Source organism: Schistosoma haematobium, chromosome 1 (genome assembly GCF_000699445.3).
Source record: "Schistosoma haematobium chromosome 1, whole genome shotgun sequence".
Lineage (NCBI taxonomy): Eukaryota > Metazoa > Platyhelminthes > Trematoda > Strigeidida > Schistosomatidae > Schistosoma > Schistosoma haematobium.
Genome location: NC_067196.1, coordinates 58,777,422 through 58,849,510, shown reverse-complemented (window position 1 = coordinate 58,849,510; position 72,089 = coordinate 58,777,422). Strand labels below are relative to the sequence as shown.

Genomic DNA, 72,089 nt, shown 5'->3' with positions numbered 1-72,089 from the left:
TGGGTTCGAGCCCCGGGTGTTGCGGAGGTCGTGGATGCGCACTGAGGATCCCATACTAGGACGAAACATCCAGTGCTTCAGGTTTTCAATGGTGGTCTAGCTCAATGACTCTGAGTTCAATCTGTGAAATTTCAAAATCATTCTGATAATAACAATCACCTGCTCACTAGTGACTGACTTCAGGAGACACTTCTGGAGTTCTAGTGAGAAGTCGTTACCAGTGGAGTTCAACCAGGTCTGTTGTGAGATAGGAACTCACTGAAGACAATGGTGTACGGTAGCGCAACTTCGTGGATTGGTTGAAGTTAGACATTAACACCGTTGGATGCCGGCTCAGTGGTCTAATGGTTATGCTCGCGCGCGAAGCCAGTAGGTCCTGGGTTCGCCCGGTGCGGGGTCGTGGATGCGCACTGCTGAGGAGTCCCATACTAGGACGAAACGGCCGTCCAGTGCTTCCAGGTTTTCAATGGTGGTCTAGCTTCAACTGACTCATGAGTTCAATCTGTGAAAATTTCTAAAAATCTCCACAAACACATTCTGATAATAACAATCACCTGCTCACTAGTGACTGACTTCAGGAGACACTTCTGGAGTTCTAGTGAGAAGTCGTTACCAGTGGAGTTCAACCAGGTCTGTTGTGAGATAGGAACTCACTGAAGACAATGGTGTACGGTAGCGCAACTTCGTGGATTGGTTGAGTTAGACATTAACACCGTTGGATGCCGGCTCAGTGGTCTAATGGTTGGTGCTCGCGCGAAGCCAGTAGGTCCTGGGTTCGAGCCCCGGGTGTTGCGGGGTCGTGGATGCGCACTGCTGAGGAGTCCCATACTGGACGAAACGGCCGTCCAGTGCTTCCAGGTTTTCAATGGTGGTCTAGCTTCAACTGACTCATGAGTTCAATCTGTGAAAATTTCTAAAAATCTCCACAAAACACATTCTGATAATAACAATCACCTGCTCACTAGTGACTGACTTCAGGAGACACTTCTGGAGTTCTAGTGAGAAGTCGTTACCAGTGGAGTTCAACCAGGTCTGTTGTGAGATAGGAACTCACTGAAGACAATGGTGTATGGTAGCGCAACTTCGTGGATTGGTTGAAGTTAGACATTAACACCGTTGGATGCCGGCTCAGTGGTCTAATGGTTAAGTGCTCGCGCGCGAAGCCAGTAGGTCCTGGGTTCGAGCCCCGTGTGGTGCGGGGTCGTGGATGCGCACTGCTGAGGAGTCCCATACTAGGACGAAACGGCCGTCCAGTGCTTCCAGGTTTTCAATGGTGGTCTAGCTTCAACTGACTCATGAGTTCAATCTGTGAAAATTTCTAAAAATCTCCACAAAACACATTCTGATAATAACAATCACCTGCTCACTAGTGACTGACTTCAGGAGACACTTCTGGAGTTCTAGTGAGAAGTCGTTACCAGTGGAGTTCAACCAGGTCTGTTGTGAGATAGGAACTCACTGAAGACAATGGTGTACGGTAGCGCAACTTCGTGGATTGGTTGAAGTTAGACATTAACACCGTTGGATGCCGGCTCAGTGGTCTAATGGTTAAGTGCTCGCGCGCGAAGCCAGTAGGTCCTGGGTGAGCCCCGTGGTGCGGGGTCGTGGATGCGCACTGCTGAGGAGTCCCATACTAGGACGAAACGGCCGTCCAGTGCTTCCAGGTTTTCAATGGTGGTCTAGCTTCAACTGACTCATGAGTTCAATCTGTGAAAATTTCTAAAAATCTCCACAAAACACATTCTGATAATAACAATCACCTGCTCACTAGTGACTGACTTCAGGAGACACTTCTGGAGTTCTAGTGAGAAGTCGTTACCAGTGGAGTTCAACCAGGTCTGTTGTGAGATAGGAACTCACTGAAGACAATGGTGTACGGTAGCGCAACTTCGTGGATTGGTTGAAGTTAGACATTAACACCGTTGGATGCCGGCTCAGTGGTCTAATGGTTAAGTGCTCGCGCGCGAAGCCAGTAGGTCCTGGGTTCGAGCCCCGGGTGGTGCGGGGTCGTGGATGCGCACTGCTGAGGAGTCCCATACTAGGACGAAACGGCCGTCCAGTGCTTCCAGGTTTTCAATGGTGGTCTAGCTTCAACTGACTCATGAGTTCAATCTGTGAAAATTTCTAAAAATCTCCACAAAACACATTCTGATAATAACAATCACCTGCTCACTAGTGACTGACTTCAGGAGACACTTCTGGAGTTCTAGTGAGAAGTCGTTACCAGTGGAGTTCAACCAGGTCTGTTGTGAGATAGGAACTCACTGAAGACAATGGTGTACGGTAGCGCAACTTCGTGGATTGGTTGAAGTTAGACATTAACACCGTTGGATGCCGGCTCAGTGGTCTAATGGTTAAGTGCTCGCGCGCGAAGCCAGTAGGTCCTGGGTTCGAGCCCCGGGTGGTGCGGGGTCGTGGATGCGCACTGCTGAGGAGTCCCATACTAGGACGAAACGGCCGTCCAGTGCTTCCAGGTTTTCAATGGTGGTCTAGCTTCAACTGACTCATGAGTTCAATCTGTGAAAATTTCTAAAAATCTCCACAAAACACATTCTGATAATAACAATCACCTGCTCACTAGTGACTGACTTCAGGAGACACTTCTGGAGTTCTAGTGAGAAGTCGTTACCAGTGGAGTTCAACCAGGTCTGTTGTGAGATAGGAACTCACTGAAGACAATGGTGTACGGTAGCGCAACTTCGTGGATTGGTTGAAGTTAGACATTAACACCGTTGGATGCCGGCTCAGTGGTCTAATGGTTAAGTGCTCGCGCGCGAAGCCAGTAGGTCCTGGGTTCGAGCCCCGGGTGGTGCGGGGTCGTGGATGCGCACTGCTGAGGAGTCCCATACTAGGACGAAACGGCCGTCCAGTGCTTCCAGGTTTTCAATGGTGGTCTAGCTTCAACTGACTCATGAGTTCAATCTGTGAAAATTTCTAAAAATCTCCACAAAACACATTCTGATAATAACAATCACCTGCTCACTAGTGACTGACTTCAGGAGACACTTCTGGAGTTCTAGTGAGAAGTCGTTACCAGTGGAGTTCAACCAGGTCTGTTGTGAGATAGGAACTCACTGAAGACAATGGTGTACGGTAGCGCAACTTCGTGGATTGGTTGAAGTTAGACATTAACACCGTTGGATGCCGGCTCAGTGGTCTAATGGTTAAGTGCTCGCGCGCGAAGCCAGTAGGTCCTGGGTTCGAGCCCCGGGTGGTGCGGGGTCGTGGATGCGCACTGCTGAGGAGTCCCATACTAGGACGAAACGGCCGTCCAGTGCTTCCAGGTTTTCAATGGTGGTCTAGCTTCAACTGACTCATGAGTTCAATCTGTGAAAATTTCTAAAAATCTCCACAAAACACATTCTGATAATAACAATCACCTGCTCACTAGTGACTGACTTCAGGAGACACTTCTGGAGTTCTAGTGAGAAGTCGTTACCAGTGGAGTTCAACCAGGTCTGTTGTGAGATAGGAACTCACTGAAGACAATGGTGTACGGTAGCGCAACTTCGTGGATTGGTTGAAGTTAGACATTAACACCGTTGGATGCCGGCTCAGTGGTCTAATGGTTAAGTGCTCGCGCGCGAAGCCAGTAGGTCCTGGGTTCGAGCCCCGGGTGGTGCGGGGTCGTGGATGCGCACTGCTGAGGAGTCCCATACTAGGACGAAACGGCCGTCCAGTGCTTCCAGGTTTTCAATGGTGGTCTAGCTTCAACTGACTCATGAGTTCAATCTGTGAAAATTTCTAAAAATCTCCACAAAACACATTCTGATAATAACAATCACCTGCTCACTAGTGACTGACTTCAGGAGACACTTCTGGAGTTCTAGTGAGAAGTCGTTACCAGTGGAGTTCAACCAGGTCTGTTGTGAGATAGGAACTCACTGAAGACAATGGTGTACGGTAGCGCAACTTCGTGGATTGGTTGAAGTTAGACATTAACACCGTTGGATGCCGGCTCAGTGGTCTAATGGTTAAGTGCTCGCGCGCGAAGCCAGTAGGTCCTGGGTTCGAGCCCCGGGTGGTGCGGGGTCGTGGATGCGCACTGCTGAGGAGTCCCATACTAGGACGAAACGGCCGTCCAGTGCTTCCAGGTTTTCAATGGTGGTCTAGCTTCAACTGACTCATGAGTTCAATCTGTGAAAATTTCTAAAAATCTCCACAAAACACATTCTGATAATAACAATCACCTGCTCACTAGTGACTGACTTCAGGAGACACTTCTGGAGTTCTAGTGAGAAGTCGTTACCAGTGGAGTTCAACCAGGTCTGTTGTGAGATAGGAACTCACTGAAGACAATGGTGTACGGTAGCGCAACTTCGTGGATTGGTTGAAGTTAGACATTAACACCGTTGGATGCCGGCTCAGTGGTCTAATGGTTAAGTGCTCGCGCGCGAAGCCAGTAGGTCCTGGGTTCGAGCCCCGGGTGGTGCGGGGTCGTGGATGCGCACTGCTGAGGAGTCCCATACTAGGACGAAACGGCCGTCCAGTGCTTCCAGGTTTTCAATGGTGGTCTAGCTTCAACTGACTCATGAGTTCAATCTGTGAAAATTTCTAAAAATCTCCACAAAACACATTCTGATAATAACAATCACCTGCTCACTAGTGACTGACTTCAGGAGACACTTCTGGAGTTCTAGTGAGAAGTCGTTACCAGTGGAGTTCAACCAGGTCTGTTGTGAGATAGGAACTCACTGAAGACAATGGTGTACGGTAGCGCAACTTCGTGGATTGGTTGAAGTTAGACATTAACACCGTTGGATGCCGGCTCAGTGGTCTAATGGTTAAGTGCTCGCGCGCGAAGCCAGTAGGTCCTGGGTTCGAGCCCCGGGTGGTGCGGGGTCGTGGATGCGCACTGCTGAGGAGTCCCATACTAGGACGAAACGGCCGTCCAGTGCTTCCAGGTTTTCAATGGTGGTCTAGCTTCAACTGACTCATGAGTTCAATCTGTGAAAATTTCTAAAAATCTCCACAAAACACATTCTGATAATAACAATCACCTGCTCACTAGTGACTGACTTCAGGAGACACTTCTGGAGTTCTAGTGAGAAGTCGTTACCAGTGGAGTTCAACCAGGTCTGTTGTGAGATAGGAACTCACTGAAGACAATGGTGTACGGTAGCGCAACTTCGTGGATTGGTTGAAGTTAGACATTAACACCGTTGGATGCCGGCTCAGTGGTCTAATGGTTAAGTGCTCGCGCGCGAAGCCAGTAGGTCCTGGGTTCGAGCCCCGGGTGGTGCGGGGTCGTGGATGCGCACTGCTGAGGAGTCCCATACTAGGACGAAACGGCCGTCCAGTGCTTCCAGGTTTTCAATGGTGGTCTAGCTTCAACTGACTCATGAGTTCAATCTGTGAAAATTTCTAAAAATCTCCACAAAACACATTCTGATAATAACAATCACCTGCTCACTAGTGACTGACTTCAGGAGACACTTCTGGAGTTCTAGTGAGAAGTCGTTACCAGTGGAGTTCAACCAGGTCTGTTGTGAGATAGGAACTCACTGAAGACAATGGTGTACGGTAGCGCAACTTCGTGGATTGGTTGAAGTTAGACATTAACACCGTTGGATGCCGGCTCAGTGGTCTAATGGTTAAGTGCTCGCGCGCGAAGCCAGTAGGTCCTGGGTTCGAGCCCCGGGTGGTGCGGGGTCGTGGATGCGCACTGCTGAGGAGTCCCATACTAGGACGAAACGGCCGTCCAGTGCTTCCAGGTTTTCAATGGTGGTCTAGCTTCAACTGACTCATGAGTTCAATCTGTGAAAATTTCTAAAAATCTCCACAAAACACATTCTGATAATAACAATCACCTGCTCACTAGTGACTGACTTCAGGAGACACTTCTGGAGTTCTAGTGAGAAGTCGTTACCAGTGGAGTTCAACCAGGTCTGTTGTGAGATAGGAACTCACTGAAGACAATGGTGTACGGTAGCGCAACTTCGTGGATTGGTTGAAGTTAGACATTAACACCGTTGGATGCCGGCTCAGTGGTCTAATGGTTAAGTGCTCGCGCGCGAAGCCAGTAGGTCCTGGGTTCGAGCCCCGGGTGGTGCGGGGTCGTGGATGCGCACTGCTGAGGAGTCCCATACTAGGACGAAACGGCCGTCCAGTGCTTCCAGGTTTTCAATGGTGGTCTAGCTTCAACTGACTCATGAGTTCAATCTGTGAAAATTTCTAAAAATCTCCACAAAACACATTCTGATAATAACAATCACCTGCTCACTAGTGACTGACTTCAGGAGACACTTCTGGAGTTCTAGTGAGAAGTCGTTACCAGTGGAGTTCAACCAGGTCTGTTGTGAGATAGGAACTCACTGAAGACAATGGTGTACGGTAGCGCAACTTCGTGGATTGGTTGAAGTTAGACATTAACACCGTTGGATGCCGGCTCAGTGGTCTAATGGTTAAGTGCTCGCGCGCGAAGCCAGTAGGTCCTGGGTTCGAGCCCCGGGTGGTGCGGGGTCGTGGATGCGCACTGCTGAGGAGTCCCATACTAGGACGAAACGGCCGTCCAGTGCTTCCAGGTTTTCAATGGTGGTCTAGCTTCAACTGACTCATGAGTTCAATCTGTGAAAATTTCTAAAAATCTCCACAAAACACATTCTGATAATAACAATCACCTGCTCACTAGTGACTGACTTCAGGAGACACTTCTGGAGTTCTAGTGAGAAGTCGTTACCAGTGGAGTTCAACCAGGTCTGTTGTGAGATAGGAACTCACTGAAGACAATGGTGTACGGTAGCGCAACTTCGTGGATTGGTTGAAGTTAGACATTAACACCGTTGGATGCCGGCTCAGTGGTCTAATGGTTAAGTGCTCGCGCGCGAAGCCAGTAGGTCCTGGGTTCGAGCCCCGGGTGGTGCGGGGTCGTGGATGCGCACTGCTGAGGAGTCCCATACTAGGACGAAACGGCCGTCCAGTGCTTCCAGGTTTTCAATGGTGGTCTAGCTTCAACTGACTCATGAGTTCAATCTGTGAAAATTTCTAAAAATCTCCACAAAACACATTCTGATAATAACAATCACCTGCTCACTAGTGACTGACTTCAGGAGACACTTCTGGAGTTCTAGTGAGAAGTCGTTACCAGTGGAGTTCAACCAGGTCTGTTGTGAGATAGGAACTCACTGAAGACAATGGTGTACGGTAGCGCAACTTCGTGGATTGGTTGAAGTTAGACATTAACACCGTTGGATGCCGGCTCAGTGGTCTAATGGTTAAGTGCTCGCGCGCGAAGCCAGTAGGTCCTGGGTTCGAGCCCCGGGTGGTGCGGGGTCGTGGATGCGCACTGCTGAGGAGTCCCATACTAGGACGAAACGGCCGTCCAGTGCTTCCAGGTTTTCAATGGTGGTCTAGCTTCAACTGACTCATGAGTTCAATCTGTGAAAATTTCTAAAAATCTCCACAAAACACATTCTGATAATAACAATCACCTGCTCACTAGTGACTGACTTCAGGAGACACTTCTGGAGTTCTAGTGAGAAGTCGTTACCAGTGGAGTTCAACCAGGTCTGTTGTGAGATAGGAACTCACTGAAGACAATGGTGTACGGTAGCGCAACTTCGTGGATTGGTTGAAGTTAGACATTAACACCGTTGGATGCCGGCTCAGTGGTCTAATGGTTAAGTGCTCGCGCGCGAAGCCAGTAGGTCCTGGGTTCGAGCCCCGGGTGGTGCGGGGTCGTGGATGCGCACTGCTGAGGAGTCCCATACTAGGACGAAACGGCCGTCCAGTGCTTCCAGGTTTTCAATGGTGGTCTAGCTTCAACTGACTCATGAGTTCAATCTGTGAAAATTTCTAAAAATCTCCACAAAACACATTCTGATAATAACAATCACCTGCTCACTAGTGACTGACTTCAGGAGACACTTCTGGAGTTCTAGTGAGAAGTCGTTACCAGTGGAGTTCAACCAGGTCTGTTGTGAGATAGGAACTCACTGAAGACAATGGTGTACGGTAGCGCAACTTCGTGGATTGGTTGAAGTTAGACATTAACACCGTTGGATGCCGGCTCAGTGGTCTAATGGTTAAGTGCTCGCGCGCGAAGCCAGTAGGTCCTGGGTTCGAGCCCCGGGTGGTGCGGGGTCGTGGATGCGCACTGCTGAGGAGTCCCATACTAGGACGAAACGGCCGTCCAGTGCTTCCAGGTTTTCAATGGTGGTCTAGCTTCAACTGACTCATGAGTTCAATCTGTGAAAATTTCTAAAAATCTCCACAAAACACATTCTGATAATAACAATCACCTGCTCACTAGTGACTGACTTCAGGAGACACTTCTGGAGTTCTAGTGAGAAGTCGTTACCAGTGGAGTTCAACCAGGTCTGTTGTGAGATAGGAACTCACTGAAGACAATGGTGTACGGTAGCGCAACTTCGTGGATTGGTTGAAGTTAGACATTAACACCGTTGGATGCCGGCTCAGTGGTCTAATGGTTAAGTGCTCGCGCGCGAAGCCAGTAGGTCCTGGGTTCGAGCCCCGGGTGGTGCGGGGTCGTGGATGCGCACTGCTGAGGAGTCCCATACTAGGACGAAACGGCCGTCCAGTGCTTCCAGGTTTTCAATGGTGGTCTAGCTTCAACTGACTCATGAGTTCAATCTGTGAAAATTTCTAAAAATCTCCACAAAACACATTCTGATAATAACAATCACCTGCTCACTAGTGACTGACTTCAGGAGACACTTCTGGAGTTCTAGTGAGAAGTCGTTACCAGTGGAGTTCAACCAGGTCTGTTGTGAGATAGGAACTCACTGAAGACAATGGTGTACGGTAGCGCAACTTCGTGGATTGGTTGAAGTTAGACATTAACACCGTTGGATGCCGGCTCAGTGGTCTAATGGTTAAGTGCTCGCGCGCGAAGCCAGTAGGTCCTGGGTTCGAGCCCCGGGTGGTGCGGGGTCGTGGATGCGCACTGCTGAGGAGTCCCATACTAGGACGAAACGGCCGTCCAGTGCTTCCAGGTTTTCAATGGTGGTCTAGCTTCAACTGACTCATGAGTTCAATCTGTGAAAATTTCTAAAAATCTCCACAAAACACATTCTGATAATAACAATCACCTGCTCACTAGTGACTGACTTCAGGAGACACTTCTGGAGTTCTAGTGAGAAGTCGTTACCAGTGGAGTTCAACCAGGTCTGTTGTGAGATAGGAACTCACTGAAGACAATGGTGTACGGTAGCGCAACTTCGTGGATTGGTTGAAGTTAGACATTAACACCGTTGGATGCCGGCTCAGTGGTCTAATGGTTAAGTGCTCGCGCGCGAAGCCAGTAGGTCCTGGGTTCGAGCCCCGGGTGTTGCGGGGTCGTGGATGCGCACTGCTGAGGAGTCCCATACTAGGACGAAACGGCCGTCCAGTGCTTCCAGGTTTTCAATGGTGGTCTAGCTTCAACTGACTCATGAGTTCAATCTGTGAAAATTTCTAAAAATCTCCACAAAACACATTCTGATAATAACAATCACCTGCTCACTAGTGACTGACTTCAGGAGACACTTCTGGAGTTCTAGTGAGAAGTCGTTACCAGTGGAGTTCAACCAGGTCTGTTGTGAGATAGGAACTCACTGAAGACAATGGTGTACGGTAGCGCAACTTCGTGGATTGGTTGAAGTTAGACATTAACACCGTTGGATGCCGGCTCAGTGGTCTAATGGTTAAGTGCTCGCGCGCGAAGCCAGTAGGTCCTGGGTTCGAGCCCCGGGTGGTGCGGGGTCGTGGATGCGCACTGCTGAGGAGTCCCATACTAGGACGAAACGGCCGTCCAGTGCTTCCAGGTTTTCAATGGTGGTCTAGCTTCAACTGACTCATGAGTTCAATCTGTGAAAATTTCTAAAAATCTCCACAAAACACATTCTGATAATAACAATCACCTGCTCACTAGTGACTGACTTCAGGAGACACTTCTGGAGTTCTAGTGAGAAGTCGTTACCAGTGGAGTTCAACCAGGTCTGTTGTGAGATAGGAACTCACTGAAGACAATGGTGTACGGTAGCGCAACTTCGTGGATTGGTTGAAGTTAGACATTAACACCGTTGGATGCCGGCTCAGTGGTCTAATGGTTAAGTGCTCGCGCGCGAAGCCAGTAGGTCCTGGGTTCGAGCCCCGGGTGGTGCGGGGTCGTGGATGCGCACTGCTGAGGAGTCCCATACTAGGACGAAACGGCCGTCCAGTGCTTCCAGGTTTTCAATGGTGGTCTAGCTTCAACTGACTCATGAGTTCAATCTGTGAAAATTTCTAAAAATCTCCACAAAACACATTCTGATAATAACAATCACCTGCTCACTAGTGACTGACTTCAGGAGACACTTCTGGAGTTCTAGTGAGAAGTCGTTACCAGTGGAGTTCAACCAGGTCTGTTGTGAGATAGGAACTCACTGAAGACAATGGTGTACGGTAGCGCAACTTCGTGGATTGGTTGAAGTTAGACATTAACACCGTTGGATGCCGGCTCAGTGGTCTAATGGTTAAGTGCTCGCGCGCGAAGCCAGTAGGTCCTGGGTTCGAGCCCCGGGTGGTGCGGGGTCGTGGATGCGCACTGCTGAGGAGTCCCATACTAGGACGAAACGGCCGTCCAGTGCTTCCAGGTTTTCAATGGTGGTCTAGCTTCAACTGACTCATGAGTTCAATCTGTGAAAATTTCTAAAAATCTCCACAAAACACATTCTGATAATAACAATCACCTGCTCACTAGTGACTGACTTCAGGAGACACTTCTGGAGTTCTAGTGAGAAGTCGTTACCAGTGGAGTTCAACCAGGTCTGTTGTGAGATAGGAACTCACTGAAGACAATGGTGTACGGTAGCGCAACTTCGTGGATTGGTTGAAGTTAGACATTAACACCGTTGGATGCCGGCTCAGTGGTCTAATGGTTAAGTGCTCGCGCGCGAAGCCAGTAGGTCCTGGGTTCGAGCCCCGGGTGGTGCGGGGTCGTGGATGCGCACTGCTGAGGAGTCCCATACTAGGACGAAACGGCCGTCCAGTGCTTCCAGGTTTTCAATGGTGGTCTAGCTTCAACTGACTCATGAGTTCAATCTGTGAAAATTTAATTGATTAATTTTTCCCTTAACTTGGTCATAATTTGGATATATAGTTGTAGAACCTGAAGAGAATTTATCGAAAAGAATATTCTTCGTTCAAATACTAGTTAATTATTCACTGAATTGATTAACTAAAATAGTCAAACATACAATTATTAACTATAAAATCACTATTACAAAACTGACAAATTACTTCCAAGTTTTCAATGATGATCTAATTTAGAACAACTTATGATTATTATGAAATTCAACAACCTCCACAAACCCATACTAACAAATGACTCTTGATTAACAAATTGAAATCAACAATTTAATTGTTAAATTAATTTTACAGGTTGAAATCATGAGTCAATTGAAGCTAGACCACCATGGAAAACCTGGAAGCACTGGACGGCCGTTTCGTCCTAGTATGGAACTCCTCCACAAAACCCATTCTGAAAATTAATTTTAATATTGTCAAACTTTTGTTACGAGATAAATGTGATTCACTTTATATGTAAATGGTCACTAATTATAATCAACCATTAATTAGTAACCTATGTTCAAATCTACTGTGTAATTTTTCGTTTGTCGTTTTTATAGAAAATAATTTCTTTTGTAGGCGCTTTTACGGTAGACTGTCACGTCAGTTGAAACATTATTTTAAAAAACAAACTGGGGGCAGTAGATAAGTATTTTATCTGAATATAAGACTCTTCAGTGGTGAGTATTTCCGGAGGTTAAAACTGGAGCCTCTAAACGTCACAATAACTTTTTTGTCATTAACAAAGTGAATCGTATGAATATAGCAAGCCAACTAGTTATTAATAAAGTATTACTTGATTCAAATGTATTTCAAGTTGCCACATTTTATGTCAATGAAGCAAGATGGATGTAATTAAGCGACAAGTAAAGCAATGAGCGTTATGCTACAATCCTTTGCAGTTGATCGAAATGAATGAAATCTATGAAATAATAACAATAGAAATACTCACGAGTTACGCGCAATCGTCAACAAATTACATTAACTGATGGTTTTGAATATGAAACGGTAGATGCAAGCGAAATATCAGTGAATGCTTTATAAACTGTATTTTCATCTTTCATTGATCAGTCGTTGTCTGACAAGTAATATTTTCTTTACTGAATTGTTTTTAAATAAATAAGATTTCTAGTTGATCATTCGGTCTAATAACCGAGCTTCTGGTTTCTCAATTCTAACTGTCTAGTTTTAAGGGGTCAGTTTTATAATACAGCCTCCAGTCAGGTCAGTTAAACCTTAATTGTATTGTCATACAAGTATAGTGATCCTGTTGTATAGTAGCTGAAAATTTGAACCTCTGAATTCCAACTTGGTTGTCGGTTATCACTTCTCAGAAGATTATAAGTTTTATTATTTATAGAGCACCGACCTTAGTTCGAGACTTCCTGCTGTTTCTTTGCAACTAAGACCATCATTCACGTGTATAGAAGCGAGAGCTTGAATAACCATGTTAAATATTCTTTAACCGTTTCATTATAATTAGCCTTTAACCATATGGTTTCGTTGTAAGCTTAAATCTCTCTAATCATTCTAATAGTTCATTAGAAAAATATTCAAAAGTATTTTTGATTCGATCGTAAATTTTAGTTTCGACAAATTGTTTTAGTGAAAATATATGTTAATCAGTTTAGTATAATACTATTTACACAAAGAGAAACATATTTATATATTTTTATTCATTCAACCAAATACACTTACATGGTCAAATTCGATTGACAGAGTTTATCTTTTCCCTACACTACACAAGCTCGTTTCATACTGTTTATTCATTTTTTTTTCCTTATTACCTTTCCAGGTGCATGAAATAAAGGAACAAAAAGATAGTTATAATCCCTTTGAGGATACTAATGAAGTGAAGATATAAATGGTTCATAGTTTTGTAAAGCTTCTGTTCTGTCTATTTATCTGTCTAACCATTTATCCATCTAACATCATTTTTATCTTAGGAAGACAAAAAAACAACTAGGAATAAAATCACTGTTAAATAATACTAACAAATAACAGAATCACTACCAATATCACCACCAATTATATTAGCTTTTTGTTTACATTTTTTTTCTTTAAAAAATCACTTAACTTTACCTACTGGAATTCTTTGTTCATCTTTCTACCGTCTTAGAAACTAGAAATAAGAAAAATACATTTCAAACTCCCTGTAGGGATTAATTAGAAAATTTCGGTTTTTTTCCATTTTCTCTCTTTCTCTCTGTTGAACATAAAAGCAGATTTATATTGGTTTTGCTTTTCCTTTTGAAGTATTTTTTTAAAACTTGGTATGTGTTTTGTAATACAAATGAAACTGATATAATCTGTTATTGTGATAATGTATGTACTACTAATATTACTATCAGTAATGGTGAAATAAACAACGTAATAATGAATACACCTTTATGAATATCAGTAACCGATAAACTAAGATAACTTCATATAATATTCTGGATATCAGTGAAGTAGATTACAGCTTTCCACGAACTGTTGATATTACTTACAACTATAAGTAAAAAGTACAAGTTATCCATGATAATATTATTTAATATATATTTTTCGGTTTTTAGTAGCATAAAAATTCCAATTGACTAATCAGATAGAATAATAATAGACGTGAGAGATCCTGTTCTCAACGACAGTATTTTCGAGCAATACGATCGTATATAAACATTAAATTGACTGGGTTATGTACCTAATGTATTGTTTTTCTTATTTGTAGAACTAAATAGTAATTTATCGAATATACGTCTTAGGAGAGAAAACTGGGTGCAGCCAATATACCTAAGTTATGGAAATAGATATAGGGTAAATTAGATGCGGCAAGAGATACATTATATATATATATATATATATATATATATATATAGTTTTAACAGCGATGATAACATTACTCGGAGCTTTGCAGTGTGGAAGAATCTTTTCGAAGAGGGGGAAGTGTTTTTGCAGTTTTGTCAATGAACCACCAGCTATTTCTTCTTAATTTAAATATTTCTAAGATCATTTAGTTCATCTTACATAATTTCGGAAGGATCCATATATTTCAGATACCGTTGATAAATAAATTAATGAATGTAAATCATTCATTAAATAATGGTTAGTGATAGTACCCAAGTATCCAGATTGATGTAGATGAAGCGTAGTTCAAATCAGTGATCTGTTGGTTAAATACTGAATGTTTAAACAGTTAAACAATCACTTCATAATAGAAACAATCTTAAGAATGCATGTTATTCTGTTCATTTTTTAAAAGACACGAAGCGTAAAAAATTTCTTACATATGCTGCTGGATCGAACATTACTTCACCTACCTTAGCTTCATTAGGCAGATTATAATGGTAGACTGTACATAGAAAGCATGTATCGGATTGAATTTCACAAATTTTTACTTAATTATTGACTTACATGAATATATATTTAAAAATCTTATATGCATATAATCAGTGAAGAGTTTTGTGGACATCATAGTGATTTTAATGGTTGGATTCATGAGTCGTCTGAAGCTAGATCACCATGGAAAACCTGGATGCACTGGGCGGTTCGAATCTCGCTAGGCGCACCGTGGACACACGCTGCCGAAGAGTTCCACACTAGGGCTAAACAGCCGTCTAGTGCTTTCAGGTTTTCCATGGTGTTCTGGCTTCAATTGACTCATGAACTCAACTATTAAAATTATATGTATATGTTCATTTACCTTTTATTTCACATTGGGGAAAATCTGGAAGGTAAAAATACACTGTAATTTACGAGTGAATAATATCCATGTCCCATATCAGTTTATTCGAATATAAAGTACTATTAAAAAAATGTATAATAATATTGATGATCAGGATGGGAAAATAAAACACTGCAAAATTTACCTCTCTTGAACATTTGAATACATTATATTCTAACACACACTTTGTATTAGTTCTCATTCAACACTCATTCAGTTATTTATTACCCAGTTTATTACTTCAATTCATTCGTTGTTGTTTGCTTGTATCTTCCCATTGTTGTTTAGGACTGAAGTTGATCAGTCTCTTGTTGGCGTATATGCATCCTGTGTGGATTGCCTCGATATTGCCTTAAATCACAAGCTTTCTAAGCAAAGATGGATAATGGCTAGCAGTGGAGGCAATCTTCACAGGATGCACATATGCCAACAGGAGGCTGATCAGTTGCAGTCCTAAATAATAATGGGAAAATACAAGCAAACAACACTAAGTGAATTTAAACTTCATCTCATTGCACAAACGACTGTCTATCAGGACTCCGTAGCCAAGTGAATAACTCGTTGGCATATGAAACGAACGGTACCGGATTCGAGTGCTGGAGTAAACAACAACCTTGAGATGCAAGTACATTCAGCTGTCGAGTCTAAAATAGGACGAAACGCGCACCTTCATATTTGCTTATAAAGCCAGTTTATTACTGTTATGAAATATTTCCAAAATACTGATATTAAGATTTTAAATAATTTATTAATGCTCAACAGTGAATACTGTAGACTGATACTCTTCCTGATGGTAATCAAAGAAAAGAAATATAATTAACTCATCTATGTCTAGATTTTATTCAATCAGATAGATGAATATTAAAAAAACTGTGCTTCGGTTGATCAATGAAAACTTTCACCATAACAATAACTAACTGTTAATGTGTACACAAAAAATTTGTTAAATAAAAGATAACCCTACTTTATAAAATAAACATCATATCAACTATATTAATTCGACTGTTGTTCTTCTAACTTGTTTATATTCCCATACTTGTCGTTTAGGTTTGTTTTTATAAGTTTGTGTGTATTTTAACATGAATGTCATATACCATCATTCATTCATTTATCCATTCATTCATATCAAGTCCCTTTTATTATTATAATGATCTCTTTTCAGTAAAACTAATTAATATTCAAATTATACCCGTTTTAAATTACATTTTAATGTTTGCGTGTATTTGATATGTACATGACTTAAAGGGCATTTTGACAAGCTACTCAAATGTATTTAAAATGTTATCAACTATAAACATAAATGGTTTCTAACAGAGACCTTGTTGATACTATAGTTGTATGATTAAAAACCTATAAGAAATTACAAGTCACATCATGTAATTTTTAATCAATTAGTAGTTTTCTTTATTTAATTTACGAGAAACTAGTTTGTTCGAGCTAATCTATCGTTTGGTTTGAATATTCTTGAGTAAACTTTTGATAAACTCTAGAGCGAACTATTCTAATGACTGCAATCTTTATATCACTTCTATTTAATTGGTGAAAGGTCCAGATGAGTATTGTTTAACTACTCATTATGTTTTCAGTAGTATTTTGTGTTATTAGCAACTGGTCTCAATTTTAACATATTTCTTATCGTAAATAGTATTTAGTTATTCCTGGACCATCAGACTGATTGACTGTAAAAAATTTAAGCCTCATTTATGAATTGAATTGAATCTACACTATTAATTGTCAGTCAGTTAATTAATGTACGTTTCAATATTTCAATAATTTTTCCGTTATAATATCTTCCAAGCAAATGAAATTGGAAACATGAAACGATGATTCAACTAATTAACTTCATTTCAAAGGGGGGTTTTGTGGAGATTGTAGTAACTTAGTAATTGAATCCATGAGTCAATTGAAGCTAGACCACCATGGAAAACTTGGGAGCACTGGACGGCCGTTTCGTCCTATTGTGCGATTCCTCAGCAGTGGGCATCCACGATCCTGCCTCTCGAGATTCGAACCAAGGATCTATCATTTCACTTCAATTTAAAATATTTACTTTTTTAAAGTAAACTAACTTAATAAGAAATGAATTTAATAAAAAGAAAACTGAACTCTTATTATTTAAAACTATAATTATTATCGAATTGTTTATATTGTCAATGTGTACTACTAACAATTTAATAACTTTCTTATTTATTTAACAAATTACATTCTTAATGTTCTATTTATGAAGTCAATAATCAATTAATATTACGATTGCAGTATTATTATAACAAAGTAAAACCATCTATTCTCTTTTTATACTTTTTCAATATTTATGATTAAAATTTAACAATATAAACTATGCGTACTGCTTAGAAGTCCCACAATAGAACAAAACCGCCGTCCAGTGCTTCCATGTTTTCCATGATGGTCTAGCTTCAACTGACTCATGATCTTAACCACTGAAATTACTAAAATACCCCCCAAATGCCCTGGTATGGCTAAGAGCGGGGTGGGCCCGCTCTCCCTCTCGAAATGCTGACACGGCTACGCGTATACAGTCTCTGTCAGGGAAGTCCTACTCACTGCCTTATCGTGGCACTACTGTTGTTTACGAAAATGAGAGGGCGAAAAGCGAATGTCCGGCGCTTTAACCGGATTCCAAACCAATGGTGCACATGGGCCCCAGTATCCTGAAAGGACAAATGGCGTATGAACCAATCGTTGGTCACCGCCTACCATGGAAATGCATCTCCTCACGATGCTCCACTGCCTTTTTGATCAGACCTTTAGGTCAAAGGCTCGGGGTGTGGGCTCCCAAGATAACCACCTGCTTCGGTCTGGGCACCCGGGCAGTATCACAGCCCTCACACACACAAATATGGTGTGGCGCATATATATTTGGTGCCCTTTTGTACCAATATTTATGTGCTGAAATAAATAAATAAGACTATGTTGAAGTATACTGATAGTGTTATACCATTTTAGAAATTGTATAAATAACGCATGCTGTTATTAAGTACCCATATCAAACTAGTGAATTATTATTGATTCCCTCTTGTAATATTCAGTGAATTACTTTAAACTGTAAAGTATACGTTTTATTCATTTATTAGAAAAGATTATACCATTGTGTATTAGTGTGTATGTAAGTATGTATGTTTGTGTGTGCTGTGTTCATTTGATTTTGATTAAAAAAAAGATAACACTTATAACACTAATACACATAGATTGTTGAATTAATTTACATTATTAGATTTCTTTTTACATATTCATAATAAAATGAATAAATGAATATTATTTTGCATTTTACCTTCATGAGTATATCAAGAAATCCTTTTTTTATTTTTTAAAAAAAGGTAAACCAATAAATAATTCATATGGAAATATGTACGCGTGACTATTTGTCTATGCATCTATGTGTATGTGTGTGTGTGTGTGTGGATGTGATTTTTGAATAGAACAACACTTGGATCTAGTTCATGATGAACGATTTAAAAACAAAACAAAACAATGTATATATAACTATAATACATTGTTTTAATCATATCACTGTTTTATTATTATAATCTTATTTGACATATTCATGGTTATATTATAGTAGTTTATGGTATGTTAATTTTTCATGTCAAAACTTTTGTCGAGTTTTCGTTTATTTAGTTTCCTTATTTCTTTTTTTTATTTATAAAAAAACTACGAATTTGGGCTCAGCGAGAAACAAAGATAGGTGGATTAAAACACAGTATTTGACATAGTTACTCACATATTATTTCTTTCTTACTCTATTCCCTAAATTTACTAATTATGCACAAGTCCCTATAGACATTGATCCTTATGAATTAAAATGATGTTTATTTTTCATCAATTTATACAGGTTAGAAACGTATGGAGATATGTTAATAAAACAACTCCTACAAGAGAAAAAAAATAAACTATTTAGCTAATTTTGAACAGTGACCAACTTTTTATCCTTCCTAACTCGGGTCTAAACAATACTAAGTCTATCACTAAAGTAATTCGTTCTGTATATAAAATTAAGCGCTTTTGTGCAGATATTTTTTTTTCATAAATTAACATTAGCCGGAGAACAGTTATGTTCCTGAAAGTATTTGGTATTTGTTTTATCATAAATTGGGATTATTCAATACTTTTAATGCATGACTCCATACTGAATCAAGGAATCTTGAGGAGTTTCAAACTAGGGTGAAATATGTGTTTAGTGCTCTAGGTTTAAAATGGCTGCTCAGCTGATAATAAGGAGTAATAGTATTGCAGTACAACAGATTTTATTAACTAACTAAATAAATACAAGCAGTTCGTACTACAAAGTAGTAAAAACTACTAGTCGTATTAAATAAACTTGAACACTAAAAAACGCTTTTTTTCTAGTTATTTCAAGTTTTTTCTTTGCATAACATTGGCGAACATGAGTAGCATTAAAATCGGAATTTAGAAAACAATATAGAAAGACAACTTCCAACAGTCTATTTGGGTTATTAGTCTTATGTCTGCGGAATGTATGACTGGCTTGTACCTGAAACTGTGCGCTCAAATCCGACAACGCATAGTGGAACCTCATAGAATGGTGATGAAGATTCATTTGACTCAAAATAAATCAAAATGGTGTATGAGTATACCTTTTTTTAAAAAAATATATATGATTTATTAAAAGTCACATTTGTGTAGCTTGAACTGAGTAGTATTTATAGTCAATTAATAGATCATTTACTGTGTAAACACATATTTACCATATCTTACTATTAAGAATCTATAACCAACATATATAACCAATTGACAAAGTAATATAACTACTCCTTATCAAGATACAATTACAAATTACAGATGAATGGAAAAAAGTCGATTTAGCCACTGCTCATCATATCAATTAGTATCTGTCACATTTTCTCATGGAAGCGACTACATGAAATCAAAAAAATTCTAAGGAAAACTTTAACTAAACAGTGATGACTATTTTAATTATCTGATTACCACCCATCAGTACAATAAATGGGGTGCACTGAAGGTAAATTAACTCACAGAAATTTGAAAAAAATATTACTATTGAAATGCTTTAGTTGAATTTATCAATTAGTTTAATGATTCATAATATTCTTGTCACTTCTTTTTTTGTTCCAAAAAGGATGAATTATGCTGATAAAGAATAAGTTCATGATTTCCAAAAGACACAGATATAAATGAAAAGATTAAGCTTTGATTTCGTTAACTTGTCATAATTTCTCTTTACTTCAATATTGGACAAACAATTCTTTTCTTTCTTATTTGATTTATTTTGTCAATAATAAATATAGAAGATTCAATGTTTATGGACAGCAACAACTATTACTCCTATTATCAACACTAAAACCATCACTATGATCTCAGTTGCTATGCATTGTAAATAAATTTCATGATTGAATAGTTCTTATCTTATTTTTCTTTCCTCCCCTTCTTTCTTTCTTTCTTTCGTAGTGCGTGCTCAAGCCATGGAAATTTACATGTATAAAATCACTAACTAATTCAAGTAGATAGAATATATGGGACCAAATGAGATCAAAAAATAGAAATATCAACACATAGCTTTTGTGTACTTAGTCTTCTATATATATATATATATAAGTTAATTGATGTGGGTGAGAAGTAAAACAAATGAGTACATCAAAAGTTAACTTTAAAATAGAACTGATCAGTATCCAAGTGAATGCAAAATTTGGAATATATTTATTAGATTAATACATGACATGTGCTAAGATCAATTTTTATGAATATTTATTTTCCTCTCTTTTCTCACTCTTTCATCTTTCTTTTCATTTTTTTCTTCGCTCTTTCTCTCTCTTATACACACATATACATAATCCGGGTAGGTGTCCATATTGATAGACGTGATTTTCTACAGAAATCTAACAATCAATTATAATTTCTATTGTTAAATTATTTTCTCAAATATATTCTTTTTATATTTATTCAATAATATTTAATAGAGATTATAAACTATATTCAATTCTATGACGAATGTAGTAAATGATTCCATAATAGGAACCAGTCTTCACCAAGATAATATTTGGTTGGGATATTATTTTTATCTCATATATATGTAACATTTAAAGTATACAATTAGTGATGGTTTACATTAAAAGACCGACTATGTTTAAGAAATGATACATATTACATCTCAACTATTGAAATTACTACAATCTCCATAAAACCTCTTCTGATACTGATCAACATATGCTCACTAGTGATTGGCTTCATGATATATATCCTGGAGTTCTAGTGAGAAGCAGTGACCAGTGGAGTTCAACCGGGTCAGTTGTGGGATAATAACTCACAGATGGCAATGGTGGATGTGATGCTCAGTTTCGTGGATTAGTTGAAGTTAGACATTAACACCGTTGGATGCCGACGGGCTCAGTGGTCTAGTGGTTAAGAGCTAGCGCTCCAGACCAGTAGGTCTTGGGTTGGAATCTCGCAAGGTGGGATCGTGGATGCGTACTGCTTAGGAGTCCCACAACAGGACGGAATGGCCGTTCAGTGCTTTCAGGTTTTCCATGGTGGTCTAGCTTCAATTGATTCATGATATCAACCATTGAAATATTATTTTTAATTGGTTTATTATACTTTAAATAATGCTTTTCTGAATTGTTTTTAAAAATTAATTCATTTAATTAACATTTAAACATATTTTAAAGGTAGTTTTTATTATTAACTAAAATCAACTAGCGAATCATTAAAGATTGGAGAGGAATGGACGGGTGTTTCGTTTTCCTGTGGTTTTCTTCAACAATGTTTATACACAACTTTACATGATTTCCTTTTGTGACCCTATATTTGACTTCAGTCAGATCGTATGAATGATTGTTAGTGAAATATACATATCGCCAATCCTTGTATATAATCATTGACTTAAATCGTTTTGATGAATAACACAACCAAATAAGTCAAATAAGAGAATGCAGTTTGAATACGCATATTTTATATTATCGCTGATCGGCACAGACAATCAGAGAAACGGGACAAAGGAAAATAAGAAAAGAGAGTAGCGTAGCCAAATGATGTTCAGTGGAGGTGAGTGAGCCAACTCTATTTAACCAAGCGTGAGTCCATATTTATAATCAAATAAAAATAGGTTACAGATATGAGATGCGTAAGATAGGAAATACAAACACGTAAGGTTACATAAAAGCAGTCAAGGTTGATAAGCGAATAATTAACAAGGTCAGAATGTAGCTTTCAGAGGACAGATAAGTTGGTTTGTCCAGAAGCTAGAATAAGCTATGTGGGCTCGAAATAGGACCAGCCACTTTAATCGAACCAAAAACAGTCAGGTATCATATAGAGTGTGGTACCATTCAACTAGTGCTGAACATCATCAGCTTCAGTCAAGTTTCGATTTAGCCTAATCTTCCTCTGATGTTATTGGTTATTGATTTCATAGGTTACCATTTTTTGATTAAACGTCTGTTTATCCAGCCTGAAGTAAACCACTAGTTTGGTTTGAAGTTTATGGACTTAGATTTCGCAGAGTCACTCTGATAATTAATAGAAGATTCACTTATTTCAATTTATTTAGAAGTACGAAAAATCAAGGTGATATACTGGGATTCATTTAAAAAGTCAGGCAAATGTTTTATTTAAGTTGTTTTCTTTAGTACTCGCTTCATTTTAATTGCATAAAAATATTATATAATTACTTTGGAATCTTTATATTTTTCATCGTTTTACGTATGTTCACAACTTATAGTAATATTGTTCGACCCACAAAATAATTATATATATATATATATATATATATATATATATATATATATATATATATATATATATATACAAATACGAAATCATAATTTACCATCTTTTCAATAGTTTAATAGTCTGTAAATTAAGGTGATAAACGGAATATCAAAAGATTTTCAATATAATAAATTTAACCAGTCAAAAAAGTTATCAGTAGTTGGTACTAAGTAAATTAAAACTATGGTAGAAACTCGGTAATACCAAATGATCATTGAGCATTAACCTATATTATATTTTCTATTTCTCAGAGTTTATCTAAATCTATCGACTAGATTGTAATGTAGATATAGATATAAGTTACTTAAAATCATGGTGTACGTAGCTTGGCGTGAGAATGTAATCGGTAGAAATGTCTGTACCTAGGTTTCAGGTTATTTAACACTCTTAAAAGCATTATGCCTGCTATCTTGAGGGAACTAACATTCTTTGTGGGATTCAAGATAATGTTACTTGGTGTTTAATCATTATTCATTATTATTATCATCAGCTTTATTCAATATTATATTTTTGGTACAATATAGAATTCTCAGCGCAAAGTATTTCAACAAGTTTCGGTTTCTTTCTTCTTGGTCGGTCCTGGCGATAAATATTGAGTGATCGCCAGTTAGATGTTAGCAGTTCAGTAAATGAACATCTGAATAATGTGCATTCTTCTCGTTGTATATTGCCAGCAACCACATTGTCTCTTATTGAATTTTTTGTAACTTTGACAACGAAAGGTTGTACACTTTTCAGAAACGCAGCAGAATAGGTTATGCGATTGACAGACATAACGATGTATTAAAACAAACAAAAATAGATAACCTGTTGAAATATCTAGATGACAGGAACAGGTAGCCCAGATGCTCAAGCAGGCCGCCCTTTATCATAGTGGTACAACTGAGCTACTGACCTCAAGGTCAAACTAAAATATCATTTGAATTTCCATTCATATTTCGTCGTTGGATTTCCATTTGGAGCATAAAACAAACTTATATAATGCTTAATATAATTATTTTTTTCCAAAATCATAATTATTGCCGCTTTTTGTTTTATTCGATCCATTCACAGGAAGTCATTACAAACATTGCACAGAACAGTATAATTAACGATTTTGTTTTGCATTTAGATCCATTTTTATCTACGGAAGAGTCTCAGTATTTTCTAATTTGTTTGTTGTGTTCCTTCTATATTCATTCGTCGTACAATCATACAAATTACAAAAGGGCGTAAAATATGACTCATTTTGATTCTTTGCAATAAAAGTTTTGCCACTGAAACTTAATTGTCAGTAGCGTAAGTCTAAAGATAAAATTAAGGTGAACCATTTTGCGAAAATGACTTACACTATATGACACAAAACAATTATGCGTGGATTAACTGTAGAATTTTGATCTCAGTTTTATTCTCCTTTAGATATAAACAAATATGGATCTAAAAAGAGTACTTTTTTAGTAGCAGTCATACTTAGATAAAGATTTTTAGACTTGTGGATCACTTTATTTTGCACTTTGAAACAAGACCCGAACCGCGAATCCATACCTTTTATATGACTTCATCATCAACAAAGTTACCACTCGTTGATAAATCTCCCTTTTTAATCCACATTATTTAACCTCAAGTCTCGTTACAAATCATTAAGTGATTTGGTAAGCTGATTTCAAAGAAGGGTATCTCAGATTGTGTTCTGAACAATGATAAAGTGTGCTAGGTAATATGGAGTGTTGTAAAACGGAAACTTGAAGCTTGGTTGACTCATGTAACAACCTATGAGTAGAATATTCAGTAATTAGTATGTAAATAAACCTGTTACTTTTTGTTGCCAAATATAATCAAGGTATATTGGAATTAAATGATGATATTCGTAGCTAATTAATATCAAAATTTGACAGGCGTTCGAGAAACTAAAATCTAATTGTATCCTACATAAATAATGACAAAATGCAAATAAAACATTAAATTGGTCAGTGTAAGAGGAAATTTAGAAAAAACTTGATAAAGAAGAACCCATCGAGATGGAACTGGTTTATATTTTAAAATTTAATGGTAGGAATCAAACAAAACTAAGGGCTTTTGTCATCATACTTGACTTCATTAATTAAATTCAAGTCGTATGACTTAGTACTGTAATTTTTTTTAAATTTTTAACACCTGACTTTAAAGTTCAACTTCTTTTATGCTACTTATGCCCAATGGATAATATAAGATGTTTAAAATTAAATGAAGAAACCTGTACTAATTCGTAAACAGGATAATCGTTTATTTATTAGGTTTAATTATGCAATCGATGGTTTTATTATGTGTTTATTGCATGGTCTAAGATAAAGGATTCAAGAGTTATTCGATAATGATTTGGATCAAAACTTCCATGAGATTCATTAGTTGTCACAATGATAAAGGTATAATCCTATCAATAATAAGAAGTAAAGGTTTGGTATTTCAGTTTTATTTCTATTTTTTCAACAAAATTAATGGATCGAAAAGAAATAAAAAGATATACTTAAGATTTTTACAAAACCCGTATTTTCTTTAAGACATAAGTTGGTTCAGTTTAACAAGTAAAAGTACTTTAGCATAAAGACATAAATGTGAGTGCTATCTTGCTTGAAAACGAATAATTTATCATCCAACTGTTAACGTTAGATATAATTTATATTAGTAACTAATAAAACACGAATAGTAAATAATTACTTCTGATTAGACAGTCGATGACAGTATTAGTTGACAAAGTATGGTTGAAAAGTAAATATTCAGCTTATGGTACACCTCATAACTATGGGCTTAGTGTCCTAGCGGATGACTTAATAGGAATCGATATATGTCTGTCTAAATAATAACTCGTTAATTAGTCTCCTGAAAACCGCTAGTTAATTTAGATTGAACTAGAAAGATGATATTGGACACTTGATATAACGAAACAGGAATTCAGTTGAGAAAGACAATTAGTAGTTAAAAAAACCTTAAAATTTACCAGGTAAGATGGTTCCGGTGTCTTAGTTTAGACAAATCAAATGTAAATAACTAAGTTTTGACAAAAACGAATTCGACTACATGATAAGCTTAGGAATCATCCGGCCATCAAACAGCCTATGGGCACATCCCTTACATGTGATCCCTAAAAATCACTGCAATGATTGACACCTAACTGATGACTATCGGCGACTGAATGCGAAAACCATTCCTGATCGTTACCCCTTTCTTCACAGCTATCTTATAAGGCACAACTGTTTTTTCGAAAATCGATTTGGTCAGAGCATATAACTAAATTCCCATGGCTGCTGATAGCATTCCTAAATTCGCTATCACCACCCTTTTTGGACTATACGAATTTTTAAGCATGCCTTTCGGCTTAGGAAATGCTGCACAAACTTTCCAGCGATTCATCGATGACGTTTTTCGGAATCTCAACTTCGTTCGTTTGTATGTTGATGACTGCTTGGTTGCAAGTTCGGACAGGGAATCTCATCTCCAGCATCTGAACCTTGTCTTCGGACGACTGCAAGAACACAGGATTATTGTAAACACTCAGAAATGTCAAATCGGCACCGTTTCTCTAGATTTTCTCGGACATACTATTAATGCCCAGGGCATCCGAAGCGGTGGCCATTCTGGATTACCCAGAACCGACCACAGCCAAGCCATTACGTGTGTTCAATGGCCTGATAAGTTTCTATAGACGGTTTATACCGAATTGCGCGTCTCTCATGAGACCCTTAAATGACCAACTTCGTGAAAATGTGAAAATCATCAATTTGGACGATAACGCTAATAAGGCATTCTCCACAGTTAAGGAGTTGGTTGCCAAGGCAACTATGCTCTCACACCAGGACATAGAAGCACCATTAGTATCACAGTAGACGCGACTGAATCGGCGATCGGAAGAGTCTTACAGCAATGGGTAAGCAACAGCTGGCAACCTTTGGCATTATTCTCGAGACAATTGTAAGACACTGCATCGAGGTATAGCACTTCGGGTAGGGAACTCCTAGCAATGTATTGTGCTGTATGGCACTTTCAACACTCTGTTGAAGACTGAGAATTTACTCTTTTCACCAACGACAAACTTCCCACCTCTTTAAGCTTGTCTTCAGACAAGTACTCCCCTCGAGAGTCTCGACAACTGGACTATATTTCATAGTTTACGTCAGATGCACAACACACTTCTGGGGCAATCAATATAGTTGCAGACGCTTTGTTTCATATAACTTCCTTAAACGGTTTCCAAGGGGTCGAACTTCTTAAATTCTCTCAGCTTCGAAAAGAAGACACAGATCTTCACCACGAGTTATCTTCGACAGCCCTGAAACTGAGTATTAAGCAGATCGAAACAGGTAAGAAAACTTTATTATGTGACAAATCTACAGGTAGGGATCGTCCAACTGTGCGGAACACTATCGACGTAACGTCTTCAGTACGTTGCACAAACTTTTCCATCTAGATGTTCGAGCAACCATCAAGCTCATCGTAAAATAATTTTGTTGACCTGGTGTGGAGAAAGACGTGATGTAGTGAGAACACTTCCATGTAAACTGCCAGAAATCTAGAACGATTAAAAACAGCAAATGTCCCTTGAGCACTTTGACAACTCCCAACATTCATTTCGACCATGTCAATTTAAAATTGGTAGGAACTTTACCAGACTCAAACGGATTCTCTTACCTTTTAACGTGTGTGTCCCCGTTTCACACGATGGCCAAAAGCAGTATCCATCAAGGACATCACAGCCAAAAGAGTGGCTCACGCCTTCGTCGAACCATGGGTGGAAAACTTCGTCTGCCATTCAACTGTCACTACAGACCGTGGATACCAATTATAACCAGAAGTTTTCAGCTGTCTTGCTGCACTACCAGGAATCACACAAGTCCAAAAGATCTTCCACCACACACAAGCGAATGGCTTGAACGAGCGATTTCAACGACAACTGAAAACTTCACTGTCAACTGCAAATGTTTCACAGTGAACCGACGGACTCCCACTCGTGTTACTTGGTATTCGCAATGCAGTGAGAGCTAATATTGGATACACTGCAGCTCAAATCGTTTGTAACACGTCACTCTCACTTCCAGGAGGATTCGTGGGCCCTTCGTCTTCCTCAGTGAATACAGATCTAAGTTCCTACACGAGCAGGTTTACAAACGCACACGTCTCTGAACGTCGCGACTCATTACGAAAACCCTTGGAAGTGGCTTAAGAAGAACATTTCAAAGTCCTTCAGCGTAAATATTAGTACCATATAGTCGGTAAGAACGAAATTAACGATAACACCATCGTCTTAAAGCCACGTATCTAGAAGGACACCCTACTAAGCGCTTAACTACAGATAATCTGTGTTATCGTGAAAACACGAGAAACAATTCATTGAGGAATTTCAAAGTAGCCAATAAAGATGAGCGATCGTTCGACAAATATTTGCCGTAAGGTGAACTTCATTCACGTTATTCATGTACATTTTGTCATGCTATATACTTCAAAAGATACACATCAAGTCGGTTTGTAAAACGGTTGTTCATTTTAATGCTAGGCATGACAAATTCTACATGTCGGATTTTATTAAATTGAGTTTTTACAGTGGCCAACTATCTTCACCCACAATTTCGAAAGGAAAAGTTCATATTTAGAAGCGATTATACCTATCTTCCTTAGCTCATCATATGATTTATTGTTGACACAGGCAGTATAGAGTCCACAATCTCATACAGGTTCTCACGTTGTAGTAGGACACAATGAAGACTCGGTGTTGAGTATTACTGGACACAAACTGCTGTGAATCGAAAAAAATAGATGATAATTCTTCATATATACCTTGTGAATTTTTAGTTAACGAAACAGGACTGTCAATACTGGGTTTAAAGAATTTGAAAAGGCTTAAAGTGGAGTTGTCTTTCCTAGTTTCTAAAGAAAACTCTGATGCTTTACTTAAAGATTTGATAGCTACGTGTGCTAAGTGCAGTGAAGGTATGAAAATTTAGCCCATAAAACTTCAAGTACAGGGTGATCTAGTTTTTCTTAAAAGACGAATAATTCCTTATGGTCTTCGAGAAGCAGTACATAAGACTTTAAACGATTCGTGTGCGAAAGGCATAATTGAACCGATTCAGTCTTCAGCATGGGATACTCCTATTGTTACGCCACTGAAGTCGGACGGCAAGACCCCTAGAATATGTGGTGACTATAGATTAACATTGAACTCCCGTTTGTTGAAGCAAACGTGCACGACGGTAGAGGCTGAAGATATTCTAAATCGACTTCATGGTTCTAAAGTGTTCTCGAAAGTTGACCTAAAAGATGCTTATCTTCAAATCCCTTTAGATCAATCTTCATCTATTTTGACGACAATTAACACTCCTTTTGGTCTGTTCAAATACAATTTCCTTCCATTTGGTCTAAGTTGTTCTCCAGCCATATTTCAGGAAGTTATGAATAAAGTAGTTAGTGATCTTGAAAGTGTTGAAGTTTATCAAGATGATCTCATTGTTCATGGTTCTGATAAGGTAGTTCATGACGAGAGACGTATTGCTTTATTACGTCGTTTAATTGAGAAGAATATTACAGTGAATCCAAATAAGTGTTCATTTTGTGTATCTAGTTTTGAATGTCTTGGATACCCAGTTGATGGTAATGGTTTTAGACCAGATATGAAACGACTAGCTCCACTGACAAATGCACCGTTTCCAAAAAATCTTACGGAACTACGTTCACTAGTGGGTACTCTTCAATACTATTCCCGTTTTATTCCTAATTTTTCTTGTCGTGCAAATCGTTCATTTAATATTTTGACATCCGATTCAATAGATGAAGTGAGTGCACCGTTTACCGGTAAGATGGTTAACATCATTAAGGGAACTCATCGATACTTTAGATGTATACTCAGTGCTAATCTGAAACTCAGATTTCCTGTCTGTTTTTCAAAGCGGGATGAGTTATCCATTACTCTTGATGGTATTTGGTGTTTGAATGATCGTATTGTTGTTCCTTCATGACATAAATCTATACTCGAAGATCTTTATAGTGGACATTTGAATGTTTAAAAAATGAGATCACTGGTAGGACTCTTATGCTGGTGGCCGGATATCAATGCAGATGTTCGTCGGACGGGAAACAATTACGGAAGATTTCATAGGTCGCAAAATCATTCTTCGAATTGGACTCTAGAGATGGTATCATCTGAGGTCTGGAGGAGAACTCATACAGATTATTGTGGTCTATTTCTCGATAAATACTGTGCATTTGTTTTCACTGTTTCTTTTTTAAGTGGCCCGAAGTGTTTTAAATAACTTCACAAAATTCTGATTTCATAATCCGAGCATCAAGAAAGTTTTTTTTATCGGGACGGAGTTTTTAAGGTATTTGTGATTGATAATGGCTCTCATTTCGCTGCAGAAAGTTACAAACTGGTTGAATGGTATATGTTGTAGACTGACTGTAGACGCCCTTGTTTAAGTGTTTAGGCAGAAAGATTTGTCAGGACATTAAAAGGTGCCATTAATTTCATTGTTGCTTCAACATTTGATCGACTGGAGAGGAAAGAAGATATATTTCTACCGCGGTATAGAAAAGCTAAACATTCTGAAGTTAAAGAGACTCCATCAAAGGTATTATAAAGAAGGATTCTCTGTTCGAACATGTAACATTTAGAATTCGCAGAAGTCAGATGTTATCTTAGAAGTGATCTTCGGTTGACCATAGCGATTTTGAGGAAGAATGTTAGAAAATGTATGGTTCGACTTCTAAACATCGATGATTTAAGTAAACACAACCGAAATGTCAACAAAACACAACTGCAGGAACTGCGTCAGTCTGTTCCTATTTTTGTTGTTAGTTCTAATACTAATGAGCACACTCTAGATCCTACAGAGCCCATAGCCATTACACAGCCGGGCAGACACATCATAATGTCCGGTACTACATCAAACCTACATGGGTTGTTCTATCTTCCGGACCGACCGATTTATTTATTATTCTCGAGTCACATTTTTAATAAGTCGGCTATTTTATCATAACCTTGACCGTTTTTACATGAGCATATGTGTGTATTTCGCTTGCCCTATTCATCACATGTCTACAGCTTATTTTTGTCTGGCTATAAATGTTGAGTCACGTTTTATGAAATAGAGCGGACGCACTTGCGTTCCCAGTGTTGCTCCCCTGCTCTCTCTGTTTGGATCAATAAGCATATGAAATATACCTATAAAAAATTCATTCTCACATTTCACTTATTTTATTCCGTCATTCCCTTGCACGACTCAAGTGGATAATTATACACGTGGGTTAGAAGCATGTATATTTTAGCAACATCATCATTCAATCAAACCGGGATATGATCAACGGGCCACAAGTACATGATAGACCTGGTATACGATCAACTACAGAAACCTGGGTTCCCATTCAAGTCATTGTGGTTGTGGTATACGTAGCAACTGATGATCCCTTTATATTTCATTGTGCGCTTACTACGAATTCAGTTGTGCTCACCTAGTTCTGCCTGTATTACATTTCACTATTCTGGGAACTCTTAGTAAATCAGTTTGAATAATTCTGATTATCATAGATACTCCACTAAGCACATTTTTCCAGTCAGACAACTCAGAGTTAACTCGTACTGTCAATGGATCTCCAAAGAAAAGTTGTTTATTCAAATGATTAAGTTACCTGCAATCACAGAATCGCTTAACTCAAGTAACGGTCTGTTCTGCAAAGCTTTGTCATAAACTTTTCTGAGGTTAATGAGAGCTATATCTGTAAGTAGCTTCTGATCTTTAGGAGTACATCAATCTTCTCATGCTCCTAATAATTTCTGAAGACATGTATAATCTGCTTTATAAATATGCTGCGTTTAGGAAAATATAAAATTTCCACATGTACAATGCATTAACTTCTTGTGAATAATCTTTGGTAAAAACTTTCCAACCATTCTAGTCAAACTAACAGACCGACAATTCGCAGGTTCATGTCTTGTATCCGTTTTAGGACAAGATTTACTACGATTCTCTTTTCCAGTCTGTTGGTAACCTGACTTGGATTACAAAAAGACTAAAACATATATTTAAGGTTTTTGAGGTACAGTTTGCGATTTCAGGTAGTGTTTTAGGGTGCATTTCAACTTATTTGCTAACACCTAGAACTCCTCGTGGAGCTTATGCCGCCGGTTGGATCCTCCAATCAACTGTGTCATAAGCTCTCCTTCTCAATTCTTTCCAGTTGCTATTCGTTCTTTCCATGTCTGCTTTCGGTTCTCTGAGCATTGTGTTCTTCGGACTTCCTCTTTTCCGTTCCCCATCACAATTCCAAGTAAGCGCTTTCTTCGTGATGTAGTTCGATGATTTCCTTAATGTATGTCACATACGCTTCCAGAATGTCTTCCCGATTTCCTCTCCAGTCAGAAGCTGGTTTGTCCTCTCCCACAGTAAGCTGTTGCCGATGGTATCCGACCAACAGACGTTGAATACTTTACGTAGACGATTGTTTATAAATACTTGTACCTTTTTGATGATGGTTGTAGTGATTCACCAAGTTTCAGCTCCATACAATAGAACCGTCTTGAAGATTCTGATTTCGATGTTGGTTGACAGATTTTTTGACTTCCACATGTTCCTCAACAGTGTGGATGTTCCCCTTGCTTCGCTAATATTCGTATTTACAACTTTATCATATCACCGTTGTTCGTCGGTGACTCTACCAATATGCATGAAAGTTTCCCCATTTTCCATGGTTTCTGCATCAAATGTGATTGGATTGGTGCTCTTTGTGAAGCATTTCAGCACTTGTTCCTCCTCTCAAATCTTCCTGAATAAAACGTGGGGCGTGCTTGCAGTTACTTTTATGTCTGACTTCAGCGCTTCATCTGGTATACCGTCAGTTTCTGCTACATTCCCATTCTTGAGTTGTTTGATTGCCATACTGATTTCCTCAACCACTGATAGAATGACAGCCGTGTGTGCTGCTTTCCTCACGTAGAGTTTTTTCACAAGACAAAGACATTTAATTCATGAATGATCGTAGTATGGAAAGGTATCTCTACGATTTATACAGTGCCAGAGTAGCTTAAGAATACCTAAGCTCGGTTTTAGCAGTGTTTCACTGGCCATGTACCACCGCGATCTCCATACAACGCTAGGATACAACTCCTCTCTTAGTATTACTGTCTATGTTCAAATATGAGCGTCCTGGGTCTTCTTCATAATCCTTAACAATTTTCTGCTTATACTCCCTGTTAAACTTACGCAGGGCTAAAGCAAAAATATTTTTGGTTTACCGATGTTAAAACTTATCTCAATAGCGCACAACAACATCTAGCTGATATACCGTTTTTAACAATGGTACTGAGATCCCAAACTTGAAGCGCAGGGTTACTTTTACTTAGGGGTGGCACGAAACCAAGGATCTCTTAAACTTCTTTCTCATGGTGGGTAAATATAACATCTAATATTAGTGACTTAGAGTCAGGTTGTATCACGTTGCCTTTTGCTGCTATTTTAGGATAGCGAATGCAATAATCATATCGATTAGGTTGTATTTGGAAAATGTTTTCTATAACTCTGTCCTTAGATTTTTATGTTTAACTTCAGAAACGTCTCGTCTCCACAAAAATTCACACCGACTGCTAGAAAACCAGCACTTGAGTTTGTCCCGCAAGATATCATTTACATCTCAGTCTAGACTAGAGTAAACTTGACGAACCAGTGCCCCGTTTTTTCGCTTGCACTTCTAGCCCGTTTTCATGATATATATTGACGATAACAGTAAAGGATGTAATTTTCTTATAAATAAATCCACTCTTACCTGTTTACGCTTCTGGATTATGTCAGGGCTTGCCAATTTACAGTTTTCAAAATGATGTCCTCTATCGTATTCTGACTGGATCAATCACATTTTTGTTATTGCATTCAACACGGTTGGGTTGGTTTGTAAATCCAGTTCCAGTCGCTTGTTCTCTGCATTTGTATGACGGATACAAAGATCATTAAGATGATTTGTGCTGCAACCCAAACGGCTCAGAGATTATTCACATCCAGAACGGACTAGTGATATTAGCACATATAGGTGGTCCAAACAGACAAGGGACCAATGCACAAAGACGATGAGGAAAGACAAGCTTCAGTATCAGATAACGCAAATCGACAAATTTGTTCCCATTCTGAAAATCTTATTTGTCATACAGCCTCTTTTCACTAAACCAAAACCGGGGTTTCCCAATTTCAAGGTCCCAATGGCTCAACCAGTGACGATGGTGACATCTCTGGCCATCTGACAGAACGGTATCTTCAAACATTTCAAACGTCTTGTACCCTCTCTATCGACGAGAAACTCACCTGCAACCCAACAGAACTCTCAGAAGTGGACCTGAGTGCTGACTTGGTGTATCAGAACCTGCACCACATAAACAAGGACACTTTTCCTGGCCCAAGCATGGTTTGTTCTACTGTACTACGGGAAGCGTCTAAAATCTCGGCAGAACCGCTTAGTGCGACGTGATGTCATGCCGAGACGTGATACTTGAAAAATGGATGACGGCCTAGCTGACGCAGAGAACATTCAAGCTAGTGTTATATAGAACCTTTGGAACGTATCTAAAGATGAGCCACGAAATTAGTTCGGGGATCAAATTCAAGCTCTATGTAGAGGGTCTCAAATCATCCATTAGAGTATAGGAATCTTTAAGGTGACCTTCTAGTGACTTAGAGAAGGTTGAACACTTATGGACATCCCCTTAAATACCTACTTCGTCTCAGGCCCAATCAAACTTTAGGGTAACAACCTGAAACCGGAACAGAATGTGGGCACATTTTCTACTCCTTAAGAGCAGTCAAATGCCGGAATTCGCTACCGATTGAGACAGTTCGAATTACTTCCACGGAGTCCTTCAAAGGAGAACCTGACATATTCTTAAGGACTAAGGACAGTATCTTGCCATAATCTATCAATGTTTTTCCCCTTTCATCACTAAATATACCTAGGTTCTTACCTGGCAGCATCGGTGATTCACTGTCAGGAGATATAGAAGCCCACTAAGTGAGAGCTCCTTCTATTCCGTTCAAAGTCAGTCGAACCATTTTGAACCTGGCTTGTAAGTTTTGAAGAAAGTGTAGCTTATAATATTGTAGTGTGGCGTCGAGTCGCGGTTGAATATGGTCACCACTACAAGAAGGTTGCGTACAAGATATCAGAAGGCGATTGGAGGTTGTAGCGAGATATATTTGTTGGCGATCTCGTGGTATCGAAAGAATATCGAGATCGTGCCAAAAGAGTACAAGCGGAACCACTGAGCAGACGTAAGAGCGTGCAAGGTCACGATCAACGGAAGGAAGAATGTCTTCAATACAGTCAAACAATCACTGGTACAATTGGTTATAATAATAATAATTTCCATTAAGCCAATCGCGTTCTCTTGATAAAAGTAGATCTCTACAATATCTTCAGGCATCAGCTTGTTGAGTGCAGATTTACTGAAGACAACCCCTGATTGTCTTTCGTTTCGATAAAGACAGGTCTATGGTTTAATAATTTAAGCTGAAAGTTAGTAAACCAGGATTTTGAATGCTTACATTGTACTGTAGGACATACGCGCTTCCAACAAATTTAACATTGTCAAGGTCATCCCTCAGCTGGTACGTCCTACAAGAGGGGCTATTATTATCCACTTTTCTAGGGCGATTTATCCTGATTTTCACTGAGACGTTGTCTGTTTGATTAAAACTATCTGCAAAATTAAAGTTTCAACAATATTTTAAGGCACAGAGTTTTTGTGTAATTTCGACTTATAGCATCCTTAACACTTCTGGACATCCTCCTAAACACCTACTTAAGCTTAGTTCGAATAATAACCTAAGGGGTAACACCCAGAAACTGGAGACACAACGTAGCGGAACGGAATGTAGACATAACTTCGACTGCTTAAGAGCTGTCAAAAGCTGGAATTCGCCGCCGGCCGAGCTAGTCCAAGCGACTTCTCAGGAGTCCTTCAAGAGGCAACTTGACCTATTCTTAAGGACCAAGGACAGCATCACACTATGATTTACCAATTTCTTTTCCTCTTTTAGTGTTACCATACCTAGGTTCCTGCCTGGAGGATTTGGTGATCCCCTTCTCCTAGACACGGAAGCCTGTTAAGCGAAAGCTTCTATTCCATCCACAACCATTTAAACCATTCGACACAGGATTGAGCTATACTGTTCGGGTTGCGGTGTCGAAACCTGGGTAGTTTCTGGTTCTGCTGAAAACCACTGGTAAATTACGCTGGCCTAAAAGGATATATTTGTACCATCGTGAGTTTGTGAGGGCGCTTTTGGAATATGGGGTTCAATCTGCTAGTCCTTGTTTCAAGTATGCATATTTCATGCTTTAGGAAGCAGATACACCAGGACGAGTTCAGTGGCGAGTGACCGAAACGGTGAAAGAACTCTTCGGCCTATTATATTAAGACAAACTGAAACGCTCCAACCCACTTACATTGCTTTATCCCAGGTTACGGGGGTGATTCTAATCAACTCGTATTAATTATTACTGGCTTACCGTTTACTGGACGTTTGTCTTGCAATTAATATATCTTGTCTTTTCCTTCCATTTAGGAATGATTATATGAGGAGAGACTCCAGGAAATTTCAAAAACTGAGATCAAATATCTACGCCTGGAACTCCGTTTCTCGCGTCGAGCAGTGATTTGTTACAATCCTCTCACAGGACACGTAATACCAACACCATTTGATTCATTCAAAGCACGACCGGATCTCCACAGCACTACAAGCTACAAGAATTAATATAGGTCGGCTGACCTATTCTTACTACTGAAGACTAGTTATCACGTAAACCACTTCCAAAAGACTCAGACTGCTAGTCCTTGGTAAGGCCTGTTCATCGGTATAACTTCTGTTTGTTACAAAGTCGGTACTCCGCAGTTTCTTACGTGTATACACACATTGCTGCCATGCAAATATAGTCGTAATATCTACCTTTTTAGCCTGGAAATCGTCATTTAAGCTGTCGAAAGCGGAATTACTACATTACTTAAATTAATGGGTTGATAGGCAGTGCTAATGCATCTAACTTTCGAAGGATTATTCCAGTCATCTACAACAAGATATCAGGAACAGACTTTCAAGAGCAAGCAATCAAATATTGGTTTCCGAAATTTCGTAAGATTGTCCTTTCAGGAATTTAAACGTCAAGAGAACCTCCTTTGAAACGCATCTTCCAAAAGCCCTTTCTTGTTTTGCTCGGCTCAACCTGTACAGCTTGAAACATTTCCCCTCACTTAGGAAATTTCTGGAAAAATTCACACTATTCAGGGATGCGTAAAAAGGAGACAATTGGATGCATTGTCACCTATATTCACACTGACTTTAAGGATTTTCTCTAGGATTTCCTCAAAGTTCGCCTTTGTTCTCCTTTTTTGTTTCCTTGAGGTGTTTAAAATTTTGGTTTTTATGATTTAAGACTATAAGACAGTTGGTACATATAGTTTGTTACTCTAGGTGGGATTATTCATAATCGATGATCAATACAAATGACCGCTGTATCTCATTTGAAGCTATATATATATATATATATATATATATATATATATATATATATATAGTCAATGTCCTTAGTTTTCTCCTATTTGGAAAGTGTTAGATTTTACATACTATATTAAAAGATCCCACACAATCTCCTAATCTGTAAAAGCATCCATAGATTTTAACAACTTAGTTACTGCTTTCTAGCTTGTCCACTCTTCGGGAATAAGTAGTGCAAGATTCGTATGTGAAGATTTTGTCCTATCAACCCATTAACGAAATCCCATCAAACAGTTTTCTTGTTAAGACACCTCATCTCTTTATCAAATAGCTGTGTGTTTGGACTTTTTTATGTTCTTTGTGTTCACATTATCAAATAAAATTATCTCAAGATACCAAATAGAGTTGATTTATTTGTACTAAAACACCAAATTACTTTCATTAGTAACAACGATTTTAGGCAAACCTCTTGCTCACCATCTAAAAGCTCGTAGGTCTCTTAGTTTGAGCACACTGCATTGGGGATGTTTGGATAATTTTATCATGTAAATTTACAAACTATAGTTTTTACGCCATCCTCTCCAGTTTTGCCTCACGTGACCTAGTATAGCGCCGTTGACATGCAATTTAAAATACCTGACTTAAGAATCCGTGCATCGTAGTTAGAAATTAGTAATTATTACGTTTGTTTAGTACGTTTTTGATCGCTGTTATCGTAGTTGGTTTCAACAATACTACTAGTACGTATTCCCATGTACTAATATCTCCAAAAATGATTTTGTAGGAGAGATTACTGTCTACGAGAAGTCATCTTATTTAAGTGAAAAACCTGGGCGATATTGTGATTTCAAAAGATCATAGATGTTCTGCCCATGCATTTAACACACAATTTCATTACGTGTCTTTTTTCGGGTTACTTCATGTTTATAGTCAAGTGAAGAGATAATACTTGAGACGTTTCCCGCGAGTAAATTGTCTGTAAAATTATTTATATCGAAGCATATAATTGTTATGTTCTTCTACCTAGTCTATTGTTCTCACTCATTTAAAGTTATGTCGCTAATGTATCGTAATGGAAGTGACTGCAACTAATAATTCATTCATGACCAGTAAATACTTTACTTTTATGATGAAACTCGGGCCGTTATAGCTATAATTTCCCTAAAATAATATTTGCAATTTTATTTCCCGTAATATTTTGCGAATTCCAAATGCTATGGTTTGTTTTTATGAATTTTTTAATCTGTTCGTTACTTTGTACCTTACATGTTAATCTCATGTATGTCTTTGCTCATGAGATTCATTTTCTATTTAATGATAGCTAAACATCACCTCAAAATAACGTACTTTAAAGAATGCCAGGCGGTTATATTCCCGGTCTTCCACCTATCTACCCTAATAGTTGGATCTCTTCAGGAATATCTAACATGTCTCGCCTAGAACCTGCTGACTCAAATTGCACCTATGGAATTCACTGGATATGGGTTTCAATGGGACTGTGTGTTATGGATATTCAAGGTGGCATAGCCTTATTTTGTGGAGTTCTATGTTTATTTCTTTGGATTGCAGTAGGTATACCTCAAATTGTTGAGAATTTTCGAACAGGAATTGCAGACAAAGCTCTTTCTCCTAGTTTTCTTTGCTTTTGGACTTTCGGTGATGTCTGTAACCTGATAGGTTGTTTTTTAACACATCAACTGATTATGCAGGTCCGTTCAGCTAGTTTTACGATATTTAAAATCCAATGTAGTCTACGTATACTATGCAAATGTAAACTGTATAAATCTTTTTTTCATAAATGTACTATTTGGTCTAGAATCTACTGATTTTATAAATTTAAGTACTGGTTTACAGTTTGTTAAATATTCTGATTCTTAACGACTACTTTTGTTACATGCATACGAGGGTTTTCATTTTGTTAATAAATAGTAGATCGATGTTCAGTGAACCTTGCTTCATATCCCAGAATCATACTCCTAAACTCTTCTCTGCCTTGTACATGAACTTTCATGTGTTTACAGTATTGCTTCAATATTTACCACAACCTGATGGCTGATAAGTTTATATATTCATTGAACAGTCTGCGTAATATTGATAAGTTTAAGCACAAAATAAAGCAATTAACTAGTGCTACCTAGTTTTTAGAACTTTGATGTTTAATCGCTTATCCTCTATCTTTTGAATTACTGTTGTACCTTCAGTCAGTCAGTCAGTAACAACGTAGAACTTCGTACGTACGTACACCAGTTCGAGTTGCCACACCATATTAGCACAGAGATGCAGTGGTTGATTCAAATCCCGTAGTGCTAGATGTGGTAAAATTATAAGCTGTAATCAGAAAAATTAGGGTTTGAAGATGTTATTCAAGGAGTATAATCCAGTGAAATAAATTTGAAAATAATACCATTGAGGAAGTCTGGTAGTATCGTTGGCCCTCGGGTTACAATGTAGCTTACACGTCAGTTTATGGGCCTGGGGTTCTTTTTAACCACCAATGATATGTCATAATTATGCGACTGTAAACCTAAAGAAAGGTAATCACCAATTTTATACTAAATATCATGGCAAAAAGTTGTTATTTCACTGTTCACTTGATTTCCGCATTAGTTTTAGCTTTGTCTTATGGTAGGAATTCCGTTACCTTTGGCCATTTTGCTTAGAATTCAGTGTAAAAGGTATCTGAATGGTTATTGAGTAGAAGTATCCATCCCAGGAGTAAACCGGATTGTTTTGAGTAGCTTAATAAATGAGATTTTATGAATCTCTTTCTAGTGTGGTTCTGGTGTATTTCACTAATGAAATAAGTATTTTGCATCACTTTTTGGTGTTTTTGTCCTGTTCTAGAGATTTCGATGAGTAGAGTATATCCGATATCAATCTTTTGAACTAAAGCATTCAAGCTATGGAGAAAAATAATTCGTCAATGTCACATCTTAAACTCTACAGATTTCTTAGTTCTTACGCGAAAAAAAACAGTGTTTTATCGTCTAAGAAATTGCGATTGTGTTTTTAATATTGTTTTAAAATTGTGCGAAATGTATCAGTAGGTAGTTGTGTAACTGTTTATAGGGTGATATTTAGTCCCGCTGTATCTGACTTGAACTTCATTAACTAATAAAAGATATTAGTGCTTAATGAATGACCAACATACCGTTCTCCTATCAGGCTCTGAAAAGTTTGTTCTATTTTCTACTTATATTCCTTTTTGCTTTAATTTTAATGTACAATTTAAGGATTGCAAATTGCTTACACTTTACAGATTGTTGTGACAGGGTACTGTATTGTTAGTGACTTCGTCCTTGTGTTCCAGTTCATCTATTACAAACATCGTCATAAGGCTATCTTACGTCGTAAGTTCAGTGTGACTGGGTTATTGGAAGTTTTCTTTTTTCTGTGCATGATTCACATAAACTTTTGATTTGTCAATTTGCATGATGAAATGTACACAAACATATGTTTTCTTTATTCACATTATATTTGCGTTTATTACTTGATTGTTTAGAAAGATTCTTACGGCGATAAATACCATATTCATCCTTTATTGTATCTTAACAGTTCGTCAGCACCTATTCACATGTAGATAAGGGAGAATACAATATCACTTTGGGCGGTATAGTATGTGAAGATGGAGACTGGCGAGAGGGGATTTAACAGCAACCCAGTGTAGGCATGAAGATGGAAAATGGTTTATTTGTTTGACTCTGTACCTCCAGCTGGTATAGTCCGTTAAAAATAATAAATTCAACAAGATATGCTATTTATTCTCTGAATTTATCTGTAGCGACTAAGCTAGTAAAAACACTCATTAATTAATCACTGTTTTGAATCTCATTGTGATCTTAACTTATTTGAATATCAATCTTAACTGCCTAAGTAGTATCAAGATAGTAACTGTTAAACCATAGTAACACCTTTTCATGCTTAATTGATCAATATGTTTTGTTTGAACGTGTATAAGGTTGACAGGAATTATTTTATGGTTAAATATATATGTTAAATTTGCTTCCTGTTTATCGTAAAGATATATTTTTCGTTAGGAAGAAATTCGTCTAATTATGTTTTATCTGATGTGTCATGCAGAAATAAGATTCGCTATTCTTCTTATTATACTCTAATGAAACTAAGCTTTTCAACTAATAATTATATTTGGGAAAAATATCAGTCATTACCACTGAGGAATGGCAGGATTATTTTGTACGAAATCATATATTGGTATGGTTACAGGTTTACAAAGGCTTACTGTTTTACAAAAATTCAGCCTAGGTCTGTGGTTATTTCAATATGCCAAAAATTGATTTTTAATCCTTTAATTCGTCGAGAAAATAGTTTAATTAGATAGTTTAGTATTGGCTACAACTCAATGTTAACGTATTTATTTTAGTCCTAATGAGTGGTTGTCTCAGCTTGAGACAAGATTGTTGAATTTGGTGTCAGCTCAGATCGTTGTGATGTCGTGAGTTCTGTTTTATTTATATAACATGCTTCAGCGACTGACCTCAGCATGCACTACACTTAACTGTCGATTACCATCAACCGTCTACGATTAGTTACTGCTAACAGTTTTAAGTGTTCTTATTAACTATTCGAAAGGCTTTTATCTGGAAAATCTTGTCGTATTGAGATGATTTTATGCAATTATGCAAAATTTCTAGTACGCGATCAAAACTGGTGTTCATCAAAGTAAAATTAAAAGTTTAAACAATAGGTGTATGAGTCATGTAACTTTTTAGTCTGTCTGAGTTTTCGATAAAGGCATGATTTTTATGAGTACTCACCAAGGTTAGACAATAACATAAGGTGAGATTAGTTTATGGACGACCTTTGGGCGACGCTAAAGTGACCTTAAGAATACCTATCTACTAATTAGAATCACATGTGGGTTATAATACGGTGTGGGAAATTAGAATTATGATTTACAATTGATGGTTAGGGTTATGAACTAGATTTAGGATTTTCGCCACGAACTGACATAAGCTAAAATGCCAAAAGGCTATTTAGCCAAATGGATGAATAAATTTCGTGCCAAAATTCAACACCTGTTGTCTTATATCTGATTGGTTCATCCATAAATTATAATCTCTTCACTCTTATTAAATATGAATATACGTAAAGTTTCTCAAAGCTGTATCGAGAGCATAAACAGTTATAAAACATAGTAGTCAAACTAATGGTTAGTTTTACTGAGAATTGTATATTTAGGCATCTAAATTAACTTTTGTAAATGAATACTCTTTTTCTTATTTCCATGAACAGTCGCTTAAAATCTCAAACTAAATTAATATTAATTGTTGAATAAATCTAATTTTCCTGCATAGAAATGCGCGTTGAACAATCCACACTTTTGATACTAATTAACAAAGCAGAAGAAAATAACAGGGAAACAAAAAAAACAAAGATGACAGTTCTCACACTTTGATTGTTTCCAAGCCCATGAATTGTCTCTATGGCTACTCTCTTATCCATTCGCATTGCATTTTTTTCTCTATTGCCATATCAACTTCATGATGTTGCACAACATTTTATCTAGTTAGTGTTCAACAGTTACTGCATATATACACCAATCCTCCATAAAATTACTTTTTTGTTTAAGCAATGGCTACAGCTTTAAAAGATGGTGAAGTATCTTCGAACTCAAGCTCTTCTTCTCCCATTATTTGTGACGAATCGGAACAACATAATTCACATCAAGGATATCAAAGACTTTCAGTTGGTTTAGTTGGTGCAGGATGTTTAACTTTGATGGGCATTTCTTTAACTTCTATCGAGAATCCGTTTAATACTTATGTTATTAAACAATCAGTATCCAGTGGTTTACACTACCAATCAAGACAGTTATTGGAGTGGAAACAATATGAATCAACAGATCATCCATTCATAAATTCAGATCCTTTAAATGTAAGTTTTTAACTTGAACATTATGGTTTTCCGGTCATATATAATAACATTATCCAATCTTTTAGATAGCTTTTTCAAAACAGGAGATTAGCTTGTTGGGAGGAAATGGATTATCATCTTTAAGATGGTGAACAGCACATATACTTTGTTCTTAATGATCATTTAGCTTTCTCATGTTTTTAGTTTGCTTTTTTCATATTCTAAGAAAGGTATTTGTTGGCGATCATTTAGCTACGAAGTTCAACAAATAAATTACTTGTGCTTGACAAAAGATCTCACGTGACCTAGTTTTTTTTCTTACTTGTTCACCTCACCGATAATGTAAGTAGAATGGTACGAGGTAGGTAGAAGCAGCTAAAGTGGCTTCGTATCGATCCAAAATCACTTAGACTAGTGGGTACATTGCAACCTGATCGATAAAATTCGATCATCACATTGGGCTGGGTAAACATGAATTTGCTTACTTTCCTGTAGCTAATCAATGCAGAATGATGCCAATGTTTATTTGTTTGTAATGCATTCATAAGAAATGTGAGATAAAATAATGTTTCAGCACGGGTTTAGATTCGCACGTAAATGTACGATAAAAGCAGTTACTTTTGCTCCTATAGTCTGGTGACTATAACCTTTCGACAAGAATACAGAAATGCTAGTCAGGGTTTCTCAACTATAGTGATAGTTTTCATCACAAATATTGAAATCAACTGGGAACTACTTAAAACCATAGGACATCGGACAGCTGTTTGGTCCCAGTTTGAAACTCCTCAACAGCATGTGTGTATAAAATCATTCAGAAGAAATCCCAAAGAACTTCAGTTCTTCTGACCAGTATACAGCTTTTAGACTACCTTGATCAAATGTGACTGTAACAAGATATCCAAATGTTTGTCGAAGGAGAAAAACCTCATAAAAGTGTGTCTTATTTTCTGCGACATATGTTCAAAAAATAAATACTATATGCATTTAAATTGTCCACATTTATTTTGAGAACATAGTTTCCGTAAACATAAGAAGCTAAAAAGGTGACAGTTGTTAAAGTCCAGCTACAGATCTGTTCGGCAAACCAAGGTATAGTAATAGAATACAGTGATTGAGGCTAAGATTAGTTTGCCGCTCAATCATACTTCAGTAATTCGATAAGGATCTACTATTCCCTATAATCCCATCCTCGTTAAGATTTTGAGTGTTTCCTTTTGGAAATTTCTTCATCAAAACGAACCCCCTCTACATTGCTATTTAATTTATTTCGGTGGTTATCCGTTTCATATTAATCCGGTACCATCAAAATAAACTTTTAGAAAGGAAATAAAACCTTTGCTCATATAAGTGTTTGTTGTTAAATTTTGTACCTGTTACAAGCGTTATTATTTTGCAATACTGATCTCGTTCCTAAGTTTATTGTCGCAAAACTCTATTGATGATTTAGAATTTTGTACTTGAGAATCGTACAAAAAAGTATTATTTTTTTAGTACACTTACATAATGAATAATAATCTTAAAAGTTACATCATTCATGAAACCTGATTTCGGTTTTGAATTTTTTGTTTTATTCAAAATAGGGTGGTACAATTATATTGGGATATATTCTTGGGTGGATTTCCACATCCATGTACCTGTTCTCTCGATTGCCACAATTATTTCGCAATGTACGTTTAATTCGAGCTTTTTTAACAAATCTATGTAAAATTATGTTACGTGAATACAACCATTAGCTAATAATTAATGTATGTAGGCTGAAGGACCCAACTGTTATTCTGGAGGAATGACAATAAACGAAGTTGTACCTGGTTAGTTTAAGCATTCGACTTTCAATCACCGGGTCAAATTCGACATATTTTGCTTTAGGCACTTAGGTAATACTTTTAGTTCTAATTTAAGAAACTATTCCATAGCCCAGTGCTCAAACACAGTGAACTATGTAACAGAATAAGTGACTTTGACTAGTATAAAGTTTGAATCAGTGACTTATAAACAATTTGTTTGGTGTCACGTTAATCAAGCCATATAACCTGAAAACTAACGAAGTACAATTCAGTTTGATTTTCTTATAATCCATCTTTTAAAGGGGACATTGAATATACTCCAATGCCATTGAATTAATTTCGATTATAATCCAATTACCCTCTCTCTCATCTTTAACCACCATAATTGAAAGTAATGAGAAATATACAAATATGTAAAGTTGTATTGTAAAATGATCCGAAGTACTAGATACGTTGCACTCAGTGAAAATTAAAAAAATTTGTGGGTAAACTCCGCTGTTGTATACAAACCTGTGCTTCTTAACTGCCGTACATTATGCAAAATGGAATTCGATTTCTTCATTCTTCCTCTTGCTTATCTATACCTTCTGGTTTTCTGTCCCTTTCTTCCTAACCTCTTACTTAGTCTGAAGAGATTTTTTTATATTACCTTTTCGAAGTATACCAACTTGGACAAGTGCACTTCTATTTATAAAGTTTTTACTTTATATTTCCTCCTTTCTCAGTAATCTCTCTTATAGATGTAAACGAATATAAACATTGAAACATTCTTTTGGATAATTTTAATTTTAGTATATTTCCTGTCTTATAACATCTTTCAGTATTAGTGAATATAAAGAACAATAGATTGACTGCATCTGCTACATTGTGTGTTTTTATATATGATTGAGTATTTAGTCTCAAACTGTTCGTTCGAAGTCATTTAATCAAACGTTTTAAATAGGTTTATGTTAATCAGTTAATAACAATAATAATAAACAGATCGTAGAACATTTTGTTAATACAACTTTCTGCAAACTAATTTTTCTGTCCAAGTGGAAACGTAAATCAACTGAAGGACTGTCTATATTCATGTTTTCTATGGCTGTTACTGGGAATATTTCATATGGTATTCAAATTTTACTTACATCTACTGAAAAAAACTACTTAATCCGAGCTACACCGTGGCTTGTTGGAAGTTTCGGTGTAGTTTTGCTAGATATTTTTGTAAGTTCATATGTTTTAATTATTAACTATTATGCTTAATTCTTTAATACTTCATAACTATATTCTACGGCTTCAGACTTGATTGTGTTTGTTTTTATCGCGTGAAATTAAACTCCGAAAATTCTCTCAATTCTAGTAAGAAACCATGACCTGTAGAGCTCGACCATGTTAGAAGTGACGCAGTTACCAAAATTGATACTGGATGATTGTTTACATTAGCAAAATAATGTCTACTTTAAATGATTCTACTTGATTTATCATCGATAATACTCAGAAAGATTTAACAGAGACGACTGAGAAGCGTCTTTTAAAAAAAATTGAGAGAACTCCTGAAGAAAAATCTAATTGATAATCATACATACAATCAACTCAAACCAAAAGGATCACAATTACCATACTTATACGACCTACCCAAAACTCACAAACCTGACATCCCGATAAGACCGTTATTATCCATGACTAATATACCCTTCCATAAACTCGCCCGCTGGTTGCCAAGGTGATTAGAACAAATCCGAAAGAAACTAGCACCCTATAGTTTAAAAGACAGTTTTGAATTTGCATAAAAGCTTGACAACCTAAATGCTTCTGATAAATTTATGGTCTCATTTGACGTCTCATCGCTCTTCACAAACATCCTCTTGGAAGAAACGGTAGAGATCATATGTGAATATCCTGAACTTCTACCTCTACCGATCCATGAATTTAAACAGCTCCTGTTTTCGTGTACTAAAAACATACAATTTCAATTCAATAATGTCTTTTGCCGCCGAATTGATGGAGTAGCCATGGGTAGCCCTTTAGGCCCAATTCTGGTCGACATATTTATGGGAAACCTGGAACAAAAAAAAGCTTAAGCACGCAATCGATAGTACTACACTCCACTGTAGATATATTGATGACACATTTCTCGTCTGCAACAATCACAAGCACGCCATTAGACTACTCGATCTGTTTAATAAAGCTCACAAGGATATAGAATTTACTATGGAACAGGAAGTTGAAGGCGAATCCCATTTCCTAGATATTAGGATCAGACGAACATCTGATGGCACATTACATAGACACATTCATCGCAAAAATACTCGGAGTGGAGTATATCTCAATTGTTATAGTTTCTGTCCAATGAGTTACAAAAAGGGTATTGTACGAACCCTTTTTGACCGCGCACGTAAAATTTGTTCAAACGAATGCCTGGATGACAAGATTGCTCTCATCACTAATTGTCTACGTGGAAATGCATATCCGGTAAAATTCATCTATAAATATTCAAAAACCAATCCTCGGGCAAAGTATGATAGAGTAGGAAAGAAAACTTGCTTCTTATATTTACGTTTCAAAGGAGACGAAATTGCTGGATTAATTAATCACAGATTAAATTCCGAGTTGAAAGTGGCCTACCCAGCAGCAAAACTGACGACAGTATGGGAAACGAACTGCTCACTCAAACAAACTAAAATCGACAAGTCCTCTTTTCTCAGTAGCTCCAACTGCATTTACCAATCCACATATACGTGCCAAAGCACATACATTCGAAGAACTGAGAGAAGAGTGCATGTTCGCATTTCTGAACATGTTCCAAAGAACTTGAGGCTGCCAGGGACTAAGGCTCTCAACAGTGCAATAGCCCGGCATTTACTTGACACGGGGCATACCATCGACATTCCGCACGCTTTTAAAATTATCAACAGACAAAGAAGTACAACTACTCTCCGTTTCGCTGAAACAATCGTGATAAAAACTCAAGCCGGATTTATATATTCAATAAGAGACATTAATAAACTTATTATTACCCTGGTAGTCCAATTTTTTTGTTATTTGGGTTATTTTATTCATTTATTTATTTTAAAATATTTGTTTTGTGTTATATTCCTCCCCCATTACCTAATTCTTAAACCAACCTTTCATTCACACATTTCCGCCAACTGATCCTTTTAAATTATGTTAACTTTTCAAATTCTATTTAATTATTACGTAACCTATCTTATCACTGTTTTAATTCCATGAATCCTTCATTACCTCCAAAATTATCACACAATTTATGAACTCCACTCAACTATTACACCACCCATCCTGAATTATTTCCTTATTTCCAACACCAATTAACCTCTGACCTGTTCTTGCATATATATATATATATATGTATCTATGCATATATATATATATATAGTTATTATTGTAAACCTTTGTCATTCCAGTTGTTTACATTCATTTATGTCAATTGTTTCACACTATTTCTTATCTCAATGTAAAATTCTATTATATATTTGGTTGTAAGCAGCTGACGAGAAACCTCGAAATATTATGAATTCATACTATTCTGCATCAATATTTGTTCTTGCTCTATTTAAAAAGGAAATTCGTTAACTCAACATACCGAGATACTAGATACCGGGATGCTTAAATGAAATCTCCACGGTTGCTAGAATGTTTTCCTGTTTGACCATCAATGATGAAATGGTACGGAATTACACTAGAAATTACGGAATTGATATATGATAGATGAAGAATTTTTATAGCAGCTAAACTTGTAGAAATCTTTCTCAATTGAATATGGGTTGCAGATACTGAATACTGAAAAATATTTGAAAAGCACACATAATTACAATTCGATTGTATGTTAAAGAGAGACCTGGTGCAATACTGCGTAATTGGTGTTGCGAATCTCGTACTGTTACAAAATTTACAGTATAAAATAAACCAAATAATTGGGATGACATGCTTTAATTCAATGTTAAACATCTTTTCTTAATATTATGGTGTACACTACTTATGCGGACAGACACAAATAATATATAGCAGGAATTGGAAGTAGAATGCTTACCACCAAAAAATGAAGTAAAGAGAAGGGGAAGGAAAACGAAGAGCGGTCAGAATAACAACAGGACCGGAAGAATGATGAAGTATGTAAAGGATAACTGAAGGATGATATACATATGATATAGTTGATGTATGATTTTCATGTTACAAACACATCAAACAGTAAATTGGTTTTCTCTATCATATCTTCATTGATTACAATGTCAGTTGTTTTATTTTTAATCCAGCGTTATGTTTGCTCAACATACTATTCTTTTGTACTAATTCCTTGTGATATTTGTTCAATATGACATTCATAGTTTGTATTATTTCAGTGTGATATTTGCTTATTATATTAATGATCATTTGTGTAATTCCAATGTAAAATCCGTTTGTATTACCATTATTTCAACTATATATGGTATCCGTTGACTAATCATTGAATGCGAGTAAAATTCGTACATAAATGAATGTATTTGGTTTAATAAGTTGTCGTCATGTTTTGGGAGGTGAATAAGACCTGTATCTGCTATTAGTTTTATCTTCTTCTTTGCTTTCACAAATTTCAATTCTTTCTGTTTCAATTCTATCATGTACATTTACAACCTTGATTAAGTTCATGTTATCTCATAGATTTTATGCATTCAAAATACTAATGAATTTGTATATGCGTATATTGATTCAGTTTTTCTTAATCAAACAAATTAGTGATTATATAAGAATTTTACTTATTTATTTCAGATGTTATGTCAATTCTTCTTTTATCAATTACATCAACACGGAAATAATAATGACAGTAATAATCAGGATCAAAGAAATTTATTAGATACAAACCCCAATCAAACTGAAACAGTTTAAGATTATTCTTTTTCACCATATAATTGTAAAATGTTATTTTCAATGTTTGTTCATTTTTGCTACAGTTTCAAGTATTTTAATCCATAGTTTCGCATTCTTCCTGTAACTTGTTAAATATATATATATTGAGATCATCAATCTCCACAACCCTATACACTGATAAATACATATTTACTAAATAAGAGAAATTTAGCCACTTTGTTTGTTTGTTCGTCTGTTATTTCCTTATATTCACTTTTATTTGTTTGTACAGAATAGTTTGTATTTGATTATCCTACTGGTTTCGTTTTATTTGTTCTTCTCTTTACATTTGATTCCAACTTCGTATTATTTCGATAAATAACTTTGTTACTATTTTTTATTATCATGATTTTAATAATTTTAAAATGTTGACTTATCCATATATGTATTGAATATAAGATACGTGTAATTACTTTTCTTTCTGTTTATATATGTGTGCAAGCGCTTGGTGATGTTACTGATGAATATTTGTTATTTAATTATCATTTAACCGGATGATTTGTTTCTATAGTTATAGAGTGAATTAGTATTGTAAATTTGTCATACTTGTCATGAAACCTAGAGACCGTAAATGTAATCCCGTTTAGTATCGTTTTGTGGGTTAACAAGAAGTTTTATACTAGAGTGAAACAGCTGTACAGTAATCCATGTTTTCCAATCAGTCAGTCATTCATCTACAACGTAGAATCAGGCACATGTGTATCGGTCCAAGTTGCCTTACCTCATTAGCACAACAAGATGAACACCGGATTCATAGAAGTAGTGGTGGCAATATATAAAAGAAAGATTGCATATAAGGGCGTAGTACAGGAAAAAAGAATTAGTTCGTAGAAAGAAAGATATGCAGCAATTTTAATCTCTTAGTTTAAGGGAAGACAAAGAGTGTATACACCGACGCCATTGTGATCGATTCTGAGCCATGTCACCAAGAATCTCCAACCATTGGTTACGATAGTCACGTGGACCCCAACCAAGTAGTCTGCATCTACCAACACAGCTCAGATTAGAAGTTAATGACTTCAAGGACTGATGCCTTGTTTTGGTTTGGCCACCCCTAACTTTCCTCCAACCATCCCAACATTAGTTAGTATTGCGCGTCGTGGTAATCGGTGTTCCGGTATACGCAACACGTAGCCCAACCATCTCAGTCGATGAAGATTCACAACCTCATCAACTGATTTACCATCATTCCCTAATACCCTGCGTCCAACCTCACTATTACTTACCCGGTGACTACACATGTTTTCCAATGGTTTTCCGGATGATGGCACTTTAATTAAAACTTTATTATTTGAAGTATCTTTCCTTTTAAAAATAGTAATCTGAAGATTCCGTTATTTCTGGTAAAAGAAAATATAAATTATTTATGATAGGTTGTTTATGTTTAGGTGTATGTGTGTTCGTTCCACATCACCTTTCCTTTAAATATCATATCTTTATGGCAAACTTATTAGCTTGTTTTTTAATCTATTTGACGTTACCACAGTCCATTTATTACTGGCATCATGTGTAGGGAGATCTACAAAACTCATTGGACAAATATGTTTAGTATCAATCACTTCCCAGGCACTCTCTTATTGTTATTTTTATTATATTTGATGTAGTATCTAATTCACATGTTTAATAACCGAAATGTAAGTAATTAATGCAAAAATCCTGTTTAGTGAAATAAAAGGATTTATTGGAGCTGTTTATTTCTTAACTTGGTTGATAGAGCATTGATTTCTCTTCATGTAACGCTTCAGGATATAAATGAGTATTACAAGAAAGCCATGCATTATATCTATGGTAGCTACCAGTCTATCCAATTACATATTTATCACCTGTCTTACAATAATACTCATTTAATAACAGCAAGCTGTGAAATTAGGAATCGTACTTCTGTTTCATTTCAGACAGTTTATTTATATAGTAAGATCAAATCATTTAACTTAACTGATTTCTCATAAGACTTTTATTCACGCATCGAATATTTTAGGTTACTATGTATAATAATCACAGTCAGCTGAGTGTTACAAAGTCTAATCTACGTTTTTAAATTTCTGATTTATCCTGGTCTATAAGTCTTGCTATACTACGGATTAACATTAAAGACTGTTTGGAGAAATATTACTTAATGTTTGTAAACCAGTATTGTAAATATATCTGAAAGACGTATTTTGGCTTTCTGAATACAAATTTGCATTGTTAGTAAAATAGGGATAACATGTGGTCGGTAAAGTAGATTACAAGATTTTACCACAAGTATTACACTTTCTTATTTCAGTGGCGTATTTACCATTCATTACTTTATCTTTTTCTGGCACAACCGATTAAATCAGTCCGAATTCTAGTTCCTCAATAATCAATAGAATTCATATTCAATATGTATTTATTGAAATGTGCATGTGATGCATGATGAGTATTTAATACAGATCACTTCATTTGTGTATATGATTTACTAAATCTGTCTTGTATATTTGATTAATAAAAAGAAGTATTCCTATATTTATTTAATTAACGAAATATTGAATAAATGCTTGTCACACATCTCGGATTTGGCAATAGTGCAATGTCGTACTTTGTTTGATCATATTAATCGGTTCGATCTGATGGATAGTGATAATGAGTAGTTGCAAATATTCAGCAGAAATTTTCGAATTTAGGTTCTTTATCTAATGGTACTCATATACAACTTCGAGAACCCTATCAATGTTTATGAAATTCTCACATGTATCACTTACCGTAGTCGTAATAATTTTTACAACTAAGTCATGTAAATGATGAATGATCTGTGGCATGAATTTTCTTAGTATACCAATCAATCATCTAACATTGACCAATATCGCACACATGTTTTCAATGTTGTCCGAAGTTTATCAGTCATTTAACACTTGTTAACTTCTTGCAACCTATAATGACATACGTATTCATAATGACTTTTCATCTGAGCGTAGCTTTCAATTGCAATCGACCTACATTTAAAAAGTATTTTGATATTTTTTATTTGTGTAATTGATCATTGATATAACTGATCTTGACACAATATATTTGGAACCTAAATTTGTGTGTTTTATTGTTCACTTGCATTTTTTTTGTTCATTTTTAAAAATTCTCATCTGCATATGTAACTTTCAGCCTTTGATAGGTTTGAGTACAGTTTTGAGGTATATTGTATCCTACAGGGGAGTGTGCAGTGCAACGTATATGAGATAATTTAAAAGAGAGAAGAACAAGAGAATAAAAGTCAGTGGACTACTCAGTAAGCACACAAAATGCACTTAAATTCAATAAGAATGTCAATCCATGACAATAAACAATGACACAAACGTGAAATTAAGACAATCTGATAATCTATCCTAGAATTTGATGGAATAAGGTTTTAAATGCACTACACGTATACTTAATATATAAACTAGAATAATGAAAGTGAATATATCCTTCTTTTTTTACTTATACAATCAATTATTATTTAGGCAGTATTAGACGATCATAGTGCTTGTGAGGTATGGCGTAGTCGTGATCGTTTATATTCTTCATTAGTAGCTATATTTCCAGCTGCATTAATTGGTAAACCAGTTACGGTGACACTGTTAGATGAAACACGTATAACTGGACGTTTATGTTCATGTGATGGATTGATGAATTTACAATTGGATAGTGGTGTTATAATAAGAAAACCAGATTCTGACGGGCTAAACGAGGTTATTCTAGTTGAAGTTAGTTTATTTAATTTGGTGTGTTTTATGTTTATTTCTGTCCTTCTTGTTTTGTTATAAAAAATAACTTGTTTGTTTGTTTTTGGAAAGAAAGTACTTTTTGTCAAAAACTAGAAATAAATCTCTATCTTACACGTTTGTTTAAGTGATAGTAATATATAGGTAACAACTATTTAGTACGTCTAATGATCCCTACAGAGTATTTAAAAACAAGGGGTATTTGAGCGAAGAATTATTTCCAATAACTTCGTCATCGTACTCTACAGCCATAAATCCGCAATTGTTGTATTACAGTCGCCAAAATAAGCCGTACATAAATAAGTGAATTAGATAACGCTATCTTTTATTTATTCGTAAGTGTTTGAATATTCCCTCTGTTGATATCAAGGACGTATTATTGATCGGTCTCTTATTGGTACATGTGCATCCAGAGCAGGTTGCCTCGATATTCCCAGTAAGTTACTGATATTTTAGTAAAGGGCAGTTGGGGCTGGCAACAAGATCTATGATGTGCATTTTGTCCTGTTCAGGACTCGTCGGCTGAATGTACCTGGACTCAGTATCTCAGGTTTTAGGAATTTAAAGCGAAAGGTTCTGGGTTGGAGTCCCAGTGTTAAACGTCAACACTAGGATGCTGGTGAATCCAGCTGATGATTCTCAAATAAGACTAAATGTCCATCCTGGATCCCATTGCTAGCCTTTGTTCATTTCTACTTAAACAATGTTGTATGTTAAAATAGTGAACTTTGCACCAGTTGTGCCTTAAATACTTTCAAATCGTCATTCGTTAATGTTATAACTCTCTCTCTCTTACGGTAATGACCCAGCTATTCCTATTGCTTAGTAATCTTGGACACCGATTCACTCGACAAGTCCCCAAATCAGAACACGGTTGAACAGGAAGGAGATTATATTCCAAATAACAAGGTTAGATGGAAGCAAGAAGCAAGTCAGAAGCACAATAGAGAAAACGTCAGTATATTTATAGTTTTTTACATGAGAAGATTCTAGAATATTCTCCAACTATCGACTAGTGCTGATTGGATAAGAATTAGCCAATCAGCGTGCACCAAAGCAATCATGCATTGAGCATGCTTTAATCTAGTCTATGTCCCGCTAACACCTCCCCTTTGAGCAGATTCGTAGGATCTGGTGCTAGGGTCCAACTGCAACTGAGTGACTGGCTTGTGCTTTCGATTAGACCATCGTCTAGGCAATGAAGAAGTATCACTTTTTTCTTGCACAGAAACTGACGTGTCTGTTACCGGCGTTTTGATTTCGAAGGTGTCTAGCAGAACATCAAGAGGTAATCGATATTGAATCTTGTTGCTGGCTATCGAAGTTGCTTTCAATTGGTGAGCATGACGTACCCAAACTTCTGAGCCAACTGACACCTCGTAAACCACACTCCCCTTCTTTTTCAAGATCCGACCAGCTGTCCGTGTAGGATGTTTCCCACGATAGTCCATAGCACGCACTTTTTGTCCCACCGTGAACAATCGTCTTTGTGCCCCATGATGTCGGTTGAACTGATTCTCCATCGATAGGTTTCGTTGGGGTTCAATAGCTGGCGTAGGACGGATGACATCGAAATGTGTTCGTATTTTTGTTTTCGGTTTTCCTAGTAACCTATCACCTGTCTTCTTTGGAAGTACTGGGGTGTCCAATGATGAACGCGATACGTTACAGACACTGTTAATTGGTACATCCATTATTCCAAGTTTGTCTAACATATCTAGACCAAGAAGATCAAGGTTTGGCCGTTCTGTTAGGTAACATATTCCTGTACAGTTAGTTCCATTGAAGGAAAATTCACACTGTAATTCACCAACCAGTCTTAGCACACCACCTGATGCGTTTTTAGCCGTTTTCTTAGATGGTTTCATTGGCGGTTTACCCAGCAAGTTATACGTTTCTCTAGAGACTAACGTGATATCTGATGCTGTGTCAATTTGAAGACGAGCTGATATGCCGTTGATCTGGATGGTCATATACTTTCTCTGAATGTCATAGTTTGTTTGAAAGGCAGCTACCAGAGAAAGAAATTTAGACTCGGCTGATTTCACATGTCGAGGACGTTTATGCTTCTTCTTAGGCTGAGACGTACGCTTCGGTGGACAGTGACCTTCTTTATGTCCACGTTTGTTGCACTCCTGACATTTATGCTTCTTGAATGGACAGAATCGTGCATAATGCCAATCACCGCATAACCAGCATGCAGTCCTTGGTTTGTTACGAGTTGTTAAAGGCTTCTGAACTTTTAACCTAGTAATAGTATTTACACTACCGCAGGTTAAATTAGGGTTTACCTGTTCAATCAACTCGTTGTCGTGTCTGATGCTTTGTAGACGCTTACACTCATCTGTCAATGTTCTGAGTGTGACGTTTGGGTCTTGATCCAGTCGAGCTAAAAGTCTAGTCCTGATCTCAGCATCTTGTGGTGACTGAAGAGCTTTGATGAATATTAAGCATTTAAATTGGTCATCAGTCAACGAGCGTAACTTGAAACGTTCACATTCTCTGTTGACAATGTCTGCTAGAACACCATATTCATCGGCTTCGCGTTTCACCAAGTTTAGACACCGATATCGAATACTAAACAACGAGGATGACTCGCCGAATATCTCTGACAACTGAAATACCGTCTCCTCGAAACTGAGCTCTCGAGGTAACTTTGGCAATATATGGTCAGCAAAACGTGCATGTTCATTGCTTCCCAACTTACGTACCAACAATCGGGTCTTCCACGCATCGTCTTGGTTACAGAATTCTGTTCTAAATGTATCTTCCCAACGTTTGAACCACGTGAGAAAAGTATTTCCACTTTCGGGATCATAGATGAATTCTGGGATGCTGCTAGCAACTGCATCACAAGACGTACTTGAAATAGCATGTGAACTCGAGCTGTGAATGTTGAGCTGTTGAGTCAGGGTCTCTAACAACCGCATTTGTGCATCAAGTTGTGCTTGCTGTTGTTGTAGTATTCGGTTAAGCTGGTCATCTGATATGGGCATCTTGAATTTGTTTTCCTTTTTCCCCGTCGCCACTGTTATATATCTCTTTCTTCTTACGGTTATGACCCAGCTATTCCTATTGCTTAGTATTCTTGGACACCGATTCACTCGACAAGTCCCCAAATCAGAACACGGTTGAACAGGAAGGAGATTATATTCCAAATAACAAGGTTAGATGGAAGCAAGAAGCAAGTCAGAAGCACAATAGAGAAAACGTCAGTATATTTATAGTTTTTTACATGAGAAGATTCTAGAATATTCTCCAACTATCGACTAGTGCTGATTGGATAAGAATTAGCCAATCAGCGTGCACCAAAGCAATCATGCATTGAGCATGCTTTAATCTAGTCTATGTCCCGCTAACAGTTAATTTGAAGGATCACTCAAGAAAGGAGTAGGAAAATTTATTGTAAGGTGTCGAATTAAAATCATAATAAAATAATAAATCGTGTGGTTAAAATGCACAATAAGAAAAATGTTATGTTAACTGAATTGAGATAATTATAATAAAATCGTGTCAATTTATGTAAGTATAAATTGTGTGTTAATACTCAATTCTTTTACATAAAATTAGAGCTGATATAGTTTGCTGATGAAACTTTCACTGTCAATTATTACTATTGAGACAACTCCAGGGGATGTATTTAAATTTGTTTATGGATTTCGTCATGTTAAATAGTATCAAAGTGGCATTAAATATGTATTCATTTTTTTATAGTGACATTGTTATACAGCACTACGTAAACAACAATGTAGTTGTTGTTCATTACTTTGTAATCAGTTTTCAAGTATTGAGTCACATGTTACAGACTAAATTCGCTTATCAGAGTTTTGGTGGTTAGGTATCACTAAACATTGTGCACCAGTTTGATCCAAGAATTCCAACCATATCACCATTACTGCAGTATTTAGTTACCAGAGAAATCTGAAACCCATTTTATTACCAGATGATGAAGTCATAGTCACACTAATATGGTATATGAATTATCCTCTCTGACTTAATTTATCGTATATTCATATCACTAAAAGTATTAAATAGAATATAAAATTGAACTTAATCACACTCTGTTGAAAAGTTTTTCACTACTGGTTTATTTCGAAGGATCGGACAAAAACCTCGTTTTATTATTTTATCCTGATGTCAGGACTTAATACTTTACTGTGATATAGTATATTTCGATACTAAACTGGCTGTAAATCATTTACCGAGGGATTTATGTACTAGACTTTGAGTCGCATTGTTTGCTTTATGACTAATGCCACCTATTCAACAGCTCAAACTGAAGTTGATAGAGAGGTTTTCGAACTTGTAACCTACTGGGTAAAAGCCGACTGTTCTAACCCATAAACTAGCGCTCTATACTACACTTAATGAATGGTTAATCACAACTGATTAGAAATACTAAATTTAGCAAGTTATTTTCATTACAAACTAGCACCAGTTGTAGAATCTTTGAAAGCTGAGGAGTATTGTATAGCTAAACTTATCAGTCTAAAACACGGGACTTGATTTTTATGTGAATTTGTGTGTTTACGCCCTATTGATGGGTTCCAGACTAGAATGAAGTAGTCGTCCAATACTCATTGCTTTCCTAAAACTGACATCATTTCGTGCTAAAAAGATTTTCCACCAAGACGCACAAAAATCCCTATTAAACGATTCAATCTCATAGAAATGTTAACCAGTAAATAAAGTTGAGATCTCAATCTCATACCTGTCGAAATCATGATTCTGGAAACTGATATATCATAATTTCTGTATATTAACGAATTATTTCTACAGTTAATAGTGTTTCATGATGCACTGTACATTGTTCTTTATTTTAAGTCACTCAGCCACTTTAATCTTATTGTTTATTAGTTTTCAAACGAATTGAAGGATTTATTGTGGTGTTTGAATGAACTAATGATACCTTTGTACTTGTTGAATGCTTGATTTCGAATTATAAACACAGTACATTCGTTTGTGGTTATCTATTACTTCTTGATCCGATTACGTTATTTCTGGGATTCTTAGTTCATACTATAATTGAAATACTTCTAATTATCATATTGGCGTCGCGATGGAGCCTGCGATGGAACAGTTAGATATTCACTCAACTTCTGAAGCTTTTGAGGATTATTTGGAAAGGTTTGAAATCTGGAGCATGACCAAGAAAGATGTTAAAGGTGATAAAATTGTGGCACATTTCCTAACATTCATCGGAAGAGAAGCGTACAGCTTATTAAAAACTTTGGCATATCCAGAAAAACCTATCTCACTTCCTCATGCAACTCTTAAGGAGCTATTATTAAGTCATGTAAAGTGCACTAGTTTTGAATGCCGTGAAAGGGCGAAATTTCATAAGATGGTTCGTCGAAATGATCAAAAGGTTAGGGAATTCGTCCTTGAATTGCAGAAATAAGCTTCCGAATGTAATTTCGGTGATCAACTTCATGTGCAACTGAAAGATCGATTAATTTCAGGAATTAACATACCGGGTTTGGAAAGAGAGCTGTTAAGAATGCCGAACTGTTCCTTTCAAGATGCTAGGACTGCGTGTATTAACTACGAGGCAGTGAATGAATTTGATATCCAGTCGATGAAGATTTCTAATACTTTGCTTAGTCGTCATGATGAAATACAATCTCAGGATCAATCAAACTTGCACTCGTTTAACAGTGATTCCTATTCTCGTGTAAATATGAAAGGTGTTTCAACAAGGAATCACAAAGCAAATCACAAAGGTGAGATCAAGTTTGGTAAATGTTTATCATGTGGAAAGTTTCATTCTCGTAATTCATGTGCATTTCGTAATGCTAAATGTTTTAAATGTGGTAAGATAGGACACATTCAGTCAGTATGCAAAGCTACTGTCCATTTTACTTCAAGTAGTACTAAATCTTGTAATTTAGATCCCACTAATTCAGCTGTTCCTAATGATCATTTATCTTTGTCTACCATTTCGAAAGGTAATGCTCATATTCAAAAGCGATTATATACATCACTTGGTTCATTTCATGACTTTATTGTGGACACATGCAGTATAGAGTCCATTATTCCATTCAAGAACTTGAAATCTTTAGATCCTAACGTTGTGGTACGACCCACTGAAGTATCAATATTGGGGATCACTGGACACAGACTGCCCATACAAGGATGTTGTGAATCGCTAATAGGAGATGATAATTCTTCATATATACCTTGTGAATTTTTAGTTAACGAAACAGGACTGTCAATACTGGGTTTAAAGAATTTGAAAAGGCTTAAAGTGGAGTTGTCTTTCCTAGTTTCTAAAGAAAACTCTGATGCTTTACTTAAAGATTTGATAGCTACGTGTGCTAAGTGCAGTGAAGGTATGAAAATTTAGCCCATAAAACTTCAAGTACAGGGTGATCTAGTTTTTCTTAAAAGACGAATAATTCCTTATGGTCTTCGAGAAGCAGTACATAAGACTTTAAACGATTCGTGTGCGAAAGGCATAATTGAACCGATTCAGTCTTCAGCATGGGATACTCCTATTGTTACGCCACTGAAGTCGGACGGCAAGACCCCTAGAATATGTGGTGACTATAGATTAACATTGAACTCCCGTTTGTTGAAGCAAACGTGCACGACGGTAGAGGCTGAAGATATTCTAAATCGACTTCATGGTTCTAAAGTGTTCTCGAAAGTTGACCTAAAAGATGCTTATCTTCAAATCCCTTTAGATCAATCTTCATCTATTTTGACGACAATTAACACTCCTTTTGGTCTGTTCAAATACAATTTCCTTCCATTTGGTCTAAGTTGTTCTCCAGCCATATTTCAGGAAGTTATGAATAAAGTAGTTAGTGATCTTGAAAGTGTTGAAGTTTATCAAGATGATCTCATTGTTCATGGTTCTGATAAGGTAGTTCATGACGAGAGACGTATTGCTTTATTACGTCGTTTAATTGAGAAGAATATTACAGTGAATCCAAATAAGTGTTCATTTTGTGTATCTAGTTTTGAATGTCTTGGATACCCAGTTGATGGTAATGGTTTTAGACCAGATATGAAACGACTAGCTCCACTGACAAATGCACCGTTTCCAAAAATCTTACGGAACTACGTTCACTAGTGGGTACTCTTCAATACTATTCCCGTTTTATTCCTAATTTTTCTTGTCGTGCAAATTGTTTATTTAATATTATGACATCCAATTCATTCAAATGGGGTGAGGAACAGGAGTCGTGCTTACGAAGTCTACTAAAGTTTCTTCAAAGTGATGCTGTTATTCGAACTTACTCCCTAGTGTACATTCTGTGCTTATTACTGATGCATCACCTCTGGGTATGGGCGCAGTTTTAGAGCAGGAAGGTAGACCAGTTATTTGTGTTTCATGCAAACTTACTGTTACTGAACAAGGTTATTCACAGACTCAGCGAGAAGCATTAGCTGTGTTTTGGGCTGTTAAAAGACTTCATAAATATTTATTCGGTAAGTAGTTCACTATTGTTACTGATCGTGAAGCTTTAAAGTTTATTTATCATCCTGAAAAATCTTTAGCACGTTCCTTAGCTGCTATGGTTCAACGATGGAGTATTGTTTTGAGTGCATATGACTATACGGTTCAGCACAAAAGTGCCAAACAAATTCAACACGTTGACCACATTTCTCGACAATCATTGCAAGATAGACCTGTTGATACTTCAGACTGTTTGTTAGTGCATCCTTTACCAGTGAGACGTCCAGATCTCATTAGAGAAACTCGTAGATACTTTGGATGTATACTCAGTGCTATACGGAAAGGCTGGAATGCTAATCTGAAACGTAGATTTCCTGTCTATTTTTCAAAGCGGGATGAGCTATCCACTACTCCTGATGGTATTTTGTGTTTAAATGATCGTGTTGTTATTCCTCCTTCATTGCGTAAATCTGTCCTTGAAGATCTTCATAGTGGTCATTTAGGTGTTGAGAAAATGAAGTCCTTGGCAAGGCTCACATGTTGGTGGCCAGAAATAAATGCAGACATATGTCGTACAGCAAACAATTGTGAAAAATGTCATCAGTTGAAAAATCATCCTTCGAAGTGGACTCCATGGCCAGTATCGTCTGAGGCCTGGCAGAGAATTCATGCAGACTATTGTGGTCCGTTTCTTGGCAAATACTATGCACTGGTAGTCATTGATTCTTTTTCAAAGTGGCCTGAAGTTTTTACAACTTCACCAAATTCTGATTTCACAATCCAAGCATTAAGAAAGGTGTTTAGTCGAGAAGGGGTGCCCATGGTGTTAGTGACCGATAATGGCTCTCATTTTGCTGCAGATGCAGTCACTACCTGGTTGAATGGTGTAGGGTGCAAACATCTGTTTACTGCCCCCAGACATCCTTGTTCTAATGGTCAGGCAGAAAATGTTGTCAGGACATTGAAGACTGCTATTGATTCTATTGCCGCCTCAACATTTAATGAGCTGGAGAGGGAAGTAGATACCTTTCTACTGCAATATAGAAATGCCAGACATTCGGTGACGAAAGAGACCCCATCAAAGCTATTAAAAGGAAGAATTCTTTGGTCAAATATGAGATGTTTGGAGTCTGCAGAAGTTACATATTATCGTGGAAATGATCGTCGACCATCCACGGGGATTGTTATGAAGCATGTCGGGAAATCTATGGTGCGAATTCTAGATATCAATGACTTAAGTACACACAATCGACATGTTGATCAAATACAATTCCAGGAATCAGGTGAGTCTATCCCAATTTCGGTTGTTAATTCTAATGCTGATGAGCACATTCTAGATAATACAGAGTCCTTATCCAATACACTGTCCGACAAAAACAGGATGAACTTGAGAAAAAGACGTACAACTGATTACAGACACCTAGACTCCAATTTAAGCTGTGGCGGATGTGGTGTTTGAATGAACTAATGTTACCTTTGTACTTGTTGAATGCTTGATTTCGAATTATAAATACAGTACATTCGTTTGTGGTTATCTAGTACTTCTTGATCCGATTACGTTATTTCTGGGATTCTTAGTTCATACTATAATTCAAGTGCTCCTAATTATCTTAAAAGATCGTTCAACATTGCTATACGCTTACTATTATTAGGAAATATAAGTTTGTCTCGCAAATAATTTGCCACTGCAATCTACTACAAGGCAACAACGTTTACTCTAAAATAATATTTTGTACTAATACAAAACAAAAACTTGATCGATCTGTTCAACGTCAACATTTGCATTCTGATCTAAAGATGTTTACCAGCAGAAAGTTACATTGTGCTTATCAGTATTTCATGAACCACAATAAAATCTTTTAAGATACACTAATGAAAATAAATCTCATTCTAGAACCTATCACTCAAAAAATAGTGCTCTCAATAGATCAGATAAAACCATCAACTAACCAGTGATAATTTCAAAGCTTATTGTTTGTTTGATCCAATATACCAGTCTTACTTAACAAAACTTTGAACACACTTATTAAGTTGTATTTGTATACATTATGATATCACGCCATTTGAGGATAGATTTTAAGAACTCCGTTATCATGTCCAGGTTGAAAAACCACAATAGTAATCAATTTAGGTTAACAGTATTTCATTAATCATATCTATAATTCATTTAATTGGAAACTAATTTAATTTCATTCTTACTAAATATAACCTTTGATAGGTTATTTAATTTATAATAAGTCCGCTTGAACAAAGGTTATGTAGTTAATTGAATGAATAAGCGCAATTTCATCATTATTTACAAATTCATGTACTATTCTATTATTTTTGTGTGAAAAGTCCATATTAAGGATGACTATATTTGTTTAGACATTTACGTAATCCATAATAAACAAGTCTGATGGTTAAATAACATGAGATACAGTCATTTCAGCTTATACGAAATCAAGTTATTTCACTTCGCTGTATTGATAACAGTGTCTAGTTCGATAAGTAAAGCATGACATCTCATATAGGACTGAATAAATAAATATGAATAACAGACACACACACACAGAGAGAGAGAGAGAGAGAGACAAAACTCATATGTTTACATGAATAAATATGATAATTAGGAGCACTTGAATTATAGTATGAACTAAGAATCCCAGAAATAACGTAATCGGATCAAGAAGTACTAGATAACCACAAACGAATGTACTGTATTTATAATTCGAAATCAAGCATTCAACAAGTACAAAGGTAACATTAGTTCATTCAAACACCACATCCGCCACAGCTTAAATTGGAGTCTAGGTGTCTGTAATCAGTTGTACGTCTTTTTCTCAAGTTCATCCTGTTTTTGTCGGACAGTGTATTGGATAAGGACTCTGTATTATCTAGAATGTGCTCATCAGCATTAGAATTAACAACCGAAATTGGGATAGACTCACCTGATTCCTGGAATTGTATTTGATCAACATGTCGATTGTGTGTACTTAAGTCATTGATATCTAGAATTCGCACCATAGATTTCCCGACATGCTTCATAACAATCCCCGTGGATGGTCGACGATCATTTCCACGATAATATGTAACTTCTGCAGACTCCAAACATCTCATATTTGACCAAAGAATTCTTCCTTTTAATAGCTTTGATGGGGTCTCTTTCGTCACCGAATGTCTGGCATTTCTATATTGCAGTAGAAAGGTATCTACTTCCCTCTCCAGCTCATTAAATGTTGAGGCGGCAATAGAATCAATAGCAGTCTTCAATGTCCTGACAACATTTTCTGCCTGACCATTAGAACAAGGATGTCTGGGGGCAGTAAACAGATGTTTGCACCCTACACCATTCAACCAGGTAGTGACTGCATCTGCAGCAAAATGAGAGCCATTATCGGTCACTAACACCATGGGCACCCCTTCTCGACTAAACACCTTTCTTAATGCTTGGATTGTGAAATCAGAATTTGGTGAAGTTGTAAAAACTTCAGGCCACTTTGAAAAAGAATCAATGACTACCAGTGCATAGTATTTGCCAAGAAACGGACCACAATAGTCTGCATGAATTCTCTGCCAGGCCTCAGACGATACTGGCCATGGAGTCCACTTCGAAGGATGATTTTTCAACTGATGACATTTTTCACAATTGTTTGCTGTACGACATATGTCTGCATTTATTTCTGGCCACCAACATGTGAGCCTTGCCAAGGACTTCATTTTCTCAACACCTAAATGACCACTATGAAGATCTTCAAGGACAGATTTACGCAATGAAGGAGGAATAACAACACGATCATTTAAACACAAAATACCATCAGGAGTAGTGGATAGCTCATCCCGCTTTGAAAAATAGACAGGAAATCTACGTTTCAGATTAGCATTCCAGCCTTTCCGTATAGCACTGAGTATACATCCAAAGTATCTACGAGTTTCTCTAATGAGATCTGGACGTCTCACTGGTAAAGGATGCACTAACAAACAGTCTGAAGTATCAACAGGTCTATCTTGCAATGATTGTCGAGAAATGTGGTCAACGTGTTGAATTTGTTTGGCACTTTTGTGCTGAACCGTATAGTCATATGCACTCAAAACAATACTCCATCGTTGAACCATAGCAGCTAAGGAACGTGCTAAAGATTTTTCAGGATGATAAATAAACTTTAAAGCTTCACGATCAGTAACAATAGTGAACTACTTACCGAATAAATATTTATGAAGTCTTTTAACAGCCCAAAACACAGCTAATGCTTCTCGCTGAGTCTGTGAATAACCTTGTTCAGTAACAGTAAGTTTGCATGAAACACAAATAACTGGTCTACCTTCCTGCTCTAAAACTGCGCCCATACCCAGAGGTGATGCATCAGTAATAAGCACAGAATGTACACTAGGGAGTAAGTTCGAATAACAGCATCACTTTGAAGAAACTTTAGTAGACTTCGTAAGCACGACTCCTGTTCCTCACCCCATTTGAATGAATTGGATGTCATAATATTAAATAAACAATTTGCACGACAAGAAAAATTAGGAATAAAACGGGAATAGTATTGAAGAGTACCCACTAGTGAACGTAGTTCCGTAAGATTTTTGGAAACGGTGCATTTGTCAGTGGAGCTAGTCGTTTCATATCTGGTCTAAAACCATTACCATCAACTGGGTATCCAAGACATTCAAAACTAGATACACAAAATGAACACTTATTTGGATTCACTGTAATATTCTTCTCAATTAAACGACGTAATAAAGCAATACGTCTCTCGTCATGAACTACCTTATCAGAACCATGAACAATGAGATCATCTTGATAAACTTCAACACTTTCAAGATCACTAACTACTTTATTCATAACTTCCTGAAATATGGCTGGAGAACAACTTAGACCAAATGGAAGGAAATTGTATTTGAACAGACCAAAAGGAGTGTTAATTGTCGTCAAAATAGATGAAGATTGATCTAAAGGGATTTGAAGATAAGCATCTTTTAGGTCAACTTTCGAGAACACTTTAGAACCATGAAGTCGATTTAGAATATCTTCAGCCTCTACCGTCGTGCACGTTTGCTTCAACAAACGGGAGTTCAATGTTAATCTATAGTCACCACATATTCTAGGGGTCTTGCCGTCCGACTTCAGTGGCGTAACAATAGGAGTATCCCATGCTGAAGACTGAATCGGTTCAATTATGCCTTTCGCACACGAATCGTTTAAAGTCTTATGTACTGCTTCTCGAAGACCATAAGGAATTATTCGTCTTTTAAGAAAAACTAGATCACCCTGTACTTGAAGTTTTATGGGCTAAATTTTCATACCTTCACTGCACTTAGCACACGTAGCTATCAAATCTTTAAGTAAAGCATCAGAGTTTTCTTTAGAAACTAGGAAAGACAACTCCACTTTAAGCCTTTTCAAATTCTTTAAACCCAGTATTGACAGTCCTGTTTCGTTAACTAAAAATTCACAAGGTATATATGAAGAATTATCATCTCCTATTAGCGATTCACAACATCCTTGTATGGGCAGTCTGTGTCCAGTGATCCCCAATATTGATACTTCAGTGGGTCGTACCACAACGTTAGGATCTAAAGATTTCAAGTTCTTGAATGGAATAATGGACTCTATACTGCATGTGTCCACAATAAAGTCATGAAATGAACCAAGTGATGTATATAATCGCTTTTGAATATGAGCATTACCTTTCGAAATGGTAGACAAAGATAAATGATCATTAGGAACAGCTGAATTAGTGGGATCTAAATTACAAGATTTAGTACTACTTGAAGTAAAATGGACAGTAGCTTTGCATACTGACTGAATGTGTCCTATCTTACCACATTTAAAACATTTAGCATTACGAAATGCACATGAATTACGAGAATGAAACTTTCCACATGATAAACATTTACCAAACTTGATCTCACCTTTGTGATTTGCTTTGTGATTCCTTGTTGAAACACCTTTCATATTTACACGAGAATAGGAATCACTGTTAAACGAGTGCAAGTTTGATTGATCCTGAGATTGTATTTCATCATGACGACTAAGCAAAGTATTAGAAATCTTCATCGACTGGATATCAAATTCATTCACTGCCTCGTAGTTAATACACGCAGTCCTAGCATCTTGAAAGGAACAGTTCGGCATTCTTAACAGCTCTCTTTCCAAACCCGGTATGTTAATTCCTGAAATTAATCGATCTTTCAGTTGCACATGAAGTTGATCACCGAAATTACATTCGGAAGCTTATTTCTGCAATTCAAGGACGAATTCCCTAACCTTTTGATCATTTCGACGAACCATCTTATGAAATTTCGCCCTTTCACGGCATTCAAAACTAGTGCACTTTACATGACTTAATAATAGCTCCTTAAGAGTTGCATGAGGAAGTGAGATAGGTTTTTCTGGATATGCCAAAGTTTTTAATAAGCTGTACGCTTCTCTTCCGATGAATGTTAGGAAATGTGCCACAATTTTATCACCTTTAACATCTTTCTTGGTCATGCTCCAGATTTCAAACCTTTCCAAATAATCCTCAAAAGCTTCAGAAGTTGAGTGAATATCTAACTGTTCCATCGCAGGCTCCATCGCGACGCCAATATGATAATTAGAAGTATTTCAATTATAGTATGAACTAAGAATCCCAGAAATAACGTAATCGGATCAAGAAGTAATAGATAACCACAAACGAATGTACTGTGTTTATAATTCGAAATCAAGCATTCAACAAGTACAAAGGTATCATTAGTTCATTCAAACACCATATCTTTTTTGGTGCTTTTAAGAATTTTGTTTGACTTAATCATTTTAGAAGAAGTTACACATTCTCTATGCTTGACTTTTTCTAGTTTTTGAAATGAATTTTTGTATTAATATTTTCAGGGGCTAATATATTTAATTAATAGATCATAGTCTAATGTCTTGTGGTTTGATCCATACATTCTGGCAAATGACAGCAATTTTATCAGGCTATCCAAATCCAAGTATGCGGGGACAGGTTCAAACCCTCAACAGCGTGTTTATGCCATTGTCTCCAATCAATATTAAATCTTCCTTTTAATTAACTTATTTCCCTCGTAATTTTACAAACTCGCACTTGAGATTATTCGCTTTACAAGACTGCAATTTTGGGAGGCAGCACTAAGGAGTGAAAAACTACTCGATCGAACATGCTTAAATAAATTTATAAAAATCAACTAAATTCGGGTTATTAAAATTTCCGTTCCCGGCCGGTTTGTGTTTTCATGTAACCAAAACGCTCAATGGTATAATTTTTTTTAAAATCCTAGGCTTTTTTTCCCTTCAATTATCAATTGACAATGTATTACGTTTATCCTCCAAATTTCTAGACAATGATGATATTTGGTAAACGTATACGTTATGTGACCGTACCGAAATTAATTGATATTTCATCAACACTTGCAGAATGGGAGTCCAAAAGTCAAAATGGTAGAATATTTTTATCTAGACCAACAAAATCATCAAAACCTTTAAAGGAGAGCCAGATTAAAAATAATGAGAATGAATTGTGTCAGTCAAGTATGACAAATGATCATTTTGTAGATATTAATTATGTCGATAACACCGAGAACATTCCGTGGTTGGAGCAATCTGATCTAGAACAATTTGCATCTATTGGTGTAAAGCCGACAGGAGATAAAAAAGTTGATTTAATTATGGTGCAAACCTTAAAAGTACTTAATAACCCATTATAGTAACAGTATATTTGTTCGGTTAACTTGAATGCATTAAATACAACTATGTTTGTGTAAATATTTTGGGAGGATACGTTTAATAGTGCTCACTTTCAACGTACATCTTTTTTGTATCATTCTACAAACCATTTCTTTGGAGTTAATGATTGATAAATCGGACTAATACACATACGTACCAGGTTCTGATTGAACGATATTATTATTCATTTCATTTCATTTCAGGATTAACAATAGGGAAGATATATAAACTGTCGAATCGTTTCACTGTTTTTCGCTTTCCGTTTATAACCCAAGACAAAAATATTTAATTTCTGTGTCTTTTAGTTTCATATTGTCATATGGTAGGTTTAGTGATAAGGAAGTAATAAAATCAGTTGCATTTCAAAGTTTATGGACTGAAATTTAATTCTCAGTGTCGTACTTTAACCTAACCGTAAATCTGTAAATATTTATGTAGAAATGAAACACCCGTTTATTATTATTATTATTATTATTATTATTATTATTATTATTATTATTATTATTAATTATTATTAGCTTACGAGCATAACCCAGTTTCAGACGTTCTTAACTATCGTTTTGTAGTTAAAGAGTTAAACATATTCATATTTTATACTCTAGGAACGATCACATTGTGTGGCAAAGGTAGCTTTCAGTCAACCAAATATTTGATAAGAGTCCACCAACCTTTGTCTTCTAAACATATAGAATAATGTTATGCAAGAAAATATGATTTTTTTCACTGATAAAAATGTGCAACATTGGTATACAAAGAACACAAATAATTAGGAATGAAGTGAATGTATATGCAGTAATCTCAGGTGCCCTAGCAGATTAAGACGAACGTGCCGGACATATACATCAGTTGATAACGAATCTAAGGGACTTTTATTTAATCTTATTACACTAAATTTTAGAGAAATCGTCAAGAGTTTGTGGTTTTTCGGAATTGTGACTTTCTACAAGATATTGAGACTCTCGTACGGTTCACCGATTGCTTTTTCGGATGCGTCTGCTGCTATGCCAATAGAACTATGAAGTCTACGCGTGAGCATCTTTGTCTTTCATCATTCCAAGGTTTCCGATGGATAGTCAGGATGGTTTTGAGAACATGGGTTGTCATATAGAAATATGATATGTGGTATTGGTAACTGGTAACACGTAGGGAATCCCTCGTTACTTGTCTAAGGTCAGGGTACAAGTTGAGTAGCGGTTAAAAGTACGGATTGAAAGTACACTTAGCTTCAACTGAACGCGAATCCATAGCTTAGTGTTTCCATGTAGAAACCTTCATTTACTTGGATGGGTGCGCAAGTTCCGAACAGGTCTACGACTCATAGCTATTAAAGCGCCTGCCATAACTTGATCAAACTCATGTTGACATAAACGCAACTTTTTCAGTATATGACAATAGGTTTTTCACTTGTCGCCTGTAGTTAAAGCACGGCTTCCCACTAGAGACTGGTCAAGGCTATGAGGAAAATGCCAATTTTTTTGCCAGGATCTATAAGATTGCGAACTTTTTTCATTAACTCGTAAGTATATAATAATAGTAATTTATTCTCAGTGACCGTAAGTTAAATGAAGCATGCTAACTTATAGACAATGTCAAATTGTTACAAATGTTGGATTTTTATTACGTTGGACTCGTTTACTCATTTTGGTTGCTGCTTCATGATGACAGTTTTTCTACAGAAGCAGGATAAAATAATGGTGTGCAAATTGATGATTGTTGGACGAAAAGTGAATTGTACAGTGTAGAAGATGGCGTGTCATATGGGTGCTGCGTTACGAGGACGAACTCTTGGTAGTATATGCTGCACGGGTCATACAGTTTATAAAAAACGTAACGACCACGGTTATTACCAACGAGTACCGATGGACTAGTTATGTCCGTAACTTAAGAGACCATCCATACTCTTCCTTCAAATGTCCACTGCCTCCATCTGATCTTAATGTTCCGACCTCACATACCACCAATTGATGAATTTGACTAAGTTGGTCAGGTCTACTCACTTTGTTATACCTACTGTTATTTGTGTTTAGCTCCCACTTTTCCTAACCGACTGCTTGTTTGAGATACCTACATAGATCACATTATTTACATTTCACATACATATAAAACATTAGGGATCGAATTTGACCTGTTTCTACCATTTCCTACCCCTCCCCCAGACTGAACACTGTTATGGGACAGGTTTAAAAAAGCTACCTTCGGCAGGACTGTCCCTGAAGTATTTTCTTGGGTTAAAAACTCCATGTTGCTATCGTTGGGCCAGATAAGATGAATCCTCGACTTGCGGATCTCCTGTGTACTGGATGCCTGGTAGATCGCTCTTCCCTTTTGTTAGGATCTAGGTTCATAGTTTGTTATGATTTTGCCTTGGCTAACTATGTGGTGTGCAGGGTTTTAATCCTAAGATCGTATTTTTCTTCGATGTGGAGGGGACCCCTATTAGGCCTGTTTTGTTTTTTACGTTTTAGCTTCTGGTTTCCTGTTCTGGTCGTTATTTTCATCCATTCATTATCTTCAGTAGGGGTTGTGGAGATTGTTGAAATCATGAACCGATCAGGGCTAGACCGCCATTAGAGGCCTGGAAGCACTGGACAGCCGTTTCTCTCTAGTATGGGACTACTCAGCAGTAAGCACCCACGATCCTACTTTCTCGGGAGATCGAAGGCCCTTGGTTCAAGCCTCACATGCAAGATCGTGGATATTTACTGCTGCGTAGTCCAATAATAGGGCGAACTGGCTTTCCAGATTTCCACTTATTATTATATTACCACCATTGAATTAACTACATCTGTGGATCTGGTGTTCATCTTGTTGTGCTAATGAGATATGGAAACTTGGACCGATGCGTATATGTGCCCGGTTCTATGTTGTAGCTGACTGACCGACTTATTATGATCATTAGAGCTGCGCGTCGGTATCCTTTTTGCTGTTTACCCGTATCATGGTATCCGGTATTTCTTTGTTTCGCAGAGTCTCGATGGACTTCTCGAGATCTACTTTAAACAGGTTCGGTAATGGATTACTGAGTGTTTCCCTGGGATATTATGCTTGAATACTTAGTGGTAAGTATACCTAGTTTCAGGACACAACTGCGTAAAAATTTCCCTGCCAAACACGATGAACCCAACCATCTTGAGAAAACGTGTTAGAAGGTTTTTGATGAAGGAAAAGAGGAATGCCAGAGCATTATTAACGGTGACCTAAGCTTCCTAAAAGTACACCTCAATCAGGATGTACTTCAGTCTAGAACCGAAGCCTCATTGATAGTCATGACTTTTGGTGTGTTATCGTACCCCGACACTGCTCCTTCAAACACAGTAGTGACACATCAGAAGAGTAACGACTAGTACCAAGCCTGCTGTCACATATTTAACCACTCATTTAAATATATGTAAATAAGGCTGCTAACATGAAAGGTGGAAGCTTAACAATTACGGGTAGTATATCTCCAACCTACTAATCAAAGTACATGCGTGATATCTGTCTTCTCTTTAAATTTTGATAGATGTCTTTCTGTTCGAAGTCCTGTCTGCTTTATAGATTCCTTGGAGTTGATTGTGTTTTAATCAACCGAATTACCTATCAATACAAATTATTTTGGATTTTATTTCGTGTATTCTGGGTCAAATTTTCCTCGTTTGTGCGCTTCAACTTGCTTTAGGGGGATAATTAGTCACCTTGTAGGATCTAGTTCATAGGATAATCTAAACTATCGTAAAAGCTACAGTAATGTATGA

The 72,089-nt window shown here is 37.0% G+C and overlaps 2 protein-coding genes across 4 annotated transcripts; one reads left to right on the top strand and one right to left on the bottom strand.

Moving 5' to 3' along the window:
• Window positions 1-35,055: 35,055 nt before the first annotated feature.
• Window positions 35,056-71,047, top strand: EIF3H_3 (Eukaryotic translation initiation factor 3 subunit H). 3 transcript variants are annotated; one of them, XM_051209199.1, is made up of 8 exons: window positions 35,056-35,100; window positions 36,061-36,332; window positions 38,309-38,696; window positions 40,247-40,337; window positions 42,578-42,882; window positions 44,442-44,528; window positions 45,681-45,851; window positions 49,392-49,941. In XM_051209199.1, the coding sequence occupies exons 3-8, from the start codon at window positions 38,343-38,345 to the stop codon at window positions 49,506-49,508; spliced, it is 1,125 nt and encodes a 374-aa protein (XP_051074632.1). In that variant the 5' UTR covers window positions 35,056-35,100; window positions 36,061-36,332; window positions 38,309-38,342; the 3' UTR covers window positions 49,509-49,941. The 3 variants fall into 3 exon arrangements, with proteins under 3 accessions (XP_051074632.1, XP_051074631.1, XP_051074630.1); XM_051209198.1 differs by having other exon boundaries at window positions 38,309-40,337; window positions 45,681-47,993; window positions 48,022-50,020; XM_051209197.1 differs by lacking the exons at window positions 35,056-35,100; window positions 36,061-36,332; window positions 38,309-38,696; ... (3 more) ...; window positions 45,681-45,851; window positions 49,392-49,941 and adding exons at window positions 50,075-53,227; window positions 67,504-71,047.
• MS3_00001723 (uncharacterized protein) lies at window positions 54,120-56,442 on the bottom strand. Its single transcript, XM_051209200.1, has one exon. The coding sequence runs from the start codon at window positions 56,239-56,241 to the stop codon at window positions 54,334-54,336; it is 1,908 nt and encodes a 635-aa protein (XP_051074633.1). The 5' UTR covers window positions 56,242-56,442; the 3' UTR covers window positions 54,120-54,333.
• Window positions 71,048-72,089: the final 1,042 nt, after the last annotated feature.

Excerpts from the sequence above, each read along its gene's own strand:
- EIF3H_3 (XM_051209199.1), top strand. The coding sequence starts at position 38,343 with ATGCCAGGCGGTTATATTCCCGGTCTTCCACCTATCTACCCTAATAGT. Across the intron at positions 38,697-40,246 it reads CACATCAACTGATTATGCAG|ATTGTTGTGACAGGGTACTG; the intron begins GTCCGTTCAGCT and ends TACACTTTACAG. Across the intron at positions 44,529-45,680 it reads TGCCACAATTATTTCGCAAT|TGGAAACGTAAATCAACTGA; the intron begins GTACGTTTAATT and ends TTTCTGTCCAAG.
- MS3_00001723 (XM_051209200.1), bottom strand. The coding sequence starts at position 56,241 with ATGCCCATATCAGATGACCAGCTTAACCGAATACTACAACAACAGCAA.